A 72,089-nucleotide genomic window follows, 5' to 3' on the forward strand; every position below is an offset into this window, starting at 1 on the left:
GGGGCAGACTTAGAAAAGCGTTTCTTTTTCGGAATACAAGTTTGCACTGCTCGTAATAATGCATGTTCAATTTTATTTGCAGCATCTGTTGCACTAATAGTATCTTCATTGTTAATTGTATCCATGATGTTAGTTAAATTTCTAATATACTTTTCCCAGTCTTCATTCCTGGTATTAAGTCTATCACCTTTGAGACTTAAGACCTTATCTGAGGCAGATGTTATTTTAAATGTGATAAGGTTGTGGTCAATTGTTGTTTCGCCGTTTTGTATCTTCCAATTAGAAATAGAATTAATACAGCTATTGCCAGCGATTGTGATATCGATATTATCCTGTCCTCGTGTATTGTCAAAGGTGAAGGTTTCAGATTCTTTGTTGGCAATGTGTAGTTGGAATTGCGATAATAATTCCTCAAGTGCTTCTCCTTTTTCGTCTGTACATTTACTAAACCAGGTTGTTGACTTAGCATTTGAGTCTATGCAAAATATAATGTTCTTCCTGTCCAGCACCATTAGGATATTTTCCAAGTGAAGTATATATGGATCAATATCCTCACAGTGTTGGAAATATGCACTAACCAAGTAAAACTTTAAATTGTTAATTTTAATCTCTACGCAAATTATGTGCGTGTTGCTTAATTGCTCAATTTTAATAACATCAATTCTGTTGTTGAAAATTACTATTGCTGCTTTAATATTATTAGATGCTATAACATTTGAGAATGTTTTAGTATCTAGTATCACTTTAGTGCATATTCCCATGCCTGCCCTCTTATTATGATACGAATAAGGTTCTTGGACAGTAAGTAGGTCTATCTTGTTCTCAAATGCTAATTGCCTTAGTTCATCTGATACAGACTTTGAGTTTTGCGCATTTATTTGTCCTATCGTTACAGTTTCCCTAGAAACATATGTTGTAGAGTTACTTACCATAATCTACCTTTGGGATGTAGCTGGCAAGTGCAATCTTATATGCTGGGCATTCTGCTGAACGCGATGAGTGATTGCAGGGTTTTCCTGCTCTCTTGCAGTTAATGCACACTGGGTTTTTATCCTTCACTTTGCAGTCCTTAAAGGAGTGTCCTTCATTTCCGCAATGTCTACAGGTGTCACTTTTTGCTTTGCAGTATTTAGCTACATGTCCGAATGATTGGCACTTGTAACATCTGCTCACTGCAACGTAATCGCGGATCCGAAGAGCATTCCAGCCAATATAGACCCTATCGTTTTTCAATAGAATATTTCTGGCACTCGGTGAGACCTCTAAAACTATGTTCACAGTGTCTGCATTCCTATTACCAGATCTGTGAGAGATAGATACCTCTTCAGAAAATTTGCTCTTTTGAAACTCGTCCATATTCTGATTCCTGAGCGCTTGGGCAAACTCCTTGTCGTTCATTTCTTTTGGCACATTGTAAACGATTACCATAGGTTTTTTCTTACTGGGTTCTTCAGTATTTAGGCCTGCTGCTTGCAATTTCTCAGATTTGAGAACACGCTCTAGATCTTCTCTAGTTTTTGTCTCAAAAATTATTCCATTATTGGAAATTTTCTTGACGTCACAAATCTTTAATTTTTCTTTAGTGGGAGCCATGACACTCATAACCGTCGTTTTCGTTTCATCGCTTGACTAAATATTTTTTCCAGAGCTTGGATAGATCGCTACTACGTGTCTATTATTGTCAGTAGAGTTAGTATTTTCTATTGCAACTGCAGGAACTTTTAGTCTATCAGCATAACTACTCGTAGTTTTTGTACTACTTGGGTTATTTTTTAACTGATTTATGCTTGTTGTAGCAACGTGTATTGCCTCCTCTAATTTTTTAAGTTTTTCGTCGATTGAGCTTGTATCTGACCGGTTTTGTTTGAGAGAATCATTCTCCTTTTTAAGGAAATTTATCATCTTGAACATATCAAAAAACTTAAGTTTAACTTCAACAAAATCTTCATTCTCCATCTCCTCTAACTTCATATTTCTCAGATCTCTCTCAAACCGCTTATAGCTTTTAATCTCTTTCTCTATGTCACTTAAAGGTGACATCTTTTCTAAGGTACATTTTTTCTTTTCTTTTTTGACGCTTATTTCATCGTGGATCTCCTCATCACTTCTGTCTTTTCTCTTGTTTACTTTGTCTTTGCTTGGAGTATTCATATCACATATCTCCATTTCTTCCACTGATTTATTTCTAAGCACTGGAAAATCCAAGTCGCTTTTTGGCTTACTCATTATCGATGGCACAAGACGCCCAGCGACTGGTGCGTCCAAGGCTTCGTCAAAGTAGTGTAACGCTGCGGCGCAAGGCGGCGCACCACGCGCGCGGGAAAAAACTTCGGCACTACCGCCCGAACACTTTTCCAATATGGCTGCTTTCTAGTCCAAGAACACGAAAGAAAGTTTTCGTTTTATGTTTCTTTTTTACAGCCTTCACCAATATAAATTTATATATAGGTTTGTTCCAAATTTTTTGCACTTTTCACTAATCACAAATTTATAATTAGAAAAAGCAATATTGCACAAGTTTCCACTGGTAAAACACGGAGCGACGTGGAGACGTCCTACACACTTTCACTTAGATGGCGCTAGTAGAGTTCGGCGATGTCGTCTGTCCACCAGTATTGTGGCTGTCTGTCTCGTCTGAGGTGTTTTCTCGGCATCGTTCTTTCACACAGCCGCTCCGTTAGTTTCGCCATCTTGTCTGTAAGTTTTTTCCGCCCTGATCCGGCCAGTCATATCCGGGGGAACGTTAGCGATCGGGGCCGGCGTTGCCGCCAGTTCCTCCGAAAGCCTTTGTATGTCGATCTGTTTGTATTCCACCGTGGAGGTTATCGTTGTCTTTTCTGTACCGTTGCTGTCTTTCTTGTGACCTCGAAGGCGATATACTGGTCGTCGCTGACCGTATAGTCTTCGATCACCTGCCATTGCCTCACTTGTGCTAGCAGTCTGTCTGAGGTCATTGTCACGTCTGGGATAGAGTTACCGTATCCCGGTCGTCTGTATGTCGGCGTGTTTCCTGTGTTTGCTATTTCTAGGTCTAGCCTTGAAGCTATCTCCAGAAGCAGCCGTTCTCGTTTGTTCGTCGCTGTTATGCTCCACTCGTTCGCTCTCGAATTGAAGTCTTCAGCAACCATCAGGCAGTTCCCTGATCCCGTCCTCGAGGGCCGCTACCTTTCTCCCGAACTCCGCCGCGTCACAGTTTGGGTCAGGTAGACACTGACGTAAGTGACAGTTCCCACTTTGACCCAGATATAGTCTTCCCCCGAGCCACAGTCGGTTATCCGGGAACGGGCAGCGCCCCTTACCCAGATAGCTACTGTCTCGTCGTCGTTTGTGAACCACGTCCGTGTTGTCCGTTTTCTGTATGTCTCACATAATATAAGTATGTCAGCGTCCAGTTCGTCCGCTATCTGGGGTAGTAGCATGTCAGCTGTCCTGCTTCAGTTCAGGTTTCCCTGGATTACACTGTCCGTCGTCCGGCCCGCTTCCTGCACTCCTCGTCTCCAGATGATCGTCTTGATGCTTGTCTTGATGGTTATGTTCATGTTCTTTTGGATGGCTGCTGCCTCTGCCATCATTGTTGCTGTCGTTTGTATAATCGTCAGCAGTTCCGTCAGGTCTCGTTTTTGTAGCGCTGTAACGTCCAATCTTGGTTGTCTTGCCTGTCCCGTTTTTGATTTCGTCTTTCTGTCGTCGTTGTCGGTGATAGAGGTGAGGCTCGATGCGCTACCTACGCTTGATACGCTCACCGTTCTGTCCCGTTTCGTTGGGTCTAAGAGTATCTATCCTGTTGTTTCGTCTTTTTTATCCGTCTTTTGTTTCGCTTTATTCGGGGTCGAATTTTTGCACTTACTGCGGCCCTCAACATCCTCGCCGCTGCCATGGGCCATTGGATCTTTTTTCCGGTCGAAACCCAGGGTGGATTGTCCCTTTATAGGGTATACATTTCGAGACGAAGAGGTGAGGTCTCCAACAGAGCGTAGGTCAGTGTTCTTTAATCAAGAGTGAGCCGTTAGGAATGCTAGGTCAGATAATAGTCTTTATTGTTTCTTCGTACAGATAATTATTCTCTTTTGTTTTGTCGCTATCTCAGTCGGATTCGAACTGAACGTCGTTCGGCTAAATTCGGCCCGGGGGGATCGGGCCCCCGGCGCGGTGCCCGTCTCGGACGACCGCGGCGCTGCTGAGCGAGCACCGCTACAGCTACTCCCCCACCAGTGCTGGACGCCACTGGCGTGCGGAACGTTACTCTCTTGGTGAGTTTGATGAGAGAGGGGATGGGAGGATTGGCTGACTTTAAGATTGACCGGGGTGGTCCTTGCGGGGGGTGTTGCGCTGGAGAGCTTAAAGGACGCGGAACTAACGCGGATGGTGCTGAAGGGGTGCCGTCTTGAGGCTGGTCTGCGGACTCCAGGTAGGCCGGTTCTAGTGAGGCGGTCGAGAGGGTCCTAGGCACTGCGTCAACCTCGACGAGGTACGCCTGCTCGCTGAGGCGACAAAGGACTCGGTGGGGGCCCGTATAGGGCTGGTTCAAGGTCAATCAGACCGTCTCTACCTTCCTAAAGACAAAGGGACAGGACCGCAGCTCCTCGTGGAAGAATTGCGTGTGCGGAGGAACGTGCCTTGATCCGGGGACGGCTCGCAGCTTCCTCATCAGCTTGCGGAGTCCCGAAACGAAGTATTAAAAGCCCGCGTGCAGGGGCAGCCTGATGAGGTCCAGGTGGAGATGGTCGAAACGAGCATCTAGGGCTGCGAAGTTCCCTAGGGCTGCCTGATTGTGACAGTGCACCTTGAAGCGCTGGCACGGCACGCAGGATCTGGTCCAACGGCTGACGTCCTTGTTCATTCCGGGCCAAACGTACCTCTGGGCGACAAGCCGCGTAGTTGAGCGGACGCTGGGGTGCGAGAGGCCGAGCAGCGCCTCGAAGACTGGTCTCCTCAGGGTGCGCGGGACGTACGGGCAGAGGGAACTGCCGTTGCGCGCGCAGAAGAGAGAGGTCCCGTCGAAGTCCAGCGGCTGCAGCGCGAGAGAGGCGTTGTCGAGGAGGTGCGGGAGGTCCGGGTCCTTGGCCTGCTCCCGGGCGAGGGTGGCCGCGTCTACGGCGGAAGGCATCTTGATTGCCTCGACCCTGGAGAGAGCGTCTGCTGCGGTGTTATCCAGGCCCTTGATATAGGCCAGCGTGATTGGAAACTGCAGCAGGTAGTTGAGCTGCCTCGCTTGGCGAGGGGAGGCTTTCTAAGAAGGCTGGTGGGCTGCGAGAGAGAGAGGTATGTGGTCGGTGAGCAGCGTGCAAGGGTTCCCCTCGAGGATGCCGGCGAAGTGTTTGACCGCTGCGTACGCTGCTAACAGTTCCCGATCGTAGGTGCTGTATCGCCGTTCGGTGTCCAAAAGCTTCCTGGAAAAGAATCCGAGGGGCTTCCAACGCCCGTCCGGGTCGGATTGCTCCAAGGCGGCTCCGATAGCCACGTCGGATGCGTCGGTGAGTAGACGGAGGCGGGCGTCGCGACGCAGGAATGATATTGCAGTGGCCTCTGCCAGCGCCTGCTTGCATGCGTCGAAAGAGCTCTGCGCGAGGCTCGACCAGTCGAGGGGCACTGGCATCTTCAACTGCGGCAGATCCTTAAGGAGGTCGTTGAGCGGGGCCAGGAGGCGCGCAGCTCCAGGGATGCAGCGCCTGTAGTAATTGATTAGCCCCAGGAAACGGCGGAGCTGTCGTGAGTCAGTAGGTCGAGGGAATGCCCTAATGGCCTCGATCTTGCTAGCGGGAGGGCGGCAGCCCTCGTCTGAGACGACGTAGCCGAGGTAGATGACCTCCTTCTTGGCCAGCACACACTTGTCCCGGTTGATCCTGATCTGGGCCGACCGCAGCGTGGAGAGGAACGTCCTGAGGTGGTCTAGGTGTTGATCCTCGCCGTGGGAGGCGACGATGATGTCGTCCAGGTACGCTCGCGCGAAAGGAAGGTCTCGGAGCAGGTGGTCCATGGCTCTCTGAAGCGACTGAGCGGCGTTGCGAAGGCCGAGCGAAGACCTCGTGAATTCGAAGAGGCCGAATGGCGTCGTGATCGCGGTTTTGTGCGCGTCCTCCGGAGCGATCGGGAGCTGGTAGAAGGCCTTCTTTAGGTCGATGACCGAGAAGGTGTCTCCCTGGAGTTCCAGCAGCATGTCCTATATGATGGGCAGCGGGTACTTGTCGGGCACGGTGCGGTCGTTGAGCTGACGGTAGTCCCCCGTGATGCGGTAGGAGCCGTCCGGTTTTGCCACCAACAGGAGCGGGCTAGCCCAGGAGCTCTTGGACTCACGTACGATGCTCATGTCGAGGAGGGCCCGGAATTCCGCGCGGGCTGCTTGAAGGCGCTCGCTGTGGAGGCGGCGGGGACGTGCCGCTGCTGGAGGCCCGGAGGTGGTGATGTGGTGGCAGACGTCCAAATTTGGCAGGGCCACGGTCGTACTCCCCGGAGTGGCCAGGTCCTGGAACTCCCGAAGGAGGTCCGCGAAAGTCTCTTCGGCGACGGTTGGCGGGATGATGACTGCGACCGAATGAATCTGGGCCGGGAGGATTGTGCCGGCCGACTGGTGGATGAGGTCCGCGTCGAGTAGCCTCCTGTCCTGCAGGTCTACTGCCAGGCCGAAGTGGGCGAGGAAGTCCGCTCCCAAGATGGGGTCGTGTACTTCGGCGACGATGAACGTCCAGGAGAAAGGCTTCGGGAGGTTGAGATTCAAAGCCATCACATGAGTGTCGAAGGTGCTGATGGTGGAGGCGTTGGCTGCACTGAGAGTGAGAGTTCCTCGCCGAAGGTCCCGCTTGAAGAAGGCGCGCGGCAGCAGAGAGACCGCTGAGCTGGTGTCGATGAGGAACCGGAGTTTCGACGTCCGGTCGATTACGTGCAAGCGCTTTCCGGGAGTAACGCCGACCACCGTTGCTTGCGGAGGCGGGGGCGTAGTTAGTTTCCCGGCGGCTTGTAAGAGCACGGCGATTCGCACTGATCAGCGTCGTGCCAGAAACGACGGTGGTACCAGCACCACCCTTCGGGTGCCCGCCTGGGGGACGTCGACAAACGGGTCCGCGATCGGGCAGGGGTCCGGGCCCTGGCGCGTCTGGGATCGCGGTCCTCCAGGACGGCGGTCAGATGCTCAATGGCTGGAAGGAGCTGGCCTATGCTTGCTTGAAGCTGCGTGATAGCCCCCAGAAGCTGTGTGGAAGGCGCGCAGTCGCTTGCTCGGCCGCCCTCAGAGTGCGAAACGGGGCGCGGGTTGACAGCGTGGATTGCCAGGTCTGGGCCCATGAGCTGGTCCGCGAGCTGCGCCAGATCTTCCAGGGAGCTCGTCCGCGTCTGGAGCGCACGACACAACCGGCTGGTCTGGGGTGGAAGGAGGTCCAGCCATTTTATTTTCAGGGCCTCGTCCGGGATGGCGTTGTTCGCCAACCGCTTCATGTAGCGCAGGAGCTGCGAAGGCGTCCGGTCTTTTAAGCGTAGCTTGTTCAGCACTTTGTGTAGCTGCCTGTCCTCTGAAGCTGCTAGCCGCTTCAGAACCGCCTCTTTGAGCGCCATGTACCGGTTGGACATTGGCGGGCGCAGGATGATGTCCGAGACCTCTTGAGCGACCTCCGGCGGTAGGCTTGCTGTCAGAAGGTTGTACCGGCTGCGATCGGAGAGAACCCTGTTGGCCGCGAACGTGGCCTCAACCTGCGCGAACCAGAGCCTCGGGTTGAAACTCCAGTAGGCGGGGAGCACGCAACGCTCGACGGATCCCACCGTGGCGAGTGTCTGCGGCGGGCTCGAGACGCCTGGCGCACCTGACACGAGCTTGATCTCTGCGTCATGTGACAAATCTTTCGGAGGAGCGCTGGCCTCGGCTTCGACCGGAGTGGGAGTGAGATACGGTGACGCGCGGTGCATGGGGTCGCTGTAGTAGTCGGCACGCTTCGGGCCGAGTCGGTTACCGAGAGAGAGAGAGAGAGAGTTAGCGCGTCAACTACCGAGTCGACTAGTGCGCGCGGCGGACGAGTTTTCGGTCCGTTTCGGCAGCTGTCGGGACGTCGGTTCGGTTCCGCGTCGCGGCGCAAGCGCGGTGAACGTCAGGCGGATAAAGACGAAGAGGATGTAACGTCTCTGGTTTGAAAGAAGACATTGCTGAAGGGAGGGGAGGAGAGGTAAGAGATACCGGTAAAAACAAAGCGAGGAAAAACAAAGAGAACAAAGGAAATGAACAAAGGAAATCCTGACGCTCTAATCTCCCGACTCCAGAGATTCTGCTGGAGGCTGGAGGCCGCGAGTACCGCGGTTTTTGCTGGTCAGCGGTGTCTCGCTGAGTCCGGTACCCGTGGCGGGTACCGCAGATCTGGCCGTTAACGACGGACGGCGCGAAGACACCTAGCACTAAGAGCACACACAAAGACGACACTAACCACGTATATCACGTGAATCACAAAAAATCACGTCGGGGTCACCACTTTGGAGACGAAGAGGTGAGGTCTCCAACAGAGCGTAGGTCAGTGTTCTTTAATCAAGAGTGAGCCGTTAGGAATGCTAGGTCAGATAATAGTCTTTATTGTTTCTTCGTACAGATAATTATTCTCTTTTGTTTTGTCGCTATCTCAGTCGGATTCGAACTGAACGTCGTTCGGCTAAATTCGGCCCGGGGGGATTGGGCCCCCGGCGCGGTGTCCGTCTCGGACGACCGCGGCGCTGCTGAACGCGTACCGCCACATACATCCTGAGGTATATCTATGTTTTTTTTGTGCATATCATCGATTGTTTTGTTCCGTGTTGCGTCGGTTTCCTCGGAGTCGCGATTCCCGTGCCGTGCTGGAACGTTGCACGGCCCCTGAGGGAGTGTTTGTGTGTGTCCGTATTATCGACGCCTGCTGGTTCATTCACTCTGGGAGAACCCGTTTATAAGGATCCCAACAATTCGCTTTCCATAATATCCCGTTTATAAAGACTCTGGCCATTCGCTTTTCAGGGTTGCCTGTTTATAGGGTCCCTGATCATTAACATCACCAGTTTCCCATTTAGTCGCCTTTTACGAAAGGCAGGAAATACCTTCGGTCTATTCTACCCCAGGACCAACACAGGGATTTATTTTTTAATTTGTTTATTATATTTTGAAATATTATTGTCACTATTAGGACCTTGAGTAAGTTCTCGCTGTTTCATCAAAGATGGCAATAACAGTACTCCGTGCTTGAAATTTTGAATGGTAACGCACTTGCAAGAAAGTACTGTGTCTAACCTAAAATTTCATTGTATGATAGTTCACTTTAGTGTAAATAAAGTAATTTTTTATTAGTTTTAAAAATGTTTACTTTTGTGCCAACTAAAGTGTATTGGCGGGGAATTTTTTTGCGCTACTTTGTTCAAAAGAAATCAGCAGCTGAAGCACATAGAATTCTTGTTGAGACTTATGGTGACAATGCTCTGTCAGATACTACATGCAGAGACTGGTTTCGACGCTTCAAAGATAATGACTTTGAACTTGAGGATAAAGAACGTTCTGGCGTACCAAAAAAATGTCAAGACAGAGAATTGGAGGAATTACTCGATGAAGACCGATCTCAGACGCTAGCAGAACTTGAACAAACATTACAAGTTGATGAGTTAACTGTTTCAAAACGTTTAAAAATGTTAGGAATGATCCAGAAGCAAGGACATTGAGTGCCATATGAATTGAAGCCAAGAGACATCGTACGGCGTTTTTTACGTGTGAACTACTGCTTCAACGGCAGAAAATAAAAGGTTTTTTGCACCGTATCGTGACTGATGATAAAAAATTCATACACTATGATAATCCAAAGCGTAGAAAATCATGGGGTAAGCCTGGCCATGCATCAACATCGTCCGCAAAACCAAATATCCATGGTTCGAAGCTTCTTCTCTGTATTTGATGGTATCAGCAGAATGTAATTTATTATGAGCTGCTCAAACCGAATGAGACTATCACGGGGGATCGCTATCGACTTCAATTGATGCGTTTGAGTCGAGCCTTAAAAGAAAAACGGCCGTTATACGACAACAGTGTATAATACGACAAAGTGATTTTGTTACATGACAACGCCCGGCCTCATGTTGCAAAACAAGTGAAAACCAACCTGAAAACGCTCGATGGGAAGTTCTACCCCACCCGCCGTATTCACCTAACATAGCTCCTTCTGATTTTCACCTATTCCGTTCGATGGCACATGGCTTAGCTAACTAGCGTTTTCATTCTTACCAAGAAGCTAAAAAATGGGTCGATTCTTGGATAGCCTCAAAAGACATGTCGTTTTTCCAACACGGAATTCATATACTGTTAGAAAGATGGAAAAAAGTGGTCTTTAGGGATAGGCAATACTTTCAATAAAACGTTTTTGTTCCTTATATTTTAAATAAAGTTTTTATTTTTTTAAAACAGCGAGAACTTATTCAAGGTCCTAATAAATTGTTATTATATCAAAGGGATAAAGGTATATTTAGAAAGATTATTTCTTTTTTAATAGGTGGTCGGTGGAAGACTAATAGTATCAAAGAAATAACTGGTACAGTAGTTATTGAGTTTGAAAAACAAACCTACATAAAAGCTCTTGATAATGAGCTTTTTACGCTTAGTGCTCCTCACGCAGATTGCGAAGGCCCTAGTCCCGAAAAAAATCTTAACAGCACTTTGTATAAGCGACAATTTAATAGCGTTAAAATCGGGTATGGTAAATATCTTGGTGTTGACAAAAATGGTCTTGTTGTTGGACGTAGTAATGCAATAGGTGTTATTGAACAACAATGGAAACCAATTTTTAAAGTAAGTTTTCTGACAAATAATAACTCAAAAAAATATCATTTTTTCTTTTAATATGTAACGTATTTTTATTTATTAAATTTTTTTAAAGTGACAAACTTGCTATATTAAGTAATATGATAGGAAATTTCATTTCTGTAACTGACGAAGACGATGTTATTTGCCAAAGTAAAATAGCGGGTTTATCAGAATATTTTACTATAAGAAGTATTATAGAACGTGACAATAAACCTAATATCTAGATATTCCAAAAGAAGAAGTTGGTTATTTTGCTGATGTAGAAGTAAACTATGTGTAAGTATATGACATTAATTTTCATATAATTAGTATATCTATATAAATATTATTATAATAAATAGTCTAATAAATGTTTCATTATGTTACAGACGTAAATTTCCAAAATTTCAAGATAGAAAACTAAGAATAAATAAAGAAGATCGATCTGCCTTCTGATAGAAAAGCTAAAATGAAAGGAAATTTACATGAAACTTTACTAGATCGAAGGAGTGAAATGAAAGCTGATCGTTATTGCAAATAGATTATTTGTATTAAAATGGTAATATACATATTTTTAGGTTGCCTAGATACAAATTCTGTTCAGTATACTATATATACATATTTATTCATTATGTATGTAGGAGAGTTTTAAGTGTCGAAGATGTAGACAAAAAACTAGTACACAGTTCTTTTCTTTAAATTTAATTTTTTAGAAAGAAAAACTCTATTCAGAGACTACAAGAAAAGATTAGGATGGCCTTAAAACCATAAACAAACCTAAGAATTATCAGGATATATTGGTGCAATAAAAACCCTTTGTGCAGTGTCGGGACCCTTTGAAGAATTTCGGATTCCTATGTAAACATATGCGATATCATAAAAAGAGATAACATTTCGATGTTCTAGATGAAGTTTCTTTATGCATAGTTCCAACTACCAGAAACCATAGGCTGTACCCGTCGGTGGACTATGGGGGTGGATACTTATGCTATTGGTCAATAAGATTCGTAAGCTCCTCTTCTCTCCAAAGGTGTGTAGGTCATTTCTGATATAAAATACGTGGAAAGAAATAAGAAGTTAGCAGTCATAGTCGTAGCTTAAAGGTCGCTATCAGTTGTAAGAATACAGTCGCTCATCTAAGTTGTAAAAGTAAGATTGTGAAACTATTATTGTACTTTTTCTAATACCTGTTTTAAATAAATCTTATTAATAGGATTAAACTTGGTGTATGTTCACCTCGCACCTCTCACCCTAAATAAAATTTCCTACATGTATTCATTAAAATTGTAATACAATATTTGAATAGGCAATTCAGTAATTTTATCATTAAGTTATCCATAAATTGGAGTCAATTTTGAAATAAATGAGCAATTTATTATGAAAAATAGACTTATGTTAGATCACTTTCAAAATTAAAGCGGCTTAGTGCCATAGTATTTTGTACATATTACATGTACATTAAAAATATAAATTGATACAAATTTTTTAGACAACCCAATATTTAAATTAACACATGCAGTCAACAGCTTTACAATATTACTAGCTGACCCGGCAAACGTTGTTTTGCCATGTAAATAATTTCTAGAGAATTTCTAGTGTAGAAAAAAAAATAACTAACTTATTGGAAGTGTGTAAGGATGTGGTATATGAGTGAAAAAGGCATGGAGCGCTGTGAACGATGAGGGAATATAAAAATAACAAAACACCAAACATTAATTTTTTTAATTTATTATAATTTATTTTAGGTAATAATTATAATTGTCCGTGTGAAAAACATAGTGTGCTCAAATCTAAGCCACAAACAGACATTGTTTGGCCTTGGGATATATTAATAGTTACTGCAAATTCCAATCTAATCGGAAATTAAATACGCTTAAATTGAATTAGCACATCTGTGGGTATAATAGGTATTCATGTATATATTTTCACCTCAAAACTTGCCATTTAAAATGGTAGCTTCGATAACGTTTTTCATTAATTTTTTAATGACTAATCGCGTACCGTTGCACAGCCGTAGCGGGTTCAAATTACGAAGAAAAATAATTGGAGATCCAACCTTCAATTGTAAGTTATGCGGTGGCATGCCTGGCAAATCCAGTGAGTTCCAAAACTCTGTTAGAAAATTTACAGCTTCAGTGGCATCGCAAACTGTATCAATAGATTTATATGATACCAAGTCCCCTGGCAATAACTGTTATATCTTCAGATTCAAAATGTCAACGTCCACATTTTTTGCCACTAAAATTGCTCTTTCTGCAGGCCACTCGAGATTTATGTAATTCGTGTGTACTTTGGAAAATATTTGTTCAATGAGAGCATCTTGCGATTCAATGATTGTGCAGAAATCAGTCGGTAATTTTACGCATTCAGTTTCATCTATAGTGACTTTTCCATCGCCGATATCCAAGAGTTGTTTTGAAAATGTTTCAGCGGATGGATCTTGAAGCATTTGAACGCGCATATTTACTTTTAGCTGTACTTTTTCAACATTACGCTACAATGGCGATGATTTTAAGCAGGCGTTGATTTCATCAGCGTATGTTGAACGTGGAATGAACGTGGAAGTGTTTGTCTGAAGTCACCTGAAAGGACTAACAGAGTGCCACCAAATAGTTTGTCGTTGTTTTTAATATCTTTCAATGTCCTGTTCAACGCCTCAAGCGAATGTTTGTGTGTCATGGTACATTCATCCCACATGATAATTTTACATTATTTCAGCATTGCGGCTATGGACGATTGTTTTTTTATGTTGCACACTGCGTCAGGGTTATTTTAAATATTTAGTGGTAGCTTAAATACTGAATAAGCTGTTCTGCCTCCACCTAATAAAGTTGCCGCAATGCCCGATGATGCAACGGCCAATGCAATGCCATTATTTGATCGTATTTCAGCGAGAATTAGCGAAATAAGGAATGTCTTGCTAGTTCCACCTGGTGCATCTAAAAAGAAGAACCCAACTTGTCCTGCTGAAACTGCGAGCATAATGCGGTTGTAAATGGTTCTTTGTTCCTCATTCATTAGTGGGACATTGCGAGTAAAAATTGCCGCCATTTCTACAGTGTTGTACTGTAGTTCACGATTCATTTCAGTGTTCATTAAATCAGTTGCACCTCGATTTGGCGAATTCATACCGAAATGACTGAGTGGTAAGTTGGCAATGATAATGCAAAGATCCTCAATAGCAATCAATGCTTTATTGTACATATCGTCGCTGAATGTTATCACTAGATCGTTACACCGTGTACGATGTTGATGCAATATATCATCAGTCATTAAATCTTTGTGATTATCCCACAATATCTCTGCTCGGGCTGGAAAACATGTAGTCAACACTATAGCGAATAGTAGACGAATTTGTATTGCTGTACAGTTTAATGTTGCTTCAGCAAGCATACATTCCCACTGGTTGTTATCTTCTAGCAAGCTGAGTGCAAGGCATGCATCTTTATACGTTGGATACTGTTGCCCATTCACTTTACGTATATCTTGAAATGACAATGGGCCAGTAACATTAACCAACAACAGTCGAAGATAAAAGCACTCAGTCTGTCTGGGATTCACTGTAAATACTCGCCCCAAAGCGTTTGATGTGAATAAATTGGGACATGCATCAACTAGTGAGCCTTGCTTGCGGGGTATCCATTGTTTTATTTGAGCCCATGTGAAATAGCGTGGTACTTGTCCCTTCATGAAGATTAGCGGATATTGAAAAGCGTCATTTGAACGGTGTGTATCAGCAATGAACTGAAGATTATTATTTCTCCTACAAATCACAATTTCTCGGGCACCTGTACGATCGCCAACCATGATTCCAGCAATGTCGTCAGCAACTGGTGCATTGAATCTACGAATGTGTTCTCCAACTGGTGTTTTATCAGGATTAATAACAATAGCGTGATTATCGCTTTATAAATTGTGCATGTGGGATTTGAATATTTTCAACAGTTCATTGTACTCATTCAATAGAGCATCCGATGCGACTGGCAAAGAATGAATCAAGGGTATTGTAGCCACAACTTGCATCCACCCGATTGGCTAGTGCGCTTCCAGAGTCCTCGCCGCCCATAAAGTAGATTCGTAAAAATTTATGTTGTTCGTTTGGCATTGGCAGCAATGAGCCAATTTTATGATAAACTTGGCCTCTGATTTTAAATGTAGAATTTTATTGTTAACCATTTGCATTAGTATTTTGAACTAATTCTGTTGCTTCGAACGATGTCATTTGAAAGCATGAATTGAATGTTCGAATGGTCTTCAGAAACACGTTAGAATCTGGATCTGTGCCGATAAGCAAACCGTTCAATGGTTCCGGTGGTGTTTCAATTTCAGGTAGTTGCACCTTCCCTGACGCGCAACACATCCCGGATGGTTCATTTTTGAATTTCAAAGAATGACAATATGGGCATTCTTTGTCCATAGCACCAATTACCACTTTTAAATGAGCATAATATTCAATATCGAGCTCATACTGGAATGCTAGACGCAGGAATGATTTAGCTACAAATGCTCGATGTGCTTGTTAGCGTTGTTGGTCAATTGCTCTGCGTCTATTAACAGTAAAACGGTTTGATTGTCGTTGTTCTAATCTCATGACTTCATTGCGTTCAGCTCGTGTATCATCTAATTGTTCTTGACGCAATTGCGCCATTTTCACACGCGCTCCAGTATTTTCTTCCTGAAATTGTTCTTCGGTTCTTTGGACTCTTCTATTTCGAATGCTTCTACATTTATTTGTATCACGGCTCAAATTGGCCCCTTTGCGTTTTGTTGGCATTGTTCACTGTACAATACAAAACACATAAATAGAACTGATTGAATTATTTAATGATAAATATTATTATATTAATAATTTATTTTATCTTTGTTTACGTTAAATATACATGTAAAAATTAGATAGATTCACGAAAGCGAAAAATTTTATTTTTCTTAATTATATCGAAAATACATATTGTTAGAAATAGTAAAAAAAAATTCTGTAGAAGTTAGAGCTCTTATAAGTAAACACAAAAAAAAATTCAGCTTTGCTGAAGTCAAATAAAAATAGTAGTGTGATAAAGCCACGATCAATACCTCGTCTAATGTCGTCAGTTAACTTCAGCAGCGCGGTTTGAGTGCTATGATTAGCGCAAAAGCCAGACTGGCTGTCATCGATGAGGCCATTCACCTCAATGAACCGAGAGAGCTGGTTGTGAACCAATCTCTCGAGAACTTTTGAAAGATAACATAAGAGAGAGATTGGTCTGTGGTCATTCAGACACCTAGGAGATTTGACCTTGTTTAGAGCTAGAACAACAGAGCGCTTCCATAGTGACGGAAAGTAAGAATATTGTAGCGATGCATTGAGGATTTTAACAAGGTATGGGCAGATGACCGGTAGCGCTGACTTGACTCCACAATGCGGTATTTCATCTGCTCCTCTGGTCTGAGAACTAGAGTTTACAATGATGCTTATATCTGCTAGGGTGACTAGAGAAAAGTTAAATTTCTCATTGCTGTTGCTTGCGGAAAGTGAATTAAGAAAAACAGAGGTGGAATTTGGATCTGCCAGAGGATCAAATGAAACACCAGCAAAGTATTCATTAGGCTGGTCGACAGTAAAATTTGTGGGAGCAGCCACCGGTCCAGCACAAACACCCAAGTGCCTGAGTTCCCTCCAAAGCAGTCTCGGATCACTGAGGCCCCTCAGTCTGGTATAGTAATAATTTAGACGCGCAGCACTGATGGACTCATGGGCACCATCACGGGCACTTCGGTATGCTAGGAGGTCAGGTAGAAGTCTCGTGCGTTTAAAACGTCTGTAAAGTCGGTCACGTTCGGAAACTAGGGATCTGTGGTGTGAAGTAAACCAGGGATGATTACGTTTGTTAGGTTTGATGAGTTTAAGTGGAGCAAATTTGTCTATGGCTTTATTGAAATGTTGGTTTAAGGAATCTAAGGCAGGGTCGATACCAGAGGATTGATTGAGGTTAGTGTCTAAGAGGTTCCAGTTGCAAGAGTTCAAGTAAGAGAGAAAAGTGGCAGTGTCCAGTTTTTTGTAATCACGGAAATAAAAAGAATTTTGAGTATGTGAAGAGTTTTGGATAGAAAGTGTTGCGGAAATTAGGTCATGACCGTCGGTGAAAGGCACATCTGTTTTTCCGAATTTATGGATTCTGTAACTACGGTCAGCATCAACTTTGTCGGTGCCAATGATGGTGTCCTGTGAGTCCACCAGGCAAAGGTCAAGCCAGGTGTCAGAGGTTTTGGTGTGGAATGTGGCCCCGTAAGGCACCGAGTAAAGGTTATTCTCATCAATCAATTTGCGAATAAATTTCGCGTCTTCAGAGTTACTAAGTTGATCAACGTTGAAGTCTCCGAGAATAACCTTAGTGGTATAGTTGTGCATAGTACTGACGAGTTTATCTACAAAGTCGTTATCTTTTAGAAATGGTGCCTTAGAAGGGCGATTAACCACAGCTACAAAGATCTTATTGATTCCAGGAGCAGAGACTTCACAAAACAGATACTACGGATAACCAGGCTGATGGGTCCAAGCAGCAGAAGAAGCACAGATGACAGATACCTTCAGAGAGTCATGTATGTAGAGTGCAACACCGCCTCCACTGGCATTACGGTCATGTCTGTTGAGAGTGTAACCGGGTAAATCGAAGAGAGAATCCAGAATGACCTGAGAAAGTTTGGTCTCAGTGACAGCAATTATGTGGTAGCAGGGTTGAGTGGCCAGATAGAAGCGTATCATTTTAATGCGTGCCCTAAGAGAGTTTACATTGACATGACAAACCCTAAGGTATACCTTTGTTTCGTCACCCCCACCTGCAGAATTAAGTAGTTGATGAGTGTTTTGAGAGATGATGGTGTGGTTAGGCAGTTGATGACTGTTTTCAGAGATGATGGGGTGGTTACGTAGGGTAGATGGATTGTGCTGTCTAGGTGGCTTGATAGGAATAGTAGGTTGACTGAGTGGAAGCAGCGGTGAATAAGAAGTGTTGCCTAGTTTATTGCTAAAAAATTATCAAGATCATTGGTAGAGCTAATAAGTACAGGAATGGCCTCACTCTTCTTCTTCGCGTATATGCATCCACTTTTGATAAAATAAAAGAACATAGGAGTAGACTGCTGCTTCTTCTTCGCCTGGATGTTCAATTTGAGTTTATAAGTCGGTCCATCCAGTAATTTATTAATATTAATATTAGTCTCTGGGAGAGGCACAGTGCAGCCAGCTTGTATGAGTGAATCCTGAGAAAGCTGAGATGAACGGAGAACTTTACGTTTAATTTTGTCAAACAATATAGCTTCTGCTAGCGCCGGAGAGAGCAACGTTACTGCAATGGTAATACGATTGCTTGATGGAGCAGCGGCAATTTGTGAGAGTTGGACATCGATCAGCTGGTTAATAGAAGGTGTTGTCATTGTAGTGGTAGGTACAAATACAGGTGGCGCAGTGGCAGCTGGAGGACCACGTTTGTTCAGAAGACGCACTCTAACGATATCATGCTCGACAATAGATGGTCGGATGGTGCGTATGACATTCAGAGCTAAGAGGTTGATGTTAATACGTTCTTTTGACGTATTGCCGCAATCAATGCCACTAATAACTAGTGTAAAATCAGGATTTGTGTGTCTAGTGACTGGTGTATTTCTCTGAAAAGTGCTGTTCTGCGATAATGTCATAGGGTCTAGCGAAGAGTTTGAAGTGGTGCTTTGTTGGTGTAGGTTAGCGGTGACAAAGTCACGCAGCGATTTATTTTCTTCTTGCAGGTGTTTAACCTGCCCCTCAAGCACGTCGATCCTATTAACAAGTTGTGGTAACTGTTCCAGAGGAGTAACTTTCTGGTTCAGTACAGCGAGGTCATGGTTGATACTGCTACGAAATCCACCCAAATCGGTAACCAACGTTTCCAGTTTCTTCCAAATATTTAAGTTGGTTGGTGTATAAGACGCAGAATCTATAGAATGGGCTCCAAATGTAAACTGAGCAAGGAGCGAATCGGGAGTGGTTGACCTCGAATCGCCAAGCGCATGCATTCTTGATCCAGAAACGGCAGATGACTGAGAGTTCGATCTAGTGCGCGGTCCTTCCTCATTGGCCAAGGAAAACAGAGTGGTTCTTTCGACGCAGCTGTCACAAACCTGAGTCAACTCTCCAACCGTATTTCTTACATTATTTAGTTTTGAGCAAGTAGAATGATGCGTAAGATTGCAATGCAGACAGGAAATACGCTTGGTTTTGCCAGTGATAGCCCTCTCGCAGCTACCACAGATACATGCAGTGGTTTTTGAATTAGAATTAGAAGACATTGTAGAAGTGACAGTAAAAAATCAGATGAATTCAACAAAACCACGACGAAACTGTAATAACGGTAATAAAGCTGCAGTGTTGGTAAGTGGGTAAGTTGTCGACTTTAAATCAATTATAGTTCAGAATTTGATTGATAGATGGCGTGAAAAACTACTTTGCCGACGTTAACTGCAATTCAAGTACCAATCTTAACCAAGAGATGGCGCCACTTATATCAAAAATCGCAGATTTTGTTGTTTATGATGCCTCCAATAGATTTGTAGGTTAGGATGCGCCAGAGATTGATAAAAATGATCAATAGCTGACCTATTTATCTGTAGGTGGGCGTACTTAGGTGAGCAGACGCAGCTGGTAATCCTACTAATTGACAATCCCGCTGTGACTTGTTGAAGAAAAGTATGTATAGTTGACAGGTAGCACTTTGAGGTTAGAACTTTTAATGCGGACTTTCGACTGATTATTAGAGTTGCACAAAATGGTAAATTTTGTAATTCAATCAGCTAACAAGTCCTACTTGATCCTGTGAGTGAATCTCGCACAAAAAACCAATGTAAGTATAATGTTACAGCCAGTACAAGCAGAGTGTTAGAAAAGGCGTCTATACGTACCGAGAGAGAGAGAGAGAGAGGCTTGTGGTCCGTAAGCAGTGTGCAAGGGTTCCCCTCGAGGATGCCGGCAAAATGCTTGACCGCTGCGAACGCTGCTAGAAGTTCCCGATCGTAGGTGCTGTAGCGCCATTCGGTGTCTGACAGTTTCCTGGAGAAAAATCCGAGGGGCTTCCAGCGCCCGTCCGGGCCGGATTGCTCCAGGGCGGCTCCGATGGCAACGTCGGATGCGTCAGTGAGGAGACGCAGGCGGGCGTCGCGGGGCAGAAAGGATATTGCGGTGGCCTCCGCCAGCGCCTGCTTGCAGGCGTCAAAGGATCTCTGTGAGAGGCTCGACCAGACGATGGGAACTGGCTTCTTCTGCTGCGGTAGTTCCCTAAAGAGGTCATTGAGCGGGGCCAGGAGGCGCGCAGCTCCAGGGATGCAGCGCCTGTAGTAGTTGATCAGCCCCAGTAAACGGCGGAGCTGCAGCGAGTTGGTAGGCTGAGGGAACGCTCTGATGGCCTCGACCTTGCTGGCGGGAGGGCGGCAGCCCTCAGCCGAAATGACATAGCCTAGGTAGGTAACCTCCTGCTTGGCCAACACGCACTTGTCCGGGTTGATCCTGATCTGGGCCGACCGCAGCGTGGAGTGGAGCGTCCTGAGGTGGTCCAGGTGTTGTTGCTTGCCGTGGGAGACGACGATGATGTCGTCGAGGTACGCGCGCGCGAAAGGCAGGTCGAGCAAAGATCTTGTAAACTCAATAAGGCCGAAAGGCGTCGTGATGGCCGCCTTGTGCGCGTCCTCGGGAGCGATCGGGAGCTGGTAGAACGCCTTCTTGAGGTCGATGAACGAAAAGGTGTCTCCCTTGAGTTCCAAAAGCAGGTCCTCTATGATGGGCAGAGGGTACTTGTCGGGCACGGTGCGGCTGTTGAGTTGACAGTAGTCTCCCGTGATGCAGTAGGATCCGTCCGGTTTCGCCACCAGCAGGAGCGGGCTAGCCCAGGAGCTCTTGGACTCGCGCACGATGCCCATGTCGAGTAGGGCCCGGAATTCCGCGCGGGCTGCTTGAAGGCGCTCGCCGTGGAGGCAGCGGGGACGCGCCACTGCTGGAGGCCCGGATGTGGTGATGTGGTGGCAGACATCTAGATTTGGGAGGGCCACGGTCGTACTCCCCGCAGTAGCTAGGTCTTGGAACTCCCGGAGAAGGTCCGCGAAAGCCCCTCGGCGACGTTGGGCGGAATGATGACCGCGACCGAATGTATCCGGACCGGGAGGATTGTGCCGGCCGATTGGTGGATGAGGTCCGCGTCAAGGAGCCTTCTGTTTTGCAGGTCCACTGCCAGGCCGAAATGCGCGAGGAAATCCGTTCCCAAGATGGGGTCGTGGACATCAGCGAAGATAACCCTCCATGAGAACGGCTTCGGGAGGTTGAACTCCCGCGTCATAGCATGTGTGCTGAAAGTGCCGATGGTTGAGGCGTTAGCTGCACTAAGGGTGAGAAGGCCTCGCGGTAGGTCCCGCTTGAAGAACGTGCGCAGCAGCAGAGAGACCGCCAAGCCCGTGTCGATGAGGAACCGGAGTTTCGACGTCCGGTCGATTACGTGCAAGCGCTTTCCGGGGGAAACGCTGACCGCCGCTGCTTGCGGGGGCGGGGGTGTAGTAAGCTTCCGGGCCCTGGCGCGTCTAGGGCCGCGGTCCTCTAGGATGGCAAACAGATGCTAACCAGCTGAAAGGAGCTGGCTTATGCTTGCTTGTAGCTGTCTGTCCTCTGAAGCTGCTAGCCGCTTCAGAACCGCCTCTTTGAGCGCCATGTACCGGTTGGACATTGGCGGGCGCAGGATGATGTTCAAGACCTCCTGAGCGACCTCCAGCGGTAGGCTTGCTGTCAGCAGGTTGTACCGGCTGCGATCTGAGAGAATCCTGTTGGACCTGTTGGACTTGAACGTGGCCTCGACCTGCGCGAACCAGAGCTTTGGGTTGATACTCCAGTAGGCGGGGAGCACGCAACGCTCGACGGATCCAACCGTAACGAGTGTCTGCGGTGGGCTCGAGACGCCTGGCGCCCCTGACGTGAGCTTGGTCTCTGCGTCGTGTGTCAAATCTCTCGGAGGAGCGCCGGCTTTGGCGTCGACCGGAGTGGGGGTGAGAAACGGCGACGCGCGGTGCATGGGGCCGCTGTGTAGTCGGCACGCTTCGGGCCGAGTCGGTTACCGAGAGAGAGAGAGAGATAGTTAGCGCGTCAAGTAACGAGTCGACAAGTTCGCGCGACGGACGGGTATTCGGTCCGTTCCGGCGGCTGTCGGGACGTAGGTTCGGTTCGGCGTCGCAGCGCAAGCGCGGTGAGCGTCAGGCGGACAAAGACGAAGAGGATGTAACGTCTCTGGTTTGAAAGAAGACGTTGCTCTAGGGAGGGAAGGAGAGGTAAGAGATACCGGTACAGACAAAGCAAGGAAAGACAAAGAGAACAAAGGAAATGAACAAAGAAAATGAACAAAGGAAATCCTGACGCTCTACTCTCCCGACTCCAGGGATTCTGCTGGAGGCTAGAGGCTGCGAGTCCTGCTGTTTTGGCTGGTCGGCTGTGTCTCGCTGAGTCTGGTACCCGTGGCGGGTACTGCGCGGAACTGGCTGTTAACGACGGACGGCACGAAGACACCTGGCACTAAGAGCAAACACAAAGACGACACTAACTACGTATATCACGTAAATCACAAAAGATCACGTCAGGGTCACCACTTAGGAGAGGATGAGGTGAGGTCTCCAACAGAGCGTAGATCAGTATCGTGAGTTAAGAGTAAGCCGTTTAGGTATGCCAGGTCAAATATAAGTCTTTATTGTTTCTATGTAAAGTTAATCAATTTCTTTCGTCTCGTCGCTTTCTAAGTCGGATTCGAACTGAACGTCGTTCGGCAAACTTCGGCCCGGGGGGATCGGGCCCCCGGCGCGGTGCCCGTCTCCGACGACCGCGGCGCTGCTGAGCGCGCACCGCCACATATATATGTAAGTTTGGGCTAGTCCAGACTATAGCGCGTCACGTCAGAGGTCGTTCCTGCTCGACATTCATGCCAAGCGAGATACGCGGATGTTTGCACTCGTCAGTCGTAACTGCGTGATAACAGCAGAAACCACGTTGAGATAAGTGGGAGATTCATGGTGTCTATCGCCAAGCAATATTATAATTTTCAATTGTAAATTTAATAATAAGTTATATTTATATATTAATAATTATAATCAAGTAAAGCTGTACTTGTTGTTGATTCAGGTAATCCTGCGTAAAATCTTGTATTATAATTATTCTAATCGCTTTTTGTATATGTATATAGTGTAAATATATTTCAGTTATTACTAGCATCAACCGCAGTACAATTGATTGGTGATGTTGTTTCCAAATTTCTTAAGAAAAAGGAAATTGTCTTATAAATCAACAACACAAAATAGCTGTCGTTGGAGCAAGATTCTGCTTTGTCTCAGAGGCATTGGACGTAAAATCCACCATTTTGAGAGTCCGCACTATTCAATTAGAAGGAGAGGACACGACTTACGAATTTCCGGAACACCTTTTAACAAAGGAGAATCATTCAAATCTTTTTGAAACTAAGATTGTAAGGAATATAGTCAAGAATTTAAAAACACGTGGAAAATTCCGGAAGGTCTTGATTTCTCTAGTTGATAATCTAAAGGAACAATACTTGGATGAAGAGGGGAACGTATGTTACGACGGTATGTATTTGGATGAGTGTCGGGCATATGTCGATCCTAGTCCTGTTCCCACCCAAAATCTTGAGTCAGTTTTGCATGAAAAAAATTCGTCACGAGTAAAGAACATGGTTTTAGAAAAATTTTCGGGAAAAAACCAGAACGCGACAATATTTATGGATCTTTTTGTGAGCGAATGCACTCGTTTAGGATGTAAGGAAGTAAATTACGCGGAAACGTTGAGATGTTTTTTGGAGGGCCCCGCTCTTGACTGGTTTAACAGTTTTCTAAAAGTAAACATGATCACACGACCTTGGGAACATTGGAAAAAGTCGTTTATAGATACCTTTGCCGTTATAGGGTGGTCAGAAATAAAGTATGCGTATGAATTTCGTTATTTAAATGGGTCGCTTTTAGAGTACGCGCTAAAAAAGAGAGATCTGCTTTTAGACACAGATCCTAATATTTTAGAAAATACACAAATAAATTAAATTGTTTTGGGTTTACCAGCAAAAATTCAATTACAAATAAATAGGAAAAATATAAATACAGTTGATAGTTTAATGACACTTATAAATCAGTTAGAAGGTTTCATAGAAAGAGAAAAGAAAATTATCTCAAAAACGAAAATCTCTGAAGAAAGTAGATTAGAGAGAAAACCGTGCTGCCTCGGCAATAAAAAAGGATTCCCAAACAGATATCATTCGAAAGATATGGGCAGGTCAAAACCCCCTGATAAAGAGAAATCAAGAAACGATAAAATAAAATTAATAAATAACACAAAGATCGAAGAAAGTGTAGCATTTTCGGATGAGTCAAAAAACGGATTGCGACCCCACTTATTAAATTAAGAGTTAATATAGAGGATATGCCAGTAGTTGCGGTATATGACTCGGGAGCGAACGTATCCATAATAAATTACGATACAATAGTAAAACTAAAACTAAACAAAAAAGTAAGTGGGGAAAATAAACTAAATACATTTGCGGGCACTACGAATACGTTAGGCTCAATAAATTTAAAAATGAAGATCTTTAATATTTCAAGTACAATATGTTTTTATATTGTAAAAAGTGACTCTTTCCATGATGACATTTTGTTAGGTTTGGATGCAATAAAAGAATTTAAACTTTGTCAGGATGAGAATTGGAAAATTTTTCAAAATAATACAAAGAAATACCACGTACAGGAAAATTTGAACACAGGGTATATATCAACGAATACGGTTGTAAACAGTGAAAGTTCTTGGGAACGTGTGTGGAATAAACACAAAGAGTTATTTACAGAAGACAAATTCGAAGTAGGCAGAGTAAAAGGTTACGAAGCGACAATAAAGCTTGTTGAAAATAAATACATTGCGCGTAAACCGTACAAATGTTCTATAGCGGATAACGAAGAAATAAATTCGCAATTAAAATCGTTAGTGAGAGTAGGTCTAATTGAACGCTCCACTAGTCCTTTCGCATCCCCGGTAACTCTTGTTTTGAAGAAGGAAGAAGGGAGAAAGTCACGGTTATGTGTAGACTACAGCGAACTAAATAAAATAATAATACCAGAATGCCATCCTTTTCCGATTATTGATGATCTATTAATTAGAGTACGGGATTGCAAAATTTTTTCGAAATTGGATATAAACTCGGCCTTCTGGTCAATCTTGATTAGAGAAAAAGATAGATATAAAATCACGTTTATAACCCAAAACGGGCATTGGCAATGGAAATGTTTGCCTTTTGGATTAAAATCGTCTCCAGCTATTTTTCAGAGAATTCTGAGTGACATAGTAGCGAAAAATAATCTCGAAACTTTCGCGATTAATTACATCGATGATATTTTGATTTTTTCAAAAAATTACACAGATCATATACGGCATATTAATGAAGTTCTCAGCCATTAAAAGCGGGTTTTAAATTAAATAAGAAAAAATGCATATTTGCACAAAAATCGGGTATATATTTAGGACATGAAATTAAAGAAAATGAGGTAAAACCCCTAAATGATAACTTGATCGCAATTAAAAATTTTCCTACACAGCAAAATCAAAAAAATGAGAGGCAACTTTTGGGCAAAATAAATTTCTATTTAAAATATATACCACAAGCTTCGATCGAGTTAGAACCACTACATAATTTACTTAGGAAAAATGTAAAATTTGAATGGACACAAGAATGTGAAAACAGCTTCAAAAAAATAAAAAACTATCTCAGTTCTAAGCCGATAGTGGCAATTTTTGACCCAAAACTTCCCATATACATTTTCACTGATGCATCTAAAAAAGGAGTAGGGGCAGTTTTGAAACAACCTCAGAAAGATAACACTATTAAACCAGTTTATTTTTTCTCAAAAAAATTAACAAAGTCACAAGAAAATAAACGCGCTATTTTCTTGGAAGTCCTGGCAATAAAAGAGTGTATTTTATATTGGCAATATAAACTAATAGGAAATAAATTCACGATATTTACAGACCACAAACCGCTGGAAAATTTTAATGTGAAAAAGAGCAAAGATCCTGAATTATTGGCTTTATTAAACTACATTTCTAATTTTTATTTTGAAATCAAGTATAACCCGGGCAAAAATAATTCAGAAGCAGATAGCTTTTCGCGAAACCCGGTACTAGATGAAAGCATAAGCAGTGAAACGGCTATCAAAATAGTAAATTTTTTATCAATGGAAGAATTAATAAAAAATCAAAAACAATTAAATATAAAAAAAGAAGACAAAATAGTAAAAAGAAATAACATTTGTTATAAAATTCTAAACAACAAAGAAAAAATATGGATTTCGGAAAGTTTAGGAATTTGATTGATAAAAAAGATTCACAATGAAAGCCATATTGGAGTAAAGCAGTTAACTCTGACTTTAACTCCAAAATACTATTTTGGAAATATGCATAAACATATAAAACTTATTTGCCGAGCTTGCGATACATGTATAAGAAATAAATCGAGGTTTGGAAACTTTATGCAACCCCTTTCACAATTAGGCCCAGCTTCGAAGCCCTTTCAAATAATATCCTTGGATACAATAGGAGGGTTCAGCGGAAACAAGTCACCAAAAAAATTTTTACACTTAGTCGTAGATCATTTCACGAAGTACGCTTTTGTAGTGACCTCAAAAACGCAGTCGGCAAAAGATTTCATAAATTTAATAAAAAAAAGTTCAAAAAAGGGGGAAAATAAAATTACTACTAACTGACCAATATGCTGGAATAAACTCAAAAGAATTTAAAAGATTTCTAAAATCAGAAAACATAACAAACATTTTCACCGCGGTAGATTGCTCTTTTTCAAACGGGCAAAACGAACGAACAAATCAAACATTAGTAAATGCAATTAGGTGTAAAATTTTTGAAAATAAAGATAGGCCGTGGTCAGTCATAGCGGAAAAATGTGTAGAGAACTACAATAATACGATACACAGCACAACAAATTTTACTCTGAATTATCTGCTAAACGGAATTGATAAATCTTTTTTCCCTTCAGAACTAAACGAAAACAATTTGAAAAATCTAGATAAAAATAGAAAGATAGCATTTTTAAATGCACAAAAAATTCATGAACAAAACAAAGTTTATTATGATAAACATAAGCGTAAAATAACATACAAAGTCGGTGATCTGGTTTATATTCAGAACGGAAATCGTTTAAATAGGAAAAAACTGGACCCGGTCAGAGTGGGCCCGTTTAAAATAAAACATAAAATTTCGGATTTATTGTATGTTATTGACTCGGGATTTAAAACACCGGAGTCAAACGTGTATCATGCGAGTAAAATGATTCCCTATTTCCAAACTCCTGACTCCTGTAACGTGTGTCAAAGGGGGGGATGTAAGTTTGGGCTAGTCCAAACTATAGCGCGACACGTCAGAGGTCGTTCCTGCTCGACATTCATGCCAAGCGAGATACGCGGCCGTTCGCACTCGTCAGTCGTAACTGCGTGATAACAGCAGAAACCACGTTGAGATACGTGGGAGATTCATGGTGTCTATCGCCAAGCAATATTATAATTTTCAATTGTAAATTTAATAATTAGTTAATATTTATATATTAATAATTATAATCAAGTAAAGCTGTACTTGTTGTTGATTCAGGTAATCCTGCGTAAAATCTTGTATTATAATTATTCTAATCGCTTTTTGTATATGTATATAGTGTAAATATATTTCAATTATTACTAGCATCAACCGCAGTACAATTAATTGGTGACGTTGTTTCCAAATTTCGTAAGACAAAGGAAATTGTCTTATATATATATATAAGAATAATAGACAGAGAAATATATATATATATATATATAAGATTTTATTGAGTAAAAATAAAAGTTTATTATAATATAACAAAGACTTAAGTATTAAGGTTTAAGATAAAGACCGAAAAGAAAAAAAATAATGTGTGCAGATCACACGTGTTAGAAGTGAGACCTTAAAAAATTAAGTTTCTAGAGAATCAGACGAATGCACAGTTTCAAGAATAAGATAATTGTAAGATTTATTTATTATAACGTTATTACCATATATAATAAAGGTCACCGGTATGATTAGTGAGTGGAATAGTCGATAAAAAGTACACTTTTCCAAATTTAAGGAATAAAAATGGAATGCTGAATGCAATAGTTATAAATAGTCATGAAATGGTAGGATGTTTATCAAAGGAAATATAATTCGTCAGAAATTAGGTAAATATAAATAAAACTTTTTTTGAAATTTAGGTATAAAATTTTTTTTGTTAGTATGGTTTTCAATTTCCCGTTTTTATCTACATTCTTGCGCTATATAACAAGCATTTTAGGATAGATGAAACAAAGACGTTACAAAAAACATATGGAAAATATTGCTGGACTGAACGAAGGTTTTGATAAAATGCAATGAAAGATCTAATAAAGATATTCTCTAGAAATGTTCTTCAACTCTGTAGCCTACCACACTTCGAGACCCTTATTATTTATAACATATCTCGTCCTTATTCTTTGGACCACAAACTTATCTTTCTAAATACTCTCGTCTAAATAAAGATCTGAACAACGAAAAATCTAAAAAATGCATTGAATCGTATCGCTCTCTCAGCTAATCGAACTAAGTACACTACGAGTCTCAGATTTCAGCTCCGTGGTAAGCTTCACCGAATCACGCTGGGCGTTCAACATCTTAAAAATGTTTTTATTTTACTGAAATATTCGTATAAGTCTCTTAAATACGCAAATATCACAATTTATAATATGATTTTCATATATGCATGGGTCAGTACATCTCTTTGGATATTTTTCATAAAAACATATAAAAATCAAATTTAATAGACATATTTTGTCTTCATGCATCAAATATATGTTATAAAGAAGCAATATATTAAAATGTGACAGTATTTTACTTGCTTTTGAATGGAATTTGTCAGCTGCTCCTAATTTATTCCACAGTATTCTCTAATTCTTTTTCTCTGATGTATCTGGTAATCCTTTTTTTTTAAATATTTTAAACAATACAATTATTATATATTCTATGTACTTAATAATTATTTAATATAATATTTGTGAAATAAAGAATTTAATACTAATTTTTCAATAAAATAGAAACATTTTTAAATAGAAAAGATATGACACGTTTAGTAAAAACAAAAAACTATAGGCATGAATATTATCGCATCGATAATAAAGATAATAAATGTAGATCGAATTTCAACAGACCTTCTCTGTTTTTTATAATGCTTTTCTCATGAAAAGGAACCGACCTTGGGGTGTAGGTAGCTGACAAAAACTAATATTTTTAAAATTCTATCCATCAAGATGGAATGCTGAATACGATAGCCATAGATAGATTCGAAAAATGTAGAATATTTGTCGACAAAAAGGTACGTCGTCCTAACCGAAGTAAATATAATATATATTTCTTTTTGTGTTGCAACTAATAACTTTAGATGCTGTTAAAGAAGGGAACAATTGTGGTCGTATTTTTTTCGTTTCATCAGGTTTTGAATATCAACGATTTAAAAATCTATTTCTATTTTCGTTGTTTTATTTTATAATATTAAAAATTTGTTTAAAAATTTATTTTCTATATTTTTTTTCAATATTTGTAAAATAAGTTATATTATTTTATTCTTATTGGAAATATAAAGTAAATAAGGTTTATTTATTTTTTTAACGTGTCTAGTTTCTTCTATTAAAAACTTTTCTATTGTATTGAAAAATTAGTATAAATTTCCTAAATACGCAAACATTATAATTAAAAAACATGTCTTTGGATATTAATAAGAAAAATTTTCTACTATGTTGTTTAATTTTTTTCTCTGGTGTATCTGATAATCATTTCATTTTTTTGTAAAATATTGCAGACAATACAATTATTAAATTCTATATATTTCGTAACTGTTAATTACAATATTTGCGAAATAAATAATTTAATATTAATTTTTCAATAAAATAGAAACATTTTGAAATAGAAAAGAAATACCATGTTTGGTACAATAAAATAAAAATAGATTACGCACCTTCTTTCTTTATTTCGACCGTCGGCTCGTTTGTATCCTATTCTTTTGTCGAATACCTACGTGCTTATCTATGTTTATTAATACGCACTCGTATTCATCCTCATATCGCTGCGTGCACTCACACTCATATCCATATCGCTACATGTTCATACAAATCTTTCATCAATTGTTTCCATATACACCATACACTCGCACTCTTACATATATATAACTGAAGATGAAATGACTAAATACCAGTTTTTCCTACATTATCCTAAGAATAAAAATAAAATTTTTGGGGTGGACACCCCTTATCACTTAGGAGTTTGAAAAATAGATAGTAGCCGATTCTCAGACTTACTGAATATGCATAAAAAATGTCATAAGAATCGGGAATGAACATTGTGACACGAGAATTTTATATATTAGATTATGTGAAATTGTAATAATGTATTTTATTACTAATTCGTAATCTTAATTTAATGGTATATATTTCAAGTTTTTGTATACAATATATATCTAGCTAAATATTTTATTCAACAAATGCCTGATTTTTTTTTTTTTTTTTAAAGTTTATTTGCTTTATCAAAAATACATTCTTATTACATATATATACCTATAACTAGGCAGCAAATAATACTTAAAAACAAGCCTTTTTGCTCAATTGTTACCCACTAGAGATAACTTTATTTAATGCTTGTCTCCGCGCTTGGAGCTACTTACATTAATTAACACTTAATCTGTATAACATTGCACAGAATTTAACTAAATAAAACAATACTCTCTTTGGTTTCGTTTAACTAGTATTAAGCTTAATTTTTTCAAGAAAAACTAAGTAATCTAGTGATGAAAAAGGTAAATTAATAGCAAAAAACATCACACTGACTCTGGTAATATTAGATAAAAAAAAGAAAAAAGAAGAAATAAATATAAAATAAAAAAATAAAAATAAAAAAAGAAGATATGTGTATAAGACACTAAGTATTAACCTATTTGCTATGTTCATTATGTTTTATATCACATTGATTATCACCGTATTTAGGTATAATGTAATGACTATGTAATCAACTATTCAGTCTTCTTAGTTCAGTCCAGCCTTTCTTTCTTCTCTCCAATAGCTCTTTCCTATGTGCTGGCTCTCCAGTTAGCCACCAGTATTTATTGTTTAGTCGCCTGAAGTCCATTCTGTCGCAGTCTGGGATTGCCATAGAGTAAACCCCGCTTGTGTTTGACGAGACAACGTCTTCAGGCCTTAATTCTATTTTTTTTTTTGGCTTAATGACGTCGCCAATGGTATATTACCGGTCGGTTGTTGGCGTCCTGGATCACCCCGATTTTGTCGTAGTAAGTAAACGCCTGTGGTGGGATGCATGCTGAGTTTTGGTTCCTAGTTACTACCATCTCGTCCTCTATTGTCGCCAGTTTTTTTATTTCGTTGTTTGTACTATCTGGTAGTTTGCTTAAGTAGTCTCTAGTTAGTTTGATGATAAAGTTGTCAATTCGGGGGATCCCTGCCAGATTGTAAAGAACTCTATTGCTGATGGCCTTCCTATAGTTCGACTCGCTTGTCCGATAGACCCCAAGGCACGCTCTCAAACACTTTCGTTCGAATAATCTTATTCTCTCCATTAGAGACGCACTGATGTTTCACCATACGGGGGCCGCGTAGGTCAGTATTGGTCTGATCAGCAGTTGATAGCATATAATCTTGGCTCTACCATTTAATCCTCTTGCGTGGAACAGTCTATTGTTTGCCTTGAATGATGCCCGGGCCTTGTTCAGTTGAGTCTCTAGGTGCCCGTTAAGTTTTGCAAGCTGTTCGATGTGCACTCCAAGATATTTCACCCTGGTTTTATGTGGAATTTGAATTGCCTCATTTTTAGTTGGGTCTATTGCCGTTATTCTAAATTCTTTTATGTTACATTTTTGGTAGCTGCTCAGGTGATCGTAAGTCCTTCTGATTAAGATGGTTTCACATTTTTGGTGGTTTACTCTTAAGTTCCACATCTTGTAGAACCCGTCGATTTTTTCGAAGAGTTCCTGGAGCTGCCCTCTGATCTTGTCTGGCGTCTTTCCGGCTACACATACTATCACGTCGTCCGCGAAGGCTACGGCCCATTTATTTTCCTTGTTGAGGTCGAATGCCTTCAATAGGGATAGTGTGAAAATTACAAAAAATAATGGGGGAGGAGACTGTGCCCTGCTGTAGCCCCTCCTCAATGTTGAATGTTATGCTCGAGGTGTTAGTGCCATCCCAGGTCACGAACGTTTTGCCGTGTATCATGTCCCAGGTGACCAGGATCAGCCACGTTGGAAATCCCAGTTTTACAAGCCTAAATATCAGCCCATTTAGCCACACGGAGTCAAAGGCCTTCTCCAGGTCGATCAGCAGTGCTCCTATTAGCTGGTTGTAGTGAAGTTCTTCCTTTACATAATTTAGTAGGTAGTGGACGGCATGCACTGTAGAATGTTTGTGTCTGAATCCGAATTGCTGGTTTGGGATCAGTGATTTGTCTGTACAGAATTTATTGACTTGTGTGGTAATGATTGACTCGTATACTTTGCTAAGTGTTGGCATCAGACTGATCGGCCTGTAGCTCGACGCCTTTCCTGGGTCCTTGTTCTTCTTTAGAATTGGCAGTACCTTGGCCCTTTTCCATATTCTCGGGAAGTATGTGTGGTTGAGGGCGTTGTTAAATATTACCACGAGGTCGTTTACTATATTAGCTGGTAAGTGTTTTAGGACTATAGTTGGTATATTGTCTGGACCACTAGAGGTTCTATTCGGGAGCTTCTTCAATATATTGCTGAGGGTGTTACGATTGCAAAGGTAGGCGATGCCTGTTTCACAAGTCGGCTGCGATGCTTTGTTGGTGTCACTGAATGTTAGTGGTGTGCGTCCCGTTCTTCTATTCTCTTCTAGTTCTTGTCTAATTTTATCCGCACTCTCGTCGACTATTTCTTTCAGCCTTGTGCCGTTATTTAGGTATCTTGCCGAATTGATTGTTTCTAGATAGCTGCCAATTACGTTCAGTTTTGTTATTCCGTCTGTAACTATTACCTTGCCCTCCGTGTTTGTTATCTCCGTGTTAACTCCTAGCTTGTCGATGATTGGATCACTGTCATCAAGCACCTGGTCTCCATTCTTGGTCCACTTCTTACTTCTTAGTAGTCTATTGATCTTAGGGAAGAACGTGTTTGTGTCGCGATGGTCTATTTGCCTTAATTGACCTTCATAATAGCTAGCAGTTGCCTTTGCAAACTCCTTTCTCAATTGTTCTTTTGTTACTTTGATAATTATCTTAGTTATTATTATTTCTTTACACCATGCGGTTGGGTTGTTTCGCTGCATCTTGTGTAGTGTTGTGAGATACTCTGTTTTTCTTTTTTGCAGTTTTCTTATTTTTGTGTTTAGGTATTTGTTTATGTTGTTATGTGGCTTGAATCTTGGTACCGTCTGTTCTATAGTTGTTAGTATTGCGTTGTTCAGTTTAGAGATGCTGCTATCTATTTCATCAATGTCCAGGTTTCTGTTGTCCGGAATTTCGGATGTGTAGTTTCGTTGTAATTGTTTCTCAAATTTGCCCCATTTAGTTGCCTTATAGTTGTATTTATGTTTTTCATTTCTCACCTTATCAATTTCTGCAACGTTTGGCAGTTTCACCATGAACTGGAGGGCTTGGTGGTCGCTATCGTATGATCGTGTCTTTATTCTTCCATTTTCTAGATCTATAACTTGGAGGTTGGTTAGGCAGATGTCCAGATATGTTAAGCTATCCATGCGTGTTGTTGTGGTGGTTGAGTATATTTTTACTCCAAACTTATTGGCTTCGGTGTACTCCCATTTTCTTAGGTATTTGCCTCTTTCGTTGTCAGCGTGATCACCCCATTCGGTTCTTCTTGCGTTGAAAACTCCAGCTATTATGAAAGCACAGTCCTGGCTCTCGGCTTGTATTTTTGTCAGTAATTGGTTGAGTTCTTCTATGAATATTGTTTTGTTCGAGTTTGTTGCATATAGGCTTACTACGAATAAGTCTTTGGGCGGGCTATTGTTCAATTTAATTTTTATTATCGTGTATTCTATTAATTCATTACCTAATGATGATGGGTATTTAATGGCCTCATGGTTAATATCTTTTCTTATTATAATAGCTGTTCCCCCTCCCTGAGTGGAGTTCGGGTGGTCCGTTCTTATTATTTTGTAGTTTCTGTAAGTTATTATGTGTTTGTCATTGAGTTTAGTCTCCAAAATTAGGGCAATATCCGGAGAGACACCCTCTAGTAGAGTTAATAGCTCTAGCCTTCTGTAGTTGTGCTGAATTGAATTAACATTAATTGCTATTATCTTAAGTATTTGTTTGTTATCTTGTATTAATCTCTCATTCTTTTTTCTTTGCGGGGTTTTATTCATTATTATATCCTAGTTGTTCGAAAAAGAAATTACCTTTTTTTCTAAATACTCAATTTTGCTGAATTGAGCGTTGAGCCTTTCGACTGTTCCATTTACCTTAAGCATACCCTTCATTAACTCGCTAGCCCAGGAAAGTACACCAGTAGGGTCCTTTTCCGAGCTTAGCTGTGCTGCCAGTCTTGGAGCTGGGTCTGTTTTAAACCACGCGTTCCTAGCCATTTCCGTCTGAGGATTGTGTTTTGTTTTTGGTAGCGAAGGCCATGCCTTAGCATCACCCATTATCTTCATCGCTGTGTTCCGTTGGTGGCTGTTGTTAACTGTTAACCTTCTTCTTATTTTGTCTGCCGATTCTCGCTTGCACGCTTTCCAATGAGCTGTTGCGAACTTCCTATATGGGCACCCCGCGTATGACGCTGGGTGTCCATGTTCTCCGCAATTTGCACATGACAGCTTGTCTTTTGTGTCGCTCTGGCTTATTTCGCATATGCCGCGCTCATGGCTCTTTCCACATTTTACGCATCTATAGTCCATGTGGCATTGTGAGGAGGTGTGTCCCACTCTTTGACAATTTTTGCACTGTGTTATGTCTTTCTTTATCAGCTGCTCCCACCGCGTATTTTGGCTGAGCAGATGTTTTATTTTAAGCAGCTCTCTTTTGTTACTATCAGGTTTTATTTGTACTATAAAATGGTTTTGCTTGAAACCTGCTCTTTTGCATGGCATTGCAATCACTTTGGTTATTGCAACATTTGGGAGTTGCAAATTTTCCAATTCTCTTTTAATTTCCTCGCTGTTGTAGCCCCCTTGGAAATTTTTTAGCACCAGGGACTGAGGTTTTAGTTCTTTGGGCGTGTAGGAATAGAACTGTACTTTGCTTTCCTTCAACTTTTCTTTAATTAGTTCGTATGTTTCGTTGTCAATTGCTTTAATCGTGTGGCTGCTATTACTTTGTCTTATGAGGAAGTTTTGGCTCTTTATGCCTCTCGCCACTAGCGCTCCAGTAGTCTCTTTGACGTCATCACCCATAATGAATATAGGTATAGTGCACGATGTGCACCGTACCGCATCTCAGTTGCGACTGGACCCAACGTCTGACTCTGCTACGTACGGGCGGTGACCAGTGATCCCATTCGTACGATAATTGATCCGTTTATTTTGAAAGTGGCCTAACTCCATTTTCCAAAAAAATCGAGTTAGTTACTGTAATAGTTACATTTTTAAATGATCTTTTCATTCTGAAGCAATTTGTTACAAATATAATTAAAATCATGAAGATTTTGTTGCAAGAAAATTTGCCGATCAACGGAATGATGAAAAGTTTATTTTGCAAGTGGCCTAACTCCATTTGTCAAGTATTATTTTCCGATTGCACGTGGTTATTGTACAACTTCATGTTATGTATCAATAAAGCATTTGAGGTTGCTTATATTCCAAGTAAATATGATAATACTTTATTGTAAATATAATGAGACAACAAGATTTTTTTATGAACAAAATAATTTAAAGACGCAATTTTTAAAAGGGTAAAGAATTCTGATCAATAAACTTGTTAAAAATATGTTGGATGCGTTTTGTTAGAAATGAACCATATAAAATTTTCTATAAGACATCAATGAATGAGAATGAAAATTTGAAAGTCCTGAATTTATTACCACGTCAGAGTAGACCAAGAAAGTTCGAAAATATTGTATAGACACCACTATATAAAATCTTAGACAATTAGAACAGTAAAATTCAAGGACATAATTGACCTACTAATATACATACCACCGGAACATCATGATTTCTTTAAATCCCTTTCACACACAAAATATAGATGAGTAGTAAATTGTTTTGTAGGTTATGTTTGTAATTTTGTACGTTATGTAGTTAAAAAATGTTTGGAATCGCATAAGTTATGTTTCTGAAATGTTTTAATGATATGTAAAATTAATTGAGTATTGTTTTTTTCAATTTGAAGCATCTTAAATTAGGTTAAATGGAGTTAAGTCCCTTTGAAATTGTATAACAAATCAAATTGTTGATTTTGACAGTGGCCTAACTCCATTCGTGATTAGAAAACGCATATTATCCACTTAATAATTGCCATTATTTTAACAGAAATTATAAATTGAACTCAATTAGATACACTCAAGCAATATGACTGATTAGTATCTTGTACGTATATTATTAATCGCATTGAAATGCAAACTCTTCAATATCTCGATTCGAACATAAATGGAGTTAGGCCACTTTCAAAATAAACGGCTCAATTATCGTACGCGTCACATAATTTGAAGCCTTGTACAATCCAAAATTCAACCTGTACGATAATTTCTGATTTTACGATAATTCGATATTAATCGATATTATTCAATATGTCTCGAAGTTGTTTGTTGGGTTCGCTCGCTTGCTCAGCGTCACGCGCCTCCTATTTCCCCTACCCCACTGCTGTCACACAGTCACGAAATTACTACTTCAACTTTCCCTAACTTACTCGTTTGCAAAATTTGATGACTAAAAAGGCCAAAAAACCGGCATTAATTGCAAAATCAAATATCATATTTGATGTTAAATCATGGGATAATGAGACTGATATGAAAGATATGGAATCGAAAGTACGCAAAATTGAGACAGATGGATTACTATGGGGCGCAGCTAAGCTTGTACCACTTGCTTTCGGTATTCATAAACTTTAAATTTCTTGTGTTGTTGAGGACGAAAAAGTTTCAGTTGATTGGTTAACTGAACAAATACAAGAAATTGAAGATTTAGTCCAGAGCGTTGATATTGCCGCTTTTAATAAAATCAAATTTTATTTTTGGGTAAATGTTATGGCAAGTATAGTTACATAGAAACATAGATTTGCTGTGCTATCTTTTCATTCCATTAGCAATTCCAATATGCACGTGTATACTTATTTAATGCTAGACGTGAAAATACTTAAAAAAAAAAAAAATACTTCATTATGCCTATAATAATCTAAATAAATTATCAAATCTTCCTATTAGACTTTTAACTAATATTCATAGCTTGACTTATTTAAAACAATTAAAACCATCTAAATAAAATTTCTTCGAAAAGTTCGAAATAATAAAAATTATATAGAATCAATCGAAAGATAAATTTATAAACTAAAAAAATAACATTTTGATATCAAATGTTTTTTTAATTAAAATCTTAACCATGCAACATATACATGTTAAGGAAAAAGGGAATTTAAGAAAAGGTTAATTATTATATATACCAGTGATTTACTAAGTCACTTTTATTATCTATCTAATGAAGCGTGTGTGAAACAGGCGATAGCGAAACTCCTACTGCCCCACCATATCGTCGCGCGTCTTTCTCTCGTACGACACTCTCACATACAGACTAGGTGGGGAATCGTACATGTGTGTGTGGAATATCCACGGTCCCAGATATGTACAATATACAATGTATATTCTCAACACGCCTCCATACATTTATATTGTATAACCATTGAATCTTACATTATATTTAATAGCTCTCGAAATTTTACAAATTTTTCTTTATATAGAGCTTTTGTGAATATATCTGCAACATTATCATTCGTATCTATTTTTACAATTTCAATTTCCTTATTTTTTACACTTTCATGTACATAATGATAATGTATTTCAATATGTTTCGAATTTTTCGTAAAATTACCATAATTTGCAATGTTTATTGCACCAGAATTATCTTCATATATTTTTATTGAATCCTTAATTTCTAAGTAAAACATTTTTAACAATTCTTTTATATATTTCAACTCGCTTACAGTCTCTGATAACGCTACATATTCTGCGTACGTTGAAGCTTTTGTTACACATTTTTGCTTCCTTGATCTCCAATCGATTACATTACCAAATAATCTAATTACGTATCCTGACGTTGGTTTTTTTATCAATATTATCTCCGGCCCAATCTGCATCTACAAAGCAATCTATAATTTCACATTTTACATTTTTCTCATAATTCAAACTCAAATTTTTCGTTAAATACAAATATTTCAAGATTCGCAAAGCGTATTTCCAATGTGTCTCATTATAACAATTTTGGAATCTACTTAGATAATTCACACTTTGACTTATATCGGGCCGTGTGCTTGAACTTATATATAATAAGGCACCTATCAAATTCCTATATGTTAAATTTGGTTCACTATCATCTGCCTTTTCAATTTTTAAGTTTGTTTCCATAGGCGTGTTATATAGTTTACTGTTCTCTATCTTATACTTATTTGCTAACCATTCGATATACTTTGTTTGGTTTAGTTTCATTTTTCGGTTACTATAATCATAATCTACGTTGATTCCGAGATATTCTTTTATTTCGCCTAAGTCTTTCATTTTAAATCTTTTCGCTAATAAATTCTTTATTTCCGGAATTTTTATTTTATCTTTACCGCAGATTAGTAAATCATCGACATATATTAGTAAATAAACTTCTCCTTCATGAAGCGAGTATAAACATAAATCAACATTATTTCTTTTAAATCCTAGACTTATAATATATTCATCAAAACATTCATACCAGTCTCGAGGACTTTCTCTCAGACCGTATAGCGCTTTATTCAATTTATACACTTTATTGGACCCATCTTCATAACCCTTAGGTTGACTGATATATACCTCCGTATTTACTTTGCCATTCAAAAAAGCAGTCTCTACGTCCATTTGTTCAATAATCAAGCCATTTTGGCAACAATATGAAAATAATACTTTTAATGTTTGATTCTTTGCTACCGGAGAGTATATATCATCAGGTACATCAGTTTGTTGAAAACCTCTTACAACTAAACGAGCTTTATATCTATTATCATTCTTTCTTGTATAAACCCATTTAACATCGAGTACTTTTTTATCTTTACTCTATCTACCAACTTCCAAGTTTTATTTTTCTTTATACATTTTATTTCTTGATCCATAGACTTTTTCCATTTTTCGTGATCTATACTTTCTATCGCCTCCTCAAATGTACAAGGCGTATCTATTTTACTATAATTTACATATATGTTATAACTTTCTGGTTCCGGATACCTTACAGTAGGTTTTCTCTCGCGCACGGGCCTTCGCGGACTATCTTGAACTACATGTTCTTTATCTTTTACTGGTTCATCAGATTCATCGGCGCTTTCAAAAACATTAACGTCGCCTTCGCTACTTACAGAGTTATATCTTCCTCTACCTGACTCGAGTGACGGAAGTGTACACCTATACTCGTTTTCATTTACATCAAGACCTATACATTTTACATCTTTTTCTATTACATCAACATGTCTAGCAATAACTATCTTATTATTTATCAGTACTCTGTATCCTACTTGACTATAGCCTAACAAAATTCCCATATCAGATTTTTTATCCCATTTAGATAAGCGTTTTTGTTCCGGTACTCTGACAAAGACTTTACTTCCATACAAACGTAAATGTTTAACGTCCGGTCTTTTGTTGAAAAATATTTCATAAGGCGTTTTATTTTCTATCGTATTAGCTAGAGTTCGATTTTTCAAATAAGTCGCAGCGGTAACAATCTCTGGCCAAAATCTCTTATGAACTTGTTATGAATTTAACTAAGCAATCATGAACTTCATCTTTCGTTTTAATACAATAAACTTTAGCAATTTTACTATAGTCATCAATAAAAGAAACAAAATATTTTTCTCCTGTGAACCCTGTAGTTTTAAATGAACCGCACAATCCGTATGAATTTTCTCTAATATCTCTTTTGCTTTATTTCTATTATTTTCAAAAGGCAAATTTCTTATTTTATTTTAAATACACGTCTTACATTTCATAAATTCTGTTTCAAGTTCATTAGGAATACCCGTTAACAACTTCTGTTTACATAATATATTTAAATATTTGAAGTTCACGTGTCCTAATATTCTATGCCACTTTTCTTTCTGGCTCATACCATTTCTGTTTGCATAGTTAGTTGAGTTTTTACCTAGTTTACAAGAATTTTCTAATTCGCTTTTAAATTTAAGTGTATCATTCTCTCTAAATGCGATTGCTGTTAATTCATTATTTTCATTAAATATTTTTGTTAAATTTCCATGAGATACAATTTTATTTTAAATCATCAATTTTCCATAACTAATCAAATTTGCATTCATTTCTTTCGCAAAATATACATTTTTAATATCTACTTTATTTCTCTTTCCGAATGCTTGAAAATAACTAATTACATTTCCGATTTTAGTCGCTTTAATCGATCTACCATCTCCGAGATAGATATTTACCGGCTCTTTTAAAGTAATACATTTTTCAAAATATTCATCATTATTTATTATGTGGTCTGTACAACCGCTGTCGAGCAGCCACTTTATTTCGTATTTACTTATCTTATTTAAATTTACGCCGTGCGCTGTGTGAGCCACCGTCGCTAACCAAGCATCCATTCTTCCGCTGCTTTGCTGGCTCGTGCTGGCTGCCTGTTGCGGAGTTCCACGCCATCTTCCATAATGGCTCCTTCCGCCTCTGCCTCTGCCTCGACTACGTGTCGAATCTTGCGAAGTTTCCTTGTTGCGTCCATCTTGTCCGCCATCTTTGCAATTACATGAATAATGTCCAATTTTTCCACACTTATGACACGCTCCTTTTTTATTTACAGCAAACACATTTGATTTATTACCTCCTTGGTCATTGTTTTTTATCTCTGCTAACTTAATTTTATTTTTAATATAATCAGCCGTTTGATCTTCAACTTTCAAAGCATCTATCAAATCACCTATATAACTATAAGATTTCGGCAATGTATTCAGCATATAGTTCAACTTTTCTTTCTCACCAATTTTAGCACCCGCGGCTTTCAGTTCGTTTATCGACTTTTCAAAATAACTAAAGAATGATGACGAATCACTATAATTGTTCAATTTCAATTTTTCCAACTTGCTTCTACACACTATCTGTAAAGCCGTTGATTCTCTCAAATACATGCTATCAAATTTCTGCATAATTTTATACGCGGTATTCTCTTCGCATACAAATTCCAACTGCTTATTTGAAATAGCACTGTATATATGATTAATTGCTTTTAAGTCTTTTTCATCCCAGTCATCTCTATCTGTAGCGACCTTTTCTCTTTCAACCACTTCATGATACTTTTTGAATTTCAAGTACATCATTATTCGTTTTTTCCACATACCGTAGTCTTCTCCATCAAATACAGGAATTGTTATTTCACATTTACCTGCCATTTTGTCTTCGTACTTCTCGAACGTTCCTTCGTGTTCAGAATTTTCACGCACAGGCTTGGTTTCTTTCTTGACTACCGGCTTATCGGTTTCTTCCATATAACCACGTGTTTTAAAGTCCGGAATTTTAATCTATTAACATCACAGTTTTATCACAATTTTTCCACGAAACTTTTCTAGTCTTTGATTATTTTTTTTTTTTTTTTCGATAACTCTGAGATATTTCAACTCTCCCCGTGGCTCCTTTTTCAAGAGTGGCACTAAGAATTCCTTCTACGTTCCTCGAACGGTAACGAAGACAAAAACTTTTAGCAACCACGCTCTGCTACCATGTTAAGGAAAAAGGGAATTTAAGAAAAGGTTAATTATTATATATACCAGTGATTTACTAAGTCACTTTTATTATCTATCTAATGAAGCGTGTGTCAAACAGGCGATAGCGAAACTCCTACTGCCCCACCATATCGTCGCGCGTCTTTCTCTCGTACGACACTCTCACATACAGACTAGGTGGGGAATCGTACATGTGTGTGTGGAATATCCACGGTCCCAGATGTGTACAATATACAATGTATATTCTCAACAATACACTTCAATCTATTAAAAATTGTTAGATACTCAGTTATTATATTTTACAATACAATTTATTGATACAGAGATTTTAGAAATATCCAATCCATATGGAAAAAGAGATATCTTTTTCGTGATCATGATGTATGCAATTGTAATTTATTTTTCAATAATATTTTAGTTCTCAGTTCTGATGAAAACAAAGTTTTATATAAATATTTATTAAATTAATGTACTTCTTCATCACAATGGGTCCTCACAAAAGCTCCTCCGATAACAGAGAGAGCAAGAAGACTAAATCCGGAAAAACTGCAAATCGCACAAGCCGAATTTCAGCAACTAGTCAACGAAGGAATCTGTCGCCCGTCCAAGAGTCAATGGGCGAGCCCTCTGCATATGTTACCGAAGAAAAATGACGAATGGAGGCCATGTGGAGATTATAGACGATTAAATAGCGTTACGGTACCAGACAGGTACCCCATTCCACATGTACACGACGTCACGCAACAATTTCGTGACTGTAATATATTTTCCATAATAGATTTTTCAAGAGCATATCACCAAATTCCGTTTGCTTAGGAGGATATAGAAAAAACTGCAGTAATAACCCCTTTTGGTTTATTCGAGTACACAGTGATGCCTTTCGGCTTATGTAACGCAGCGCAATCATTCCAAAGGTTTATGAATATAGTGTTAAGCAAATTAGATTTCTGTGCCTGTTTTGTATTTGTAATTGTAGCGTCTAAAAGTAAGGAATCTCATGAAAAACATCTGCGTGCAATATTCGATAGACTTAGGCAATATGGACTAACAATAAATATTTCTAAGTGCAATTTCTTTCAAAATAGTGTAAACTACTTAGGTTATAAGATAGATAATAAGGGTATAGCGCCGTTGGATGAGCGAGTCCATGCTATACAAGACTATACCAAACCAAAGACTGTTTCAGATATGCGACGTTTCCTTGGGGTAGGTATTTTTTGTAGGAAGTTCTTACCAAAGGCTGCAGAATGGCTTGACTCACTTAAAAAATATATGATAGGTGCCAAGAAGCACGATAAAAGACTGATGAAATGGAATCAAGCATCGGAAGAAGCTTTTAAGAAAGCCAAAGAATCAATTCCCACAGCAACGTTGTTGGCATATCCGAAAGAAAAAGCAATATTAAAGTTAAAGACGGATGCTTCCGATAAAGCAATTGGAGCAGTTTTAGAACAATTCTGCGACAACAAATTGGAACCACTAGGATATTTCTCAAGGAAACTGGAAAAAGCGCAAATTAGATATAGTGTTAACGATAGGGAATTATTAGCTATTTATAAGAGTTTTTCAGATATTTTGTCGAAGGAAGAGAATTAATAATAGAAACCGACCATAAACCATTGTCATACGCTTTTAATCAAAATACGGACAAAGCAAGCCCAAGACAAGCCAGACAGTTGGATTACGTAGGACAGTTCACTTCCAAGATTGTTTACGTTGCTGGAAAAGACAATGTGGCAGCTGACGCTATGTCAAGACTGGAAACCATAGACATGTCAGTCCTAGTATCGACAGAAGAGCTAATGGCAAAGCAGCAAGAGGATGACGAACTAAAGAATATTTTGGCAGAAGAAAAATGGAACCTGCAGAAGATTTTCCTCGATAGCTCTGATAAATACATATATGGCGACATAGTAGGAAAAAGCATAAGACCATACGTTCCGGTCTCTTTACGGAGGCAAATTTTTAAGAACGTACACAATTTGTCACATCCCAGCGGCAGAGTAACAAAACACCTTATAGGAAAAAGCTTCATGTGGCCAAAAATGAACAAAGATATTGCAAAATGGTCAAGTACATGTTTAGCATGCCAAAAGTGCAAAATAAGCTGTCATAACAAACATGTACCTTTGAAAATAAAAGTACCACAAGGACGTTTCGAACATGTACACATAGATATAATAGGTCCATTACCAACGATCAAAAATATGAGATACTGCCTAACTATGATCGATAGGTTTACTCGATGGCCAGAAGCAATTCCAATGCCGGATACCTCAGCAGATACAGTGGCAACAACATTCTTTTCGCAGTGGATCTCAAGATTTGGTTCTCCTATTACAATTACAACCGATCAAGGAACGCAATTTGAAAGTCAACTATTTGAAGCGTTAACCAAATTAGTCGGAGCGAAAATAATTAGAACAACAGCATATCACCCTGCATCAAACGGAATGATAGAAAGATGGCATAGATCACTTAAAGCAGCAATAATGTGCCATGAAGAAAAAGACTGGGTAGGAATACTACCAGCAGTGCTCTTTGGTTTACGCACAAGCCTAAAGGAAGATATGAAAGCTTCAAGATAAAACTCAAATAATAAAAGATAAAAAGAAAGTAGAGAAAAAAAAGTAGCAGGAAGGATAATAAGAGAGAGAGAAAGAGAATAATAGAAAAAAATGAAATATACAAAATACAAATTTCTCTATGCCCGAACATAAAATAATACAAAATAGCTTTTTACATTATGAATAATATTGATTTATTAGAAAAAAGTAAAAAAAAAAGAGCATTTTTGTGTAAACGTATAAAAGAAAGAAAGAAATGCTTGCCATGAAATGAAACATGTGTGCAGAAAAAAAACGAACAAACAAAAGAAGAATATGTAAATGTAAAATGTTACATTTATTTTTTATTCAAATGTATTCTTGTGTATAAAGTAGTCGTACGATTAGAAAAAAGAAAAAAACGTAGTTTAGTAAGTTTGTTAATTAGATTAATGATAAATTTAGACAAAAAAAAAAAAAAACAAAAAAGAAAAAAAAAAGGACAAGAGTTCAAAACAATAAATTAGATAAAGAATATTATATTGGTGCTTTTTCTTCTACTTATCTTCTACTTTTAATACCATTTTTTTGATCTTGCTTTCCACGATTTCATGGATTCATTAATGGACCAAAAAAAAAAAAAGAAAACTAATTTTGTTAGAAGAATTAATGAAGTGTAATATACTTGAAGTACTTAAAAATACTTTTGACAATAATTATCTAAATGCAGGAAAATAGCAAACAGGGATTTTCTGCTATTAATTCAAAATGAATATCATTCACTGCCACAAAGAAAAATATATTTCCCTGTTTCTTTTCGAGTTTCACTGTATACGAACAAAACTGTAAAAAAGAAAATATATATCTTCTCTAAGTAACGATACTATTACCTTATAAAAGCGGTTTATCGTACCGCTATAAAATTCAGGATTTGGCCAGATACTTTTTAAGGGGGGATATACATTTTGAGAAAAAAATCGATTTTTTTTTGCATTTTCTAAAAGTATATCATTTCGAAAGTATTCTGTCAAAATTTCATAAAGATGTGACCTTTATTTATGGAGATATTGTAGACGAAAGAAATAATATGTAATTCTTTCTTTATTTTATCTCCTGTTTAAATACGCTATCGTAGACGATAAGATTATTATTTTTTTCTTCCTTCATTTTTATTTTCTTTTTGAATATTCTATTGAATTTTTTCGTCAATTGAACGAAGAACACCGAGGTGTACAGACATTAAAATTTACTGTAGCTTTCTTACGTAGTAGTGTATTTTTCTTACAAAATGTATTTACATAAAGTAACTAGAATGTCAAGAAGTGGTTATTCTGGGCAAATATCGCGGCCAAAAAAGAGGAAGCAGTATTTCAAACCAAAGGACAGAATCAGTGCATCTGCGAAAAAACTGAAGACTAGAAGTGGCTATGAAGAACTTAAAAATACTATGATAGAATACAGAATTTTGAACTTTTTAACAGTGTTTTCTACTCTTTCAACAATTGTAAGTTGTACAAAGTGTAAGGAAGAAATAAATTTTCTAGTGGCAAAAGAACACGGCCTTGGTTTTAATCTTGCTGTAGTATGTCAAAAATGCGGTACTCAATTTATACCTTCTTCGCCATACATCGGAACTAGCTATGAAATCAATCAACGAATCACATTAGCAATGCGTTTACTAGGTGTTGGTTTCAAAGGTGTTACGAAGTTTTGTGCTTTGATGGATATGCCGTATTTTGTAAAGCAGGCTACTTATAAAAAGATACTAGAAAACATATACTTGGCATCTAAACAAATAGCTGAATTTTTCATAAAAAAAGCTTGTCAAGAAGTAATCTCTGAAAATATACTAGAAAATCCTAACAGCAAAGAAACTGATTTGACAGTGCACTGTCAATTGGTATTGCGTCATATATCGCTACCTGTCAATTTAACAAAGGTATAAATGGTCTATTAGCTGTCTTTGATGCGTTAGGAGTTCAACTTGGGTCTCATGCTCATAAATTTGCCGCTGACGAAGACGAGATTCGAATCAAGAAGTCAAATAAACGCGCTGAAGAAAATACAAAGGAGGCAAGAAAGGCTCGACGTCAAAAAAAATGGTGAAGTCGAAGCTGCAGACAAGGAAGAAGGTACTTCATAGGGTGCTAAGATGGATGAAACTATAAAGGAAAAATTATTATTTAGTATTATTTTTTTTTTTTTTTTGTTGTTGTTTTTTTTTAATGTGGTTGTTTTTTAACAATATTTTTTTGGGGGGGAAGATACAAAAGTTGTTGATTGCTTTCTTTTTTTATTTAGTAATTAAAAAAATGATAGAGAACAGATTGATCGATCGGTTTTTTATTTTTAATTAATATTTTTTTTTAAGCGATAAATAGGGTTTTTTTTGTGAAAAAATTTTTTGCAAAATTGCGCCATTTTGTTAAAAATTATTTTAAAAAGATGATCCAGTAAAGAGATTCTTTACTCACCTCAAACCATCTTTTTTTTTGGGGCATCACGCAGATTGATTATAACTCGGTTGTGTCTCAATATTTTTACATAAAAAAATTACTGTATTATCTTTATACATGTATATTTTGAACTAAAGATGATTCGTCAAAAAATATAAAGCCAGTTTTCCAAAAAAAAATCGTAAAAAAAGCGTTTTTTCGGGCCTCTAAAGGTATATCCCCCCTTAAAAAGACTTGTATCATTCTCTTTTTATAGCTGTATGGTAAACTGCCTTTGTGAGTTATAAAATAGAGATGTGTCTATTACATTGTAATGAATTTTTTTGAAATTCTTGAATCATTCTCTGAACCATGACCGATCAAAATGATCTCAGCAGTTATTAATTTCAGTATTTTTGCTGCACGCTCTTGAAACATGTTGTTGCATTTGTAGAAGTTTGCAAAATAAATGAATATTTTGAAACAATTAACAATTGTTATAAAAATATATGCTAACAAAAGTCCATGTGAATAATGACCCATTCGGTTAAACTTGTAGAAGGACATCTCTTATAACTTTGACTTCTTCTTGCTCTGTCTCTCTTTTCTTTCTTCCCTCTACTGCTACTTCTTTCTTACTGTTTCTTTCTTTGAAGAATATATTCAATCGTCAAACTCACTTGAATCCCTAAATTGCTACATAATATAAATTTATTAAAATTAATATATATTACAGAAGATAATTCAATTATAATTGTTTGGAATATGTAAGCAAAGGAATGTCATCAACTATTGATGTGCAGATTAACACAGGTACTAACCGAACCAAACAGACATATAATATTCACATGATTAAATAGTGCTTAACATATTTCTTAATATTATATGCAATACTATTGTATGTTTATTTTATATTCTTATATCTAAATACTTAAAGAAATTGATTTTAGTTGTTTCATCATTTTGAAATCTTTCTTTCCCCTCGTTGATTATTTGTCTTTTTTTTTAATAATTATTTAAATATTTCCCATTTTGGTCTTTTTCTTTTTTCTTTTTGAAGTTTCCTTAATTTTTTCAGTTTCAGTAAAAAACTGTAAAAACGGTAAAAACGGCGTACTGCAGGAAGAAAGACTTGTTCGTACAAAGATCGTACACAGATCGTACACGGATCGTACACGGATCGTACACGGATCGTGGTGGTGGTTCTCGAAATTTCAATTCACTATTCGATTTTGATGACTAAAAAAAAGAAAAAGGTCATCAAGTTTTCGAAACTCCAAATTGGATCGTACATCTTGAATTTTGGATCGTACAAGGCCTCAGTTATCGTACGCGTACAATAATTATCGTTCGAATGGGATCGCTGCAGTGAGTGAGATCACTGGCCGTGACTATTGTCACCTAACACTTGACGATCGCTATGTACGTATTAAGGTGCGATTTCATGCTGACTTTTGACGCTAGCTTTGAGCGTCAAATTTGACCACATTAGGGATCCTCTAGGAGGGACGCGCCTTACATATTGCTGGGGGACAGGAACTCGTATAGTCACGTGATTGCGCGCGAATGATTCAAACATTTTAGTTTGTAAGCAAACGATAAGTTATAGGTTAGGTTTGTACATTTATACTTGTAATTATTAAATGAGTTAAATAAACTTACACTTATAGAAAATTACTTAAAAAAACAAAACAATGAAATATAAATATCACAATAAAAACTATAAGTATTCCAAACTTAAACTAACCACAACCGTTATTTATACATACTAAAGATAAACATGGATGCGCGATGCAACGGAAGCTGTCCCCCCTATATTTTCAGCCTAGCAATGTGTATGGCGCGTCCCTCCTATAGGGTCCCTAGACCACATTATATAATTTCGATTGAAGTGCCATCTAGATAAGAAGCAGCGATAAAGCTGAAAATATTTGAGCTTTAAATTAATTAACGCTGGTATTATTTACTTGACGCTAAAAAAGTTATATCGAACCGAATTACAATCGATATTGTGAAGCAGTTTTAAAATACTTCAGACAGGCAGTTGCTCTTGTTAGATATTATTTAATAATTATTTATGAAATATTATAATGTATAACATATTATGGATTTTGAAGAGGTAATACCTATAACAAATCTCTGTTTCATATAAATTAAACAAATTATTTTTTGCTTTGTAAAAAATTAAATACTACAGTCCAACCTATTGATACTCATAAAAATATAAACAAATATTGTAATATGCCTAACATGTTATACAAAAAACAAATGGTCATTAATAAATTGTATTGATAATGTTCATTTCTTTTAATATTTAGGAAATGCGAATTGTTTTTACATGTGGTGTATGTGAGACCATTTGTGACGACTATGTCGATCATGAATGTTTAAAAAATTACAGTGATGTCCATATAGACGAAAATTATTATTTTTTTCCACTACTAGGTAAGTTATTAAATATGTTTATACAATTAACTGTGTTAAAATAATTGAAGCGTTGTCATTTACATCATTTTGCAGATGATAAAGTTACAATAGTTCGTCGCGCATTGTTACCGAATGGCAAAAAAGGCATTATTTATGAAAAATTATATCCTACCAATGATGAAAATGCAAGTCCCAATACAGGTGAAATATATTTGTAGTTAAATTATAATTTCTATCAAAGAATTTTTGTTTTTGTAAAAAAGAAATGCCTAATATCTGAATCTTCGACAAATTTTAATGTTGTGAAAGCTTCGCCTACCTTTAACACTAGATTTACGGATGTTTTGTTCATTATTTTTTAATGACGTAATAACATTGTTTGAATAAAGGATTGAGTAAAGGAATTGAACTAATATTTACGTATATTTCATTACGTAACTAAAAACCAATAAGTTTTCAAAAAATAGTATTTAAATTTTATAAATATATAAAATAATCAAATGTTCAATGAGTCAAATTGGCTCAATTCGTAAATCTAGTGTTAATTAAATAGAACGATTTGAAATGATTCAAAACGATTTGAAACAAATACAGTTGACTAATATGTAAATATACAAAAAGTATGGTTCACATCGTTTTGTTTAATCAGAGATATTTCTTGTAAATACAAACACTGTTTTAATTAAAATGGTTTATCATAGGTAAAAGTCTAAATACATCAATTAACACTTTGCCGTCCGCACGATTCGTAAATGTTTATTTGCTTGGCGCCGGCAGCGCTAATTCGGATCACTTGACTTGTCGCCGGCCGTTCTTGAAATTATCAGGAGATTATAAATTGTTAAGTTTTACTAATCTCATCGTTAGTTCTCATAAGTTCTCAACCTTGTTCCCCTAATTTCATGAATTTTCGAAGATATACATATGTAAATAGATACAAAATTTGTTTCTTTTATATATTTGTTTATTTGCATTTTCTTTGGTACTTTGTATTTCTCTTTCGTATGGTACGCAGCAAAACAGTCTCCAAGATGTAAGGCAACTCCACAAGACTTGCACATTAAGATTGTCATTTTTCTTTTTCTGTTTTTGGAACATACATGACAGTTTCTTCGTTTTCGTTTATTCGTTTCGTCAGACAAGACGTAAATATTTGTATCGTCTCTTTCGTCTGTCATAATAAAAGGGCACAAAAATTTATACAAATAAAAACTTGATGACTTGTGTAACTTATTGTTATTGAAACAAAGCACTAGCAGAAAGCAAAAGATACTAAAGTGCTGTCGCCGCCAACTGAGCGATGCTGTGCACACAACACCAATGTGGCGTCGCCGGCTGTTGGCCGCTAGTTTGCGCACATCACCACTGTGGTGTCGCCGGACGGCATAGTGTTAACAAGAAACAAAACAACACTGGCTCTACGGCTAAGCGAGGAATAAAATTAAACGATGATGAAGTCGAAATTTTACTTTTAGAAGTACAATCCAGACAACCGTTATGGAATTTTGAACTTCCTCTTGAGCAGCAAAGTAAATAAAGTGTTGCAGTATTATACCAAGAAGTATCTCAGACATTGAATGGTAAAAAAAAAAATTATTTTAATAAATATTTGTGTTTAATGTATTCAAATAAATTATCTGTGATCAAATTTTACGCTAAAAGCTAGCGTAAAGCGTCAGCATGAAATCGCACCTTTAAACGTATCACTGACCATTACAGTTGTTTCGTAAATGCACACTTTTCGTGCGGCGGCTCGCTCAGCGAGAGTAGTGCGCCGCAGAATACGTCCGTAGCGAAATGGTTAGGAATATAAATATATTTGATTGTAAAATTAATTTATAATACACATTTTTTACACATGTACGTATGATTTATATTAATATAATATAGCATAAATAGTATTGTATTCAGTCTTTCTATGGATCCTGATGTATGTTACTTTTTATATTAAATCTTTCTAATTTATTATAATAAAAGTGTAGTTTTTTCAATTTGTTGTGTTCCGCTAAGTCGCTGTCGATATAAAATAAATAAAGTTAAAATTTATATATTGTATAAAACAAAAATTAACACAAAATAAATGATACCAAAAAGAAAATTGCATAGAAAAAAAATAGAGGAATAGAATTAAAAATTATTAAGAAGTGACGATAAGATTAGTAAAATTTGACTAAACAAAAATATTGACTAAAAATTTGATTAGTCGTAAGGACGGTAATGTTAATTAAACAAATTAAACAAATATTTATTGAATAAAACTTATGTTAGATTACAAGATAAATTGTTAATGTATTATAAATATCAAAGTATCAAACAATTTACACTAAATAGGGATAATTTCTGGGTACGATGTTTGAAGATTGTACATAATTTATAAATACACTTCGTTTTTCATATTTAAAACAAAATTTCTTAACGTTATGAAAAATAACAAAATATATAATTTCATTAATTTTCTGTATTTTGTATTATATGGAGTTAATTAATTTGAGAAATGAGTGTCTAATATAAGAGTTTACATTGAAAAAATATGTCTATTACCGTTAAATAAAATATCATCTACCTGAGATACATTTTTACGGTAAATCTACTTCAGGTTTTTTTTTTTAATGAAATGATTAACATTTGTTATCACATCTGAAATAAAAATGAAATATGTTTAATACTTTTTTCAATTTAGAACTAAACTTTTAAGATTAAATTTTTATGAATCTTACTTGTAACGTTTATCTAACTGAAGTACAGCAGCACTTTATTTGTTCACTTTATTCTTATAATTTGATCGTAATTTGTATCTAGGCGAAGATACTCTAACTCTTTTTAAAACTATACGTGGCTGTAACTGTAAGCAAAAATGTTTATGCATTCAAAATAAAAATAAAAAATAAAGACAATATTTTAGAATTTGTTATAAACAAACAATTTTTGTTTGTACATATAATTATTTACACATTATTTAAATACAGTATAATTGGCATATTTATATTTGCTACTTGCATTTTTTTGCTTTTAAGATACTTGATGTCTTAGGATTTTTTATTAGTTTATTTAGAATAGAAAAAACCAAATAGACAAAATTTTAGATTTTGTTATGAACAAACAAACTTGTTAAAATATAAGGTTATAAAAATGAGATTAATATATTAAGGGTTTAAAGTACTCACTGAGATGAATAAAACACACTAATTAACATAGGTCCTAAAATCAACCCTTTTGTTGTAAATTAACTTTTATTATTTATAAGCTTTTGATACTATAAGGGGGTCTCTTAGTAACATTGAGCTTATGCAGAAGAATTTGCTTAAAAATACACTAGTTCAAGGAACATTTGAAAGTATATGTCAATTTATAATCCGTAAATAATAAATGTTATCTTTCGCGAATGAAAAAAAGATGTATCAAATATTCCTGAATTATACAATGTTTGCATTAGCAAAAACATTTTTAATCATAATAATTTATTTTGACAACCTATAACTAAGAAATTTTTAAGTAAATTCCAAGTAAAAATTCAATAGTTGTCACCAGATCTACTTACGATATAAATAATACAATTTTATTTGCACCAAAAAGGTTGATTTTAGAATCCTATTAATTAGACATTTTTTATTCCTCTCTCTTTTGATAAGTATTATAAGACTTTAAAATATAACTGATCCTTTTTAATTCTGTATAATATATAATATATATATAAATATAATATAATCCTATATAATATAATTATTTAAACATTATTTACACATACCTTGAAATTTTCATGTTTAGATGCATTGCTTGTCTTGTTCTGTTTTAAGATTTTAGAAGATTTAAGATTTTTAAGTGATCTACTTATCTTTTTGTTTTTTCCTATAAAAATATATAAATTATTAAGTATGCAACTGTTAATATAATTAATGTAGAATATAGCTGAGAGATGCACAGTAAAAATACTTCATAGTAAAAACTATAATTTATAATGTATGTTTAAATCTTTATAAATCTAATTATATAAAATATCTTACCATATTTTACGTGAATTATTAGCATCTTTAGAACACTTTAGAGTGTTGTTTTTTGTGTAGACTGCTTTTTTTTGTTTAGAATCGACACGTTCTCCTATTAATAGTAATACACACAATATAAAATTTAATTTATTAAATAAACAATATATTATATATTATTAAAATAGCAGTCAAGATCCAGTCACGTTGAATTACTAGTTCTCGTCAAAAATGCACGATGAACAGCATGCAGTTAGCTATAGCACACGCGGTTAACTAACAATAAGTGTTAAAATAGCGTAATAATAAAATACTTTTTTACCAGTCCGATAATTTAATGGTGGGTATGTCTTGCGTCCTCTTAATCTTGTAGCAATATTCAATTTATTTGTAATTTTACTTGTTTGCCTAGTTGTTACTTTATTTGTATCACCTTAAAAATGTTGTATATGATATATATGATATATATGATATATATCATAAACTCACTATTTATTGTAAATCACAAAAGAAAAGAAGAAAATCATTTATTTATATTTTAGTAGTAACCAAATATTTAAATACCTTCTAAATATGATTTCCACATTTTGCAAAACTTATTTATATTCAATGGACATCCACGGGAATAATACTTCAATAATTTTATTGGTACAACTAAACATATTATAAATTTGTAACATTATATGTTAAAGCATAAGTACAATCATAACTTTAAATGCCTTTAATATTACCGTTTTTAGAATTATGCGATTTTCCAACAAGTTGATAAATATCTTGGTTCATATCTTTGATTAATGTTGAGGATAATCGTTCATGAATGGGATGAGTTTTGAACTTTTTATTAATTACATGGCCAGCATCGCTACATAAATAAAAATAATATAAGTCGTGTATACATTAATAAGATGAAATCCCTTAAAATCCTTACATACTTGACCAATTGTCCTTCAAAAACCAAGCTGAGCCCATCAGTTAAAGAAGAATCAAATATAACTCGTGGTATCCAATTAGATAATAATTTAGGTTTTTTTAATTCTAATAAAGATAGATCTTTATTGAATTCAGTTTGAATATCATTACCTTTTGCAATTGGAAAGCTCTCATTTTTATTATATTCACTTTCATAAACTTGATTATCACTTCTAATCTCTTTGTCGGATATTAACTGATGATCATTTTCATAACTATCTTTTGCATTATATAAAACAGTTCTAAGCACTAATTTATCATTAACTATATTTTTATTCGCATTCGTATCATAGTAATTATCCAAAATAGGACTTTTTACAATGTCCAAATTCTCTGATGTAATGTCCTGCTTTAGTTCTGATATTATTTGATTATTGTTATTACTGGTACTATTTTTACTAACTTCTTTGATAGTATCAGGCTGATTCGTATCAACAAATCTTTTTATTTGTAGTATTTTTAGATTGTGTACTACCACCTCTGTTTGATTCCCATGTTTTTTCCGTTTTGATTTCTCTATGCTAGAATTAGAATTATTAGAAGAACTATCACTTTTTCTTTTATTGAATCTTTTAGTATGATACTTCATATTTTCCTCATTTTTCTCGTTTGTATCTGCTACAAATTCTGAGAAATCTTCGAATTCTCTAGAACTTGTAGAAATAAGATTACAAAATAGTTTTTCTCTTCCTTGTTGATTTTTACACCGTTTCACTAATATTTTTCTATTTGACAATATCATGTCAGATACGATCCTAGGTTTATTCGCATAAGCATTACTTTCAAATCTTTCAGCATCTCCTTTATCTGATCGTTGTAAAGGCATATTATTTATCTCTTGTAATCTGTTGCTAGTATTTGTTCTTCTCTTACAGCTATCTTTAAAGTTCTATGCAATTTACCTACGTTGCTCCTAGCGCAATTAGATGATTTTGTTAGTAGCGGCACATCATTAGATCTTCCATAGATATTTATCATTTCGTTATTTTGTACTTGGGTGCTATTGGTAACATTACATTCTAGTTTAGACAACAAAATATTTTTATCAAAATTCAAAATTTCTAATAATTTTAAAATATGTTTTATAGGCACATCTTTGTTTAACAGATTCGAAACAATTGCATTCTGTTTATCTTCTGAAATGTTACTTTTTCTTTTTTTTAGAAAATGACTCGATTGATTATCATTTATATTTTTATATTTTGTTAGGTTTTTCTTATCTAAATTATTATTATTGATATTATATTTATTGTGTATTACAATAGAAGAAAGTAAGTCTTTTGAATTTGGTAGATAAGTTTTATTGTATAAATTACTATTTTTCTTAACTTCTAGAATCGGGCTATTGCATTTTTGACAACAAAAAGAACAAAAATGTACTTTGAATTCAAAGGCATTTGGTGTTCGTGCTTTTTTCATACATTCCAATGTATACTGATGAAAATCATTGTAGAAACCTCGCTTAACCAATACTTTCCAAGAATCTGTTACATTTTTCTAATCCTCGGAAAAACCATTTTGAAATTTAAATCGAATAAAAATCGGTAATTTTAAAATAAAACAATAACATCTATTAAAATTAAATTATCATTTTAGCCAAAAATTTTCAAAAAGTTTCCAAATCTTACCCTCCCAACAATCTGCAAGTTTTCCATTGAGATGATATATGTTATTAAACATTGATTCAACTTTTGTGGCAGTCAATCTTTTATTTATGGGCTGACTGTATATAAAGTTTCCACTATGTAAAATAAATATAAAAAAAAATAAATGAGAAAGAAATTACAAGTTATTTTAAAATAAATTAATTTCTTTAAATTACCAATTTGAGGTTCCAGTATAAATCAAGTGATATTCTTCATTTAACATAACTCTCCAATTAAAAAAATGTATAATTCGTTTATCTTCAGGAATTGTAATAATACTTTTTCGATTAAAATTATAGATATTTTCATGATCGCTTTCATTTTTTAAATTTTTGTTTTGAAATTTAACAAAATTTGCATTTCTAATCCTTTTCATTGGTAATAAAGACATATTTATGTTCGCTTAAAAGTCAGCAGCTACGTTTACCCGAAATAATGATAAATTATTATCCTTTACAAACATTTCCTCTTCAATTAATAAATTTTAGTTATCGAAGCAATCTTTTAATCATTCAAGAAGTGGTCCTCACCAATTTTGATCTACTTTTGTTTGATGAATCTACAGCGAATATAAATAAATTCTGCTGGAGCTTTTAATTTAATTCGTTATACAGGAGATATTATATATAAGATAAAAGTTAAATAAATATAATTTATTAAAAATAATTAATTATTTAATAATTAAAACTTACCCCCCTCTCTCTCTTTCTCTCACCAAATCGTAGCGTGTTTTTTGTTGTCCAGAATTTTGTCGTCCATTTGAACTTCCCAGAAATGTCAAACAGTCGTAACTAAAATAAATTTCCTGCTTTAATTTAAACATATTTTTTAATATCGAATAGTTGCTCATTAAATAAGCAATTTCGTTCCATTTTAAACAAAAATTTTAAACGCGTTTTTCTAAAAATACGATTTTTCATACTAGGATTTAAAATTTTATTTGTAATTTTTCTCCAATTAATACGACAACTGTACACAATCTTTTCAGTGGGATGTTATAGAAAATGAGAAAGAAATAATAAGATGATGAATATATATAATAAAATAATAAACAAGTAACAAGGATATATATTAAAGTAAATAATAATGGATACAGAAAAATAAAATATAACTAATAACTGATAGAAATACAAATATACAAAGAATTACAGACGCAGATTTACTTACATACGGAGCTTAACAACTCATTCGACAGAGGACAACTGCTCAACCAGCAGAGAATCCCAGAAACTTTTGCTTGTCTGATCGACACAGTGCCGTAAAATTATCGGGTTCATAGTAAAATTGTCGTACGCACAGAAAAAAAGTTTCAATCTCAAGTATTTAACTAGGTTAGCAAAGATTTTCCGGATTTCCAGATATTTTTTTTAATGTAAATTAATGTAAAATTGCAAAAAATTTATTTTCGCGACTCGATAACTTTTTTTTTTTAGTTTTGTCAGCATTTAAGCAGCTCGAAGCTCGATATATAGTAGATATCGCGACTTTTTCGATTCAACGATACATAGATAAAAGTGTGTAGGGCGATAGGAGGCGCTGCAATTCGAAACATAATCAACATAATCAACATAATCAACATAATCAAGACATAAATTATCCAATTATCGTACAAAAACTCAAATTATTGTACATTTTTGTCACATAATCAAAGTTGGATGTACGATCGTACAATGCTTCAAATTATGTTACGTATACGATAATTATAAAGTAACCTACGCCCTTTTGGAGAGAGAAAGGGAACATATTATTCTTGTTGGCCATCAGTACCAACTGGAGGTGGAGGTGGGAGCAAAAATCGGAAAAACTCGGACTCCCACCGCTTTCAATTGTTATCGCCAATGGTTTTCTCCCTAGCAACCATCAATAGTTATCTCCTTAGCAACCGTCAACGGTTTTCCAATTGTTATAAGAAAGAAAACACAAAGAACAGAAAATCGCTTACAAAGAAAATGTTGCACGCATGTAAGCTAAGAGTTTGCGCATGCGTGCCATGGCGACCTATGTCACAATGAGTAAGAGCAAGATAGCCTCATTTTCTGTTTCTTTCTACAAAGGTGTAGGACTAAGGGACTAATTACCTGTCTTTAAATTGGGATATTTCCTGCAGGTAAATATCTATAAATATAAATCCAACACCAAAATTTAAAAAATAAATTAAAAATTCATATGAAATAGAAAATTTTTTTAAATAACCCGTTTTAAGTGAAATATCGAGCAAAAACCGTTTTCACCCCTTGATTTTTAATAGAAGGGATGAAAAAAAATTTTTTTTGTCCTACGATTGTTCTTTGTAATTTTTTAAAGGTAATTAAAACAAAAATTTTTAAAGTCCAATTTTTGTATTTTTTATTGAATCTTCATTTTTTTTAGTACTTTGAACCGTCGTAGGGGTGAAAAGTTGCGTTTTAGGGGAAAAATGGTTTAAGAGAGATAGGCCTAAAATTTTATGCTCTACAACTTTTATTTAAACTTTTTTTGATATTTTTAACATATAATCCAAAAATCGTATTTCGGGGTAGTTTTTAATTTTTTTCACCCCTTTCCCGGTGGTTGAGAACTTTTTTACTTTGCCCACAGTTTTGTACGCATTTTTTTGATTATTTCCATATCTTTTAAGCCGTATAGGCCAATAACCCGATTTCATGGCTATTTTGACTGGACTTATATAAGCAATTTTAATCTCTAAAGAGAGATAATTTTGCGTAGTGTATTGAAAAAAGAAAATGTGTACATTAGAAATATTAACGTAAACATATATGTGCATTATTATATAGTCGTATGCTTATAAGTTTAAATTACAGTCTTCCAGAAAAGCACAGAAGATATTACAAATATATTTTGTAAGAGTATGGAGCAGAACGAAAGATGCAAGTGGTTGGGTTAGCTTTATTTTGTGAAATTTTCTTTTAAATTTACTGCGTGGTTTTTTTTGTATAGAGGACATTGTCAAAGTATGTGATCTAGAGTTTGTTGTTGGTAACCACAATTACAAGACGGATCATTAATGATCGCTTACATTTTGAATATAAAATATCATGTATGCAGATCACACGTGTTAGAAGTAATGAAGCCAGATCGTAGAACATTTCTACCCCTTCTTTCGAGCCCAGCACATTTAAACATTGTGTAAAATAATGTGTAAATTAATGTGTATTATGTCCATGATGATTTCTCAGCAGCGCGTGGTGGGGGTATTATTTCTCCACTGTCGCGCAGCTAACCTCGGCTTCCCTCGGCTTCCCTCGACTTCTTTCGGTTTTCCGACACACCAGCACGTAAAATTTCGTTGTGTGCGAGGCGTGCTGGGCTCAAGAGAAGGGGTAGAAATGTTCTACGATCTGACTTCACTGGTTAGAAGTGAAACTTTCAAAAAATTAAGAGAATGAGACGAATGCACAGTATAAAAAGTAAGATAATTGTAGTATTTATTTACTATAATATTGATACCATATACAGGGTGTTCATAGATTTACTAGTCAGCATTTATCTCGTAATTGGTATAAATTTGAAAAAATTGAAATTGGAGAAATTGATACTGTTTTTTATAAGCAATGTAATGACGCATATAATTTTTGAAGTAAAAACTTCTTTAGAATGGGAGTGATCTGAAAAGTAAATAAACGGAAACGCAGCTATGTAACGGCTGCTATACTAAATAACGAGAGAAAAAGAGACAAACATATAGGATTGAGGCTGCGAGAGAGAGACGGAATATGGCTATACAGTTTTTCCTATTCTCTGTGTCTTCTTTATGCTATGCTTCGTAGTTATCGCTCCTGGTTGTATATGTGTGTGTTTGTGTGCGATTGCATACTACAAAGCGTGGACACGTATTCTTTCGATACTCAAAATGTTTGTAGGTAGGAGCGATAGAAGGGTAGAAGAATAAACAGAGATAAGCACGTAGGTATGAGAAAAAAGTATAAGGTCCAAACGAACCGTCGGTCGAAATAAAGAAAGAAGGTGCGGTGCGTGGTCTGTTTTTATTTTACCAAACGTGTCATTTCTTTTCTATTTAACAATATTTCTATTTTATTGAAAAATTAATATTTTTAATTTATTTATTTATTTCGCAAATATTATAATTAACAATTATGAAATATAGATAGATAATATTTACTGCGTCCCCGAAGGGTTACACTCCTTTAACAATTATCTCCTTAACCTAACTTAACACTACCCTCTCCCTCACTTCCTCTTCTTTCCTTCCCCCTTCTCACCGTTCCAAACCACCACTTCTTCCTCCTTTATTCCCCTCCTTGCTTCTCCTTCTTCTCTCTCATACTCCCAATCCTCTTCATCCACTCCTCCCCCATTCCACTCTCATCCAAAATTTCCCTTGATCCTCTCTTCCACTCCTCTCCCGGCCTCCTCCCCAACCACTCTACTGCAGCCCTCCAACACATGCTCCCATGTCTCTCTCTCCCAACCACACACCCTACATTTTTTCTTCTCCTCCTCTTCCCAGTATCTCCCTTCCCTCATCTCATTCCCCAATCTAAATCTCGCCACTCTTCTTTTTCTCTCTTCACTCCACTTTCCTACCCAATATCCTGACAAACCCTCCGCTACCACCGTCTTGTACCACATGTTGTATTTGGACTCCAGTATCTTCTCCCATCTCTCAATCTCCTGTCGCCTTCTTTCCTCCCTCTCAATCTCCTCCCCACCTTTTCACCACCTCCACCCCGTCCTGCGCTATCCTCTCTTTAAACTTTATCCTCTCTACTTCCCACTTTGACTTCTGTACTTTTTCCTTTCTTTCTCTCTCCTGCGCCTCCTTCCAACACTCTCTCGCCAGCTCACTTCCCTCTCCTCTCCTTAATTTCTCCTCGTACTTCCATGCTCTCTTCGCCGCCTTTATTTCCAATTTGTCTCTCTTCCCTTCCTCTCTTACCATATACCCTGGTATCCTCCAGTCTACTCCCATAGTCCACTGTAAAAATCTTTCCTGCACTCCCTCGATCTCCTTCCTCTCCTCCCACCCCCATATTTCCGCTCCATAACTCAACACCGTCCACACTAGCTTGTCAAAAAGCCACAGCCTCCTCACCCAATCCTTGCCGAATATCCTCTTCCCCAATATCAAAATCTGCCTCATAGAAACCCCTGCCTTCTTCACCCTCTCCTTCACGTGTGCATCTTGACCTCCATTCTTCCTGAACACATAGCCCAGATATCTAAATTCCTTCACCTCCTCTATTCTCTTCCCCTTCCAGTTCCAATCAATCTCTCTATTTCTTCCCCCTCCTCTCCTAAATCTCACAATCTTTGTTTTCTCCACACTGACCTCCAATTTCTTCTTATCACAGTATCCCTCCATTCTCCTCAGCATGCTCTCCATCTCCTCCTTCCTTTCCGCCAACAACACCACATCATCTGCATACGCCAGTGAGCAAATCCTCCTCCCTTTCACCTTAACCCCACCCCATCTTCCTTTCAACAGCTCCTCCTCTAGGTCTGCAATCAGGAGGTTAAAGAGCATCAAGCTCATTGGGCATCCCTGCCTGACCCCTCTTGCCGTCCAGAATCTATCACCCTCCTCCCCCCTGCCTTCACCCTACTCGCCGTTTTATTCAGCACTTCCTTCACCCTTTCTTTGAGCCCTTCTCTTATCCCTCTCTTCTCCACCCCACGCAGCAGCAACTCCCGATCCACCGAATCAAAAACCGCCTTAAAGTCTAGGAACGCCGCCATCAGCTTTCCTCTCTCTCTTCCCCTGTCTTCCAACCAGATTATTCAATACAAATATGTTATCTATTGTTCCAAGGCCTCTCCTAAATCCTGTCTGGTTCTGCGGCACCAGCTCCTTCCTCTCCACTTCCTCCTCTATCCTGCCCGCTAGAACTACTGCGTACACTTTGTACAGAGACGGCATGAGTGTTATCCCTCTATAATCCGTCACCTTCTTCTCTTCTCCTCTCTTCACTATCGGTATTATTAGGCCCTCCTTCCACTCCTCCGGCCAGCCCTCCACTCTCCACACTCCATTGCAGACCGCCCTAATCATCTCCAGCCCCTTTCTTCCTCCAAACTTCCAGGCCTCGTTAGGAATTGCATCTATTCCCGCCGCTTTTTCTTCCTTTAGCTTCCCTACTACCCTTTCCATCTCTTCCATACTTATCTCCTCTTCTTCATCTTCTCCCCTCCCCCTCCCTGTATCCATTACGACTCTTTCCTCCGTCATACCCAGCAACCTCATGAAGTGCTCTCTCCACTCCCCTTTCCCTATGTTCTCGCTCACCTTCTTCCTCCTAACTCTTCCTCTGTTCACTATCTCCCAAACTTTTTGTTCCGTCCTCGCCACCCCTATCTCTCTCATCACCCTGTCTCTCTCCTCCTCCTTTTTCCTTTCACACAGCTGCTTGTACTCTGCCTTCCTTTTCCCGTACTCTTCTCTTGTTCCTCTCCCCCTCCTCCACTTCCTTATTATCCTCCTCGTTTCGCTTTTCATCCCCCTGCACTCATCGTCCCTCCTTCCTTCTCCCTTCCATTCTTCCTCCTTTCTCCTCAATCCTCACCATTTCTCTTTTCACCTTTTCAGTCATCTCCTTCACACCGACCTTCTCTATTCTTACCTCACTTATTCCCTTTTGATACTCCTTCTTCATCTCCTCCGACCATTTGCCTCGTTTTCCACCCCTTTCCTCCACTCTTCTTCATTCTACTGCCCCTCCTTCCTTTCTTCATGGTCACTATCAACGGATGATGATCCGAGTCTATCCTATCACCCACTACTACCCTCTCTATCCCACTCCTCTTACTTCTATCCCCTAACACGTAGTCAATCACCGTGCCTGTTCCCCCCCCCCCTGTATATGTAAACTCTCCCTCCTCATCCCCCTCAATACCTCCATTCAAAATCTCCCAACCAACCTCTCCCATCATACTCGTTAACAACCGCCCCTCCCTATTCACCACCTTATCCTTGGACCTTCTACCTCTCCCCTCTTTCCCTTCCTCTCCTCCCTCTCTCTCTTCTGTCTCACCTGTCCTCGCATTGAAATCACCTCCTATAATTACCTTCCCCTCCTGCCCCTGCAACTCCATCCATCCCCTTATCTTCCCCAATTTCCTTTCCATATCTCCATTCACATATACAGCTACCACCGTCCAAACCTCTCCCCCTGCCTTTACCCTCCTCACCATGATTCCCTCCTCTTCTTCCTCTTTGTCACCCTCCCCCTCCTCCGCCATCTCCTTCCTCACCCCCACGACCATTTCCTCTATCCCTCTACCCCTCTTATATCTCCTCTTCGCCCCTTGCACCGTCCAAAAATATCCCCCCGGCAATCTTCTCCTTACCTTCTCCCAGCTTTTTTCCTCCATTTATGTCTCGATTAAAACAATTACTTCCCACTTTTCTATTACCCTCCAAAAATCCTTATCCTTATTCATTAATCCTGCTACATTCCAGGACCCTATCTTCCAATTCCCTCCCCCCTTCCATTAGTTTTTTCCAATCTTTCGTTCCCCACCTTTCTCTTCTCCCTGCTTTTCCTCCCTCTCACCTTCTATTTCCTCATACCCCCCCTCCCTGCCAGTTTTCAACTCCTCTTTTTCTTCGTCCCATACCGATATCTTTCCATCTATGAATATCTTCCCATACCCCACTCTTACCCTCCTCCCTTTCCTTGCCTCCCTACTCCCCACCTCCCTAAGCATCCATTGCATCTTCCTCTCTTTCCACGTCAAATCATCCCCTAATAGCTCCCTCCTTCCTTGGAGCTTGCTCTTTTTCCACATCACTTTCCTTTTCTCCTCCACGTTCCTTAGCTACACCTTCAGAACTGTCTCCTCCCCTTCCCTTCTTCTCCTTCCTATCTCCTCCACCTCCTCTACCTTCACTCCTGCCCCTATTCTATCCAGCAACCTCTCCGCCGTTTCTTTCGCAGAACCTCTCCTTATCACTCTCCTAATTATCAAATTTCTTCTCCTATCCTCCCTTTCTTTCATCTCTATCCTCTTCACCAATTCCTCCACTTTCCACCTTATCCCTTCCCCCTCATCCTTCTTCGCTCCAATATCCACTGCTCCCCCTGCCACCCTCCCCCTATCCCCTTCCCCTGCTTCCTCTCCAACTCTTCAATCCTTCTCTCTAGTTTCTCTCTTTCTTTCCTCCATTTCGCTTCTTTCTCTTCCATCTCCTCCCTCCATTTCGCTTCTTTCTCTTCCATCTCCTCCCTCCATTTCGCTTCCTTCTCTACCATCTCCCTTCTCACTCTTTCTAGCTCCTTTTCCACCCCACTAATCTCTTTCTTTACTATATTCTTCACCTCCTCCATCCACTCTTTGTCCAGCTCCACTCTTACTTCCCTTCTTCCCATCTCCCTTATCCGCTCCTCTTGACCCTCTTCCACCTCCCTTTTCTCTTGCGCGCCACCTCTTCCTTCCTCACCCCTCCCCGGCGACCTAGTTATCCTCTGGCTTCTCCTAAACGCTCTTTCTTCCTCTTCATCCTCCATCTCTCTCTTTCTCATCCACATTTCCTTCACTCCCGCAGTTCTCCCCCGGCTCACACTTCTCGTTCTAACCATCCTTTCCGCGTTTGTCTTCCTCCCTCTCTTCTTCTCACCTCCTATCCCCTTCTCTTCACTCATCCGCTTGCCTGTTTCCTGCCTCACCGTATCTTTTCTACAACCTGATTCCACTCTCTTCCACCGATGTCGCTGTCGTCGCCACAACCTCCTAGCCTCGCTTTCACCTGCTTCCCTTTCTCACCTTTTTCTTCTTCTCTCTCACAAATTCCCCCTATCTCTCTCTGCCTCCTGCTCCCTTTGACTTTTCTTCTACCTGCTCTGACCTTCCCTATCTCCTTCACTGCTCTATTCACTCACTTCCACCCTATTTCTCCTCCGCTCACTTTCACGCTCTTTCCCTCTCCATATCACAATTATGAATTATATAAAATATAATAATTGTATTGTCTGCAATATTTTACAAAAAAAAAAAAAAGAAATGATTATTAGATAAATCAGAGGGGAAAAAAATAAACAACATTGTAGAATACTTTTCTTATAAATATCTAAAGACATGTTTTTTAATTATAATGTTTGCGTATTTAGGAAACTTATACTAATTTTCCAATAAAATAGAAAAGTTTTTAAATAGAAGAAACTAGACACGTGACAAAAACGTAAGACCTTATTTACTTTATATTTCCAATAAGAAAAAAATAATATAACTTATTTTACAAATATTAAAAAAAATATAGAAAATAAATTTTTAAACAAATTTTTAATATTATAAAGTAAAACAACGAAAATAAAAATAGATTTTATAATCGTTGTAATTCAAAAGCCGATGAAACGAAAAAAATACGACCACAATTGTTCCCTTCTTTAACAGCATCTACAGTTATTAGTTGCAACACAAAAAGAAATAATTGTTTATGCTAATCCATGATAAAGATATATCAAATTCACAGAAAGCGTGAAAAGTGTAAGAGAAAAAAAATTCATGTACCTGAGATTCAAAAAAATATATATTACAGTTACTTGGATTAGGACGACGTACCTTTCTGTCCACAAATATTCTACATTTTTCGAATCTATCTATGGCTATCGTATTCAGCATTCCATCTTGATAGATAGAATTTTAAAAATATTAGTTTTTGTCAGTTACCTATACCCCAAGGTCGGTTCCTTTTCATGAGAAAAGCATTATAAAAAAAAGAGAAGGTCTGTTGAAATTCGATCTACATTTATTATCTTTATTATTGATGCAATAATATTCATGCCTATAGTTTTTTTTTACAACGTGTAATAACTTTTCTATTTAAAAATGTTTCTATTTTATTGAAAAATTAGTATTAATTTCTTTATTTCGCAAATATTATATTAAATAATTATGAAGTACATAGAATATATAATAATTGTATTGTCTGAAATATTAAAAAAAAAAAGGATTACCAGATACATCAGAGAAAAAGAATTAGAGAATACTGTGGAATAAATGAGGAACAGCTGACAAATTCCATTCAAAAGCAAGTAAATTACTGTTATATTTTTATTTTGCTTCTTTATAAAATATATTTAATGCATAACGACAAAATATGTCCATTAAACTTGATTTTTATATGTTTTTATGAAAAATATCCAAAGAGATGTACTGACCCATGCATATATGAAAATTATATTATAAATTGTGATATTGCATATTTAAGAAACTTATACTAATTTTTCAATAAAATAAAAACATTTTTAAGATGTTGAACGCCAAGCGTGTATTGGTGGAGCTTACCACGGGGCCTAAATTTGAGACTCGTAGTGTACACAGTTCGATAAGCTGAGCGAGCGATACGATTCAATGCATTTTTTAGATTTTTCGTTGTTCAGATCTTTATTTAGACAGAGTATTTAAAAAGATAGTTTTGTGGTCCAAAGAATAAGGACGAGATATGTTATTAATAATAATGATCTCGAAGTGTGATAGGCTACAGAGTTGAAAAAACATTTCTAGAGAATATCTTTATTAGATCTTTCATTGCATTTTACCAGAACCTTCGTTCAGTCCAGCAGTATTTTCCATATGTTTTTCGTAACGTCTTTATTTCATCTACCCTAAAATGCTTGTTATATAGCGCAAGAATGTTGATGAAAACGGGAAATAGACAACAATACTAACAAAAAAAATTTTATACCTGAGTTTCAAACTGGATTATTTATTTTTACCTAATTTCTGACGAATTATATTTCCTTTGATAAACATCCTACCATTTTGGTGACTATTTATAACTATCGCATTCAGCATTCCGTTTTTATTGCTTGAATTTGGAAAAGTGTAGTTTTGATCGGCTTTTTTACCCACTAATCATACCGGTGACCCTTATTATATATAGTAATAATATTATAATAAATAAATTCTACAATTATCTTACTCTTAAAACTGTTCATTTGTCTGATTCTCTGGAAACTTAGATTTTTGAAGGTTTCACTTCTAACACGTGTGATCTGCACACAATTTTTATTTTAAATTTGTATTATTTTTTCAAAAATGAAAGTAACCTTCAGTTTTTTAAGTAGGGTTGTATATGTTTTTTTATATCACGTGAAAGCTTGTATCAAAACGAATTCAACGATGTACCATATCATGACCTTGAGACTCATTCTAGGTTAAAAATTAAAATTACTGTACATACCAAGATGTCTTATTGGTATATTTACATTTTCTGTTCAATGTTTATAACTAATGTAAGGTCGGTGCTAATGCTTACTTCTATTATAAGATTTACAGGATTATTTCAGTATTATTTCACAGAGAGTTTGCAGATACTTAGTGCGATGTATCGTTATTCGAAAGAAGAGAAATCAGATATGGTACATATTTATTACGAGTGCGATAAAAATAAAAGACTAAGCAAGTTAAAGTATCAAGAAGAATTTCCGAATAGAGTGATACCAAATGAAATCTTTCAAATACAACAAAATACAGGAATTGAGAGAAAATGATTTAACACGGCGTGCAGAATTTAGTAATTGGCTACTTACGAATAATAGAAACGACTGCAAATTCTATAAAGAAATACTTTGGACTGATGAATCGAGTTTTAATAATAATATGACTCCTAATCACTATAATACCAATCTATGGAATACTGAAAATCCACAGTCAAAAAGGGTAACAAATTTCTAAATACAATTTCGTACTAATGTCTAATGTGGTATAATTGATAACACAATCTTGGGACCCTATTTTTATGACGGAACACTAAATGGTGCCAGATATTTAACATTTTTGGATGAACATTTTCGAAATTACTGGAAAGAATTGCCATTATCCAATGTTGAAGATTTTTATTATAAACAAGACGGTGCTCCACCTCATAATTGCAAAGCAATGTTAAATTTCTTGAATAACACGTTTCCAAATAAATGGATTGGAACACACGGACCTGTGAAATGGCCACCCAGATCTCCAAATATGACTCCTCTCGATTTCTTTTTACAGGGTACTATTAAAAATATCGTTTACAATACACTGCTTTTAATTATATATATATATATATTTTTTTTTATTTATTTAGTTATTTCTTTTTAAATAGTTTAAATATCGTATATTTATATAATTTTGTATATTATGGTATATAATTTTCTATAGTTTGGAAAAAAGCTCATGAAAACATAACTATGAATGATATTAACAAAGTTCAAAATGCAATAGTAATAGTAATTATATTTTAATATTTGTTAAAAATCATACTATAATAAAATCAATATAAAACATGATGAAAAAAAATAAAAAATTGTTGCTTTTCTTAAAACAATATTTATAAATAAGAATAATTATCATTTGATCACAGTCTTATTCAGATCACGTAGTATGAATTATAATTATTATATTTATAATAGTTGGAATATCTTAGTAGCAGCCCTTAGCAACGCAATACGAAAAACGAGATATCTCGTAAGCGATCTTCAATGTGTTAACAAAAGTATTTCTTATAACGCTGTATATTTAGCTTTTTGTTATTCGTCGTATTACTTATGGTTAGCAGAATCTTTTGTCGTAAAAAACAAACACTCTTTGTAATTTCTAAGAAAATACAATCCATGCGCTCGTACTTTCATTCCTATACATACATAACATATACATAAACATATACATATCATATAAATATCATATACATATATGATACGCATTATTCCCCTTAACATCTTTCGTCATTTTTTTGAAGCGTTATTCTTCTGAATTTGTCCTTTCTTTCGAATCCCCACTTCGCATTTGCTCGAATGACAATTGATCGTTTGATCGTTTTGCTTTTGGTCACGTACGTCATAAGCACGCAGCGCCGCACACGCCGCACACGCCGCACACATATATATCATTCTCATGTACTCATACTCACACTATCAGATCACGACAAAAGAAAGAATATTTTCCTTGGTTTTACTTTTAAGTATATCGTTTGAAGCTATTATCGAAACATCTTGTATGCACGCTTTTAATAATAATCGCTCTTCGTTATCTACTTCTCAAGTTTCTTCTAACAGAAAAAACTGCTTTTCTGTTTATTCTCGAATTTCTTTTATTCTTCCAAAGGTGAATGTAAAATTTTATTAAATTTTTTTTTAAATAAAAAAATGTTTTGAATAAATTGTTTTAAAGTTGAACTAAATTTAAAAGTGTTCCTACGACTCATTTTCGAAATTTCGAAATATTTTCAATAGCATTCTGTTTAATAAGAATTAAAATTGAAAAAATACAAAAAATATAAAAAAGTTTATATGTATTATTATTTATTTTTTAATATCAAGTTAATTTATATTACCAGTCAAAAATATTAGTTTAAATTAAACGAGTCTCTATTATTAATATTTTTTTACAGTATACGTATTTGTAATATTTTATTTTTATGTATTTTTATAATAATATTCCTAAATTGACATTTAATAGAAATGAAAAAATATGTAAATATGTTGAAATAATTCGTGTTAAGTAAATTTAAGCTTATATTTAGAATTTAGTCGTCAATAGATATAACCTTCCCATTAAGTATATGTATAATGATATTGACTGTTGTTAATGTTTCGGTTGCTAACCGAGACTTACGTGTTTAGTACCACTGGTGGGAGAATGTATATATACGTATAAACACGGTGAAAAGGGCAGCGAAGGACTTTCTTGATTATTACGATGTACACCTTCTTGTTTCGGCGTGACTAGTTATATGTGTACTTCTTCGAATGAAACTTATTAAAAGTATCTTCGACTTCTTTTCCTAACAAAATAAACATTAATATTTATATTTTCTTTTCAATGTTTTTTCAAATATATATTAGGTAGTAAATTTAGTTGATGCGTGATTGCCATTTTTCTTCGTTATGAATTTTTCTCATTGCATGCAAGCGTTTAGAAATAATCTTTTTTTTTTTTTTTTAAAGTAACACTTAACGCTTTTAAAAACTCTAAAATCGTTTGAACTAAATTTTCATTGAATAATTTCTGCAATTCAAAATTTCGTCCGAACACATAGACACGAGTCGCTTTCATAGTGTGCCACTCCGGCGTGCCCGCCAACTTCGGTTACACTCGACTTCTTTCGACATCCCAAACACACGGACATGGATAACTTTCATTGTGTGCAATCCTAGTGGCACAGGGAGAGGGTAAGATTTACCAACGATCTGGCAGCACAGGTTAGTTATCTAAGCCAATGAGCTTCGTGGACGTCAGTAGGAGTATCCAATAAGGAACAAAGAGGGCATATCCTAAAAACTGATTCGCTGTAGAAAAGAAGTAACCGTCAAGGAAGTGGGGGCAGGCATAAGTTTATAAATAGGATCAAGAAGCGAAGCGAGCCACTTCTGTTTGATCTGTTGAGTATTATGTTACTATTTTTCGTTGTTAAGTTTGAATGTGTATTACGTAAAATCAGTGATTTTTTTTATATGGATTGGTCGTTAACAAAAAAGATTAATTTTGATTAAACATAATCAAATTTGAGAGAAAGTATTTTAGTAATATTTAATATTACCTCCGACTAGTATTATTTTATTATTGGTTATTGAAAATGTGTGTGTCTAGAGGTCCAATCCACGAGAGCTACTAAAAAAAGGGGTAAGAATCTCATTAAAATTCTTAATACATTGCATACAGCGTTTTGTTAATTAATGGTCCACATATTTTATGGTGCTCTTTTGTGTGTATTAACATTACTCAATTCAAGAATATTGCTAAAACTGTGAAGTTCATTTTCGTTAAAAGTATTATTTAGTACATATGATAAATCATCAAACAAAAATTGATGTAAATTTTTATTTTCATTAGGTACTATTTTAAAATTAGTGTCTATTTTATAAAATAATTCTTATTATAAATTATCATTAAAGATTGAAAATTTAATTGATTTTTAAAAAGCTGTTTTCCTTACAAATTATTATAATACACGATTCTTGAAATAACAAAATGCCGAACAATAAACCATTTCATAAGGTAAGATGTGTAATATATATAATTTGTAACTATATTATAATATATATTTATGTATATATATAATCAAAATAGAAGTGTTTCAGAAGAAATGTTCAAGAATAGGACGAGGTGTTGTTCTGAAAAGAAAAACGTCAATTATGTCTATTCCTCACTTTTCACACTCACTTTCTTAGTCTATTAAATCAATCTTATTTAAATATTCAATCTGATCTATACATGTAACGTCTTTTCTTTGTTATTTAGTAACGTAACAAAAAAATTTATTTTTAATTCCCTAATTCTATCTATTCCGCCAAAAAAATCAGAAAACGATATATACACACAATATTTTAATATTTCGATAACATTTTAATTTCTTATTTTAATTACTTCTTCTTTATTCACTCTATCGTCTATTGTCATTTACTCTCATCTTTTTCCTTAACTTTTTCTTTCTTTGAAATCCCTACTTTCTTTCGTAGCAGATAATCGGTCTTATGACCGTGTTTTGTTTTCGGTTACGCAGTAAGTACGCGCCATACACGTACCACATACCATACATCCATACAGCCATACATACATAATATACTCATTTTCTATACTATAAAACGCAGACAAAAGAAAGAATAACATTTCTTGTAGCTTTACTTCCAAGAAAATTATCTTATTCTAAATATACCTATATTTGCACTTCTAACAGCGTTTGTATTCTATGTCCTTAAATTTCTTCTGTTTTTATATACATATTTCACTACATACGCAGAAAACCATAGAGATACTACAAAAAACTGCTTTCTGTTCATTCCTAAATTTATTTTATCGTTACAATTTTTTATATTATCTTTTGATCAAGACTTTCATATGTTGATAAATAAGTGGCTATCAGTTCAAAATACTGCTTTTAATGAATCGAATAATAATGAATAATCAATTTTTATGATATAAATACTATTATAATATATACATTTTTTTAAATATTGAATAAATATTCATTTTTGTTGTGCGAGGAATGTTATCAATATTTCATACATTTTAGCTGATTAGATTGAAGTAGAAGTAGAAATATATTTTATTATTGATAGTACATACATTTTTATATGTTTAAATTTATTAATTAATTTAATAACTTATGAATTATCTATTTTATATTTATCATGTTAATACCTTTAAAATTAGATATTTTTTTTTGTAATTTTGAATTGTGGGAGTTCAGATAGAGGGAAATATAAAGATAAACTGATGATGAACTGAAATATATGTGTGTAATAGTTCATTTAATTAATTATGATGTGATGTCGAGCGGTATTTACATAAGTTTACAAAAAGTAGCGTGGTTACAAAAATACAGAATACAAAAGAGTTACAAATATAAAACCAATTGACTGTGAGAGATTTGCAGAATAACAGATAACAGACAGATGCAGACAGACTAACTCAAGACTAA

At 36.8% G+C, this 72,089-nt stretch overlaps 2 protein-coding genes and 1 long non-coding RNA gene across 3 annotated transcripts in view; 2 read left to right on the forward strand and 1 right to left on the reverse strand.

Annotated features, from left to right (window-relative positions):
- Window positions 1-10,221: 10,221 nt before the first annotated feature.
- Window positions 10,222-11,321, forward strand: LOC107073540 (protein FRG1-like). Its single transcript, XM_089175455.1, is given in 6 exon segments — window positions 10,222-10,284; window positions 10,388-10,766; window positions 10,853-11,001; window positions 11,004-11,059; window positions 11,152-11,215; window positions 11,217-11,321. Coding segments are annotated over 6 exon segments (798 nt in total). The 3' UTR covers window positions 11,304-11,321.
- A 2,213-nt stretch (window positions 11,322-13,534) lies between these two features.
- On the reverse strand, window positions 13,535-15,410 carry LOC149031594 (uncharacterized). Its single transcript, XM_089175456.1, has 3 exons — window positions 15,326-15,410; window positions 14,936-15,259; window positions 13,535-14,625 (listed from the first exon to the last, which is right to left on the reverse strand). The coding sequence occupies exons 1-3, from the start codon at window positions 15,408-15,410 to the stop codon at window positions 13,535-13,537; spliced, it is 1,500 nt and encodes a 499-aa protein (XP_089031582.1).
- A 54,694-nt stretch (window positions 15,411-70,104) lies between these two features.
- LOC149031595 (uncharacterized) overlaps window positions 70,105-72,089 on the forward strand; it is a 7,023-nt gene continuing 5,038 nt past the window's right edge. The window contains exon 1 of the long non-coding RNA XR_016177657.1: window positions 70,105-70,291. This is a non-coding gene — a long non-coding RNA (uncharacterized LOC149031595). The remainder of the gene's footprint in view (window positions 70,292-72,089) is intronic.

This window comes from Polistes dominula, unplaced genomic scaffold (genome assembly GCF_049000335.1).
Source record: "Polistes dominula isolate Pdom_NZ unplaced genomic scaffold, Pdom_raw_medaka contig_17, whole genome shotgun sequence".
NCBI classification, from domain to species: Eukaryota; Metazoa; Arthropoda; class Insecta; order Hymenoptera; family Vespidae; genus Polistes; species Polistes dominula.

Coding starts and splice junctions, on each gene's coding strand:
- LOC149031594 (XM_089175456.1), bottom strand. CDS start 15,410: ATGGCGCAATTGCGTCAAGAACAATTAGATGATACACGAGCTGAACGC. Junction 15,260..15,325: donor AGAACAACGACAATCAAACC/GTTTTACTGTTA, acceptor GAGCATTTGTAG/CTAAATCATTCCTGCGTCTA. Junction 14,626..14,935: donor TCAAAATACTAATGCAAATG/GTTAACAATAAA, acceptor ATAAAACACCAG/TTGGAGAACACATTCGTAGA.